At 38.3% G+C, this 72,089-nt stretch overlaps 1 pseudogene across 1 annotated transcript; it reads left to right on the top strand.

Moving 5' to 3' along the window:
• The first annotated feature begins 24,633 nt into the window (after window positions 1–24,633).
• LOC112629085 lies at window positions 24,634–36,865 on the top strand (annotated as a pseudogene). The gene is made up of 3 exons (XR_003120526.1): window positions 24,634–26,322; window positions 34,727–34,729; window positions 36,854–36,865. The product of XR_003120526.1 is annotated as a keratin, type II cytoskeletal 8 pseudogene (transcript).
• The last annotated feature ends 35,224 nt before the right edge of the window (window positions 36,866–72,089 follow it).

A 72,089-nucleotide genomic window follows, 5' to 3' on the forward strand; every position in this document is an offset into this window, starting at 1 on the left:
TGTGAAGAGACCACCAAACAGGCTTTGTGTGAGCAACAAGGCTGTTTATTCACTTGGGTGCAAGTGGGCTGAGTCGGAGAAAGGAGTCAGCAAAGGGAAATAGGGGCAGTTTTATAGGATTTGGGTAGGTAGTGGAAAATTACAGTCAAAGGTGGTTGTCTCTTGTGGGCAGGGGCAGGGGTCACAAAGTACAGAGTGGGGAGATCATGAGACTCACTGTCCAGGGGAGGGATATCACAAGGTCGATTGACTGGTTAGGATGGGGCAGGAACAAATCACAATGGTGGAATGTCATCAGTTAAGGCAGGAACTGACTGCTTCACTTCTTTGGTGGTTCTTCAGTTACTTCAGGCCATCTGGATGTATACATGCAGATCACAGGGGTTATGATGGCTTAGCTTGGGCTCAGAGGTCTGACACATACTACTCAAAGTGATATACAGATTCATTGCAGTCTCTATCAAAATATCAATGACATTCTTCACAGAAATAGAAAAAACAATCCTAAAATTATGTGAAACCAGAAAAGACCCAGAAGAGCCAAATCTACCTTAAACACACACACACAAAAAAACAAAAACCAAACTGGAGGAATCACTTTACCTCACTTCAAATTATACTATAAAGCTAGAGTAAACAAAACAGCATAGTACTGGTATATAAATAGACACATAGACCAATGGAACAAAATAGAGAACCCAGAAACAAATCCACACACCTACAGTGAACTCATTTTTGGCAAAGGTGCCAAGAACATACACTGGGGGAAAAAATAGTCTCTTCAATAAATGGTGCTAAGAAAACTGGATATCCATATGCAGAAGAATGAAACTAGACTCTTACCTCCTGCCATATACAAAAATTAAATAAAAATGGATTAAAAATTAAATCTAAGACCTCAAACTATAAAACTACTACAAGAAAACCGTGGAGAAAGTCTCCAGGACATTGAAGTGAACAAAAATTTATTGAGTAATACTTCACAAGCACAGATGACCAAAGCAAAAAATTGGGCAAATGGGATCACATCAAGTTAAAAGCTTCTGCACAGCAAAGAAAACAATCAACAAAGTGAAGAGAAAACCTACAGAATGGGAGAAAATATTAGCAAACTACCCCTCTGACAAGGGATTAATAACCAGAATATATAAGGAGCTCAAATAACTCCATAGGAAAACACCTAATAATCCAATCAAAAAATGGGCAAAAGATTTGAATAGATATTTCTCAAAAGAAGACATACAAATGGTAAACAACACATGAAAAGGTTCTCAACATCACTGATCATCAGAGAAATGCAAATAAAAACTACAATGAGATATTATCTCAACCCTGTTAAAATGACTTTTATCCAAAAGGCAGGCAATAACAATTGCTGGCAAGCATGTGGAGAACAGGGAACTCTCACACAGCTGATGTACAAATGGTGGTGGTAATGGAAATTACTACAACCACTATGGAAAACAGTTTGGAGGTTGCTCAATAAACTAAAAATGTAGTTACCATGTGATCCAGCAGTCCTGCTGCTGGGTATGGGCCCAAAAGAAAGGAAATCAGTATATGGAAGAGATAATCTGCAGTCCTAAGTTTGTTGCAGCACTCTTCACAATATCCAAGATTTGGAAGCAACTTAAAATGTCCATCAACAGATGAGTGGATAAAGAAAATATGGTGTATACACAATGGAGTACTAGTGAGTCATAAGAGAATGAAATCCTGTCATTTGCAACAACATGGATAGAACGGGAGGTCATTATGCTAAGTGACATATGCCAGGCACAGAAAGACAAACACCACATGTCCTTACTTATTTGTAGGGAAAAATCAAAACAACTGAGCTCATGGAGATAGAGAGCAGAAGGATGGTTACCAGAGGCTGAGAAAAGCAGTGGGAGCTTACAGTGGAGGAGGGGATGGTTAATGGGCACAGAAAAATAGAAAGAATGAATAGGCTGGGTACAGTGGCTCATGCCTGTAATCCTAGCACTTTGGGAGGCCAAGGCAGGTGGATCACTTGAGGTCAGGAGTTCCAGACCAGCCTGGCCAACGTGGTGAAACTCCATCTCTACTAAAAATACAAAAATTAGCCAGAAATTGCTTGAACCCAGGAGGCAGAGACTGCAGTGAGCCGAGATCGTGCCACTGCATTCCTGTCTGGGCAACAGAGCAAGACTCTTGTCTCAAAAATAAAAATAAATAAAACCTAGTATTTGACAGCACAACAGAGTGACTATAGTCAATAATTTGATGTATGTTTAAAAATAACTAAAAGAATATAATTGGATTATTTGTAACACAAAGGATAAATACTTGGGATGGGTACCTCAATTTACATTATGTGATTATTATTCATTGCATGCCTATATCAAAACGTCTCATGTATGCCATAAATATATATACCTATGTACCCACAGAAAGTAAAATTAAAATTTTTCCAAAAAAAGTGAAGAAATGCCAGAAAGACACGCAATAAGCTTTGTTTCTCTTATTGATAAATACGTGCAAACACATGCAAAACCCATGCAGGGATTGGCAGATACTCTTAAGAATGCCCATGTTGGTAGGCACCTAAACTTCATTATCTCTTTGGTAGACAATGCACTATACATAGAAAATGCCTCAATATATATATTGAGTTCTACACTAAAGTATTTTTTTCTTTTGTTTCAATTTTATTTTTTAAGTTCCAGGGTATATGTGCAGAATGTGCAGGTTTGTTACATAGGTAAACATGTACTATGGTGGTTTGCTGCACCTATCAACCCATCACCTAGGTATTAAGTTCAGCGTGCATTAGCTATTTTTTCTGATGCACTCCCCCACCTCCACCCTCTCCCAACAGGCCCCATACACTAAAGTATTATTAGAAGAAGAATGGCAGTAGTTGTTTCCCTGGGCAATCTAAAATTAATCTGTATTTTCATGAAATAAACGGTTTGAGACAGTAGCTTCTCCTTGGGTAAGACTGAATTTGTGTTACCAAAGTATACACTTGTTCTGGGAGTAAAGACTGGATTAGGATCTAAAATTAGATTATGACTTACACAACAGATAATATTTTAAAAACTAATAACTCACTGTATAATGAATTCTCAAATTTTGAAGACTGGTTACCAAGTTAGTTGATTAATTATCCAGGCCCTCTGTCACTATTCTTCTAGCCATTTTATTATTTATCAATATGTTTTTAACAGAGAATGAAAAAAACAAGTGACAGTATATTTAACTGTTGTCAGCAGCCAGGATCCACAGGTTGGTGCCAGAGGTCTATTAAAGATTATTGAAGATTATCCATTAAAGACCAATAATTTTCTTTTCTTGGATTTGTTACCTATGTTTTCCCTGACCCATTTATCACAAATAATTGAGTTGTTTACACAAAAGAGGAAAATTAAAAATTTCTTCAAGTCAATGCAAGGTACATTTTTAAAATTATATGCAAATTTTAAGAAACAAAAGACCAAGTGCAGAGGCTCACGCCTGTAATCCCAGCACTTTGGGAGGCCAAGGGAGGAGGATCACCTGAGGTCAGGAGTTTGAGACCAGCCTGACCAACATGGAGAAACCCCGTCTCTACTAAAAATACAAAATTAGCTGGGTGTGGTGGTACATACCTGTAATCCCAGCTACTCAGGAGGCTGAGGCAGGAGAATCGCTTGAACCTGGGAGGTGGAGGTTGTGGTGAGCCGAGATCGCGCCATTGCACTCCAGACTGGGCAACAAGAGCGAAACTCCATCTCACAAAAAAAAAAAAAAAAAGGAAAAAGAAACAAAACACCTGGCCAGATAGCTCTGCTAATAATGAACTCTTAATCTACTTGGATTTTTTTTGTTTTAGAACTCATAATCTGCCACTTGTTTGTTTTTAGCTCTAAGAAAACAATAGAGGATGCATGACGGCCATTTGCAATGAATGTGAGCACTGGAATCATCGTCTCCCTCCATAGTTGACCATAGCTCAGTAACAAAATCTTTCTTTCCAATCATTTTATGTTTAACAAGCAGGAAGAAGCTTATTCTTCTATGAAACATTCAAAACATTATTTATTCTTTTGTCTCTTGCCTTCATCTTGTCTGTCATCCTTATACAGGATTTAAAGTTGAAACATCTGAACTACTTCATCCACCTCTACACACTCTGCTTCCTACAGAAGCTGACCTTTTTATACAACTGTTCAGACAGCTGGATGAACCTTTTATATACAGTAAATTTTCTCCTATTTTGAAAGCTTATACTGGCTTGTTTTCTGGCACCTACACTTTCACGTAGGTAATACATAAATGTGCAAGTCTGTGAATGCTCTTGAAATCCAGCTGGCAGAAAATGCCAGTTTATAAATAAAATTTACCATGCTCATTTCATTTTCCTTTATGTGAAATGTACTCTAAAAGGAAATAGCGTCTTGCTGAACAAAAAATCTAAGAACAAAATATACACAGCTCTCTGGTCTAATGAAAGTATTTTAAATGGGTAATAAAGCATGAAAAGAGAAAAAAATTATAACACAGATCACTGAACCAAATGATCAACTAAGGAGTCCTCTCTAAAGTAACGGTCAACATCCAGCATGCACTTAGGGGGTTGTCAAGCAACAGGGATTTCAGCAGGATCCTTTCTGCTTAAACGAGTTGAAGTTCAATGAAACTGATATGAAACTCAAAGTCATATCAGTGACATTCTACCATGGAGCAAATAACATTGTTACAAGATTGAGGTTCTTGTTCAGTGAAGTTGTAGTCACGGTATCGAACGCTTGGTTGCTTTAATAAAATAACCTAAAGAGAAATAGCAGCTATAGTTGAAAATGTTAAAAGAAATATGCTTTAAAGTACTTGATCTACCATCATTTTCCAGAGCAGGAGAACAGAAAGCCCCAAGTAACTAGGGATCCAATTCAAGAGGCCTCATCTGGGCAGGTCCTCATGCTCTGATTATCCATCTAAGAAATATCTCCTGCCACAATCAATGATCAGACCAATTACTTCCTTCTAAAGAGTACAGTACAAAATAACTTCTAGTTCTCATTTCTCAAGTTGCCAAAACTTGGTGTAGAATATTTACTTGAAACTAAGACTGGTCTTGATTCTAGGCTAGGATCTGAAAAAATTTTCCTATGAAGGGCTAAATAGTAAATGTTTTAGGCTTTGTAGGTCACATACAGTCTGTCACATATTCCTTGAGGTATCTTTGTATGTTTTTTGCAATCCTTTAAAAATGTAACAAACATTCCTAGCTCATGGGCCATGCAAAAATGGGTCACTGGCTGGATTTGACCCATGAGCTGTTTAGCATTTGCCAATCTCTGTTCTAAGCATTGTTCTTCCATTGTTCTTACCTGCTAATTCCCCTGGAAACTGACCACACACTAGTATAGCCAGCAGGAATCTTTGGTTTGAACAGGCACCCACGCTCAAAATATCTGCTAAGAGATTAAGGTAACCCTTAAAGGAAGGGCTTGTGGCCCACTTGTGGGGAACGCACTCAGCAGACAGCCTCCAGGTGTCAGCTCCTTCAGAATCAGCCTCAGCTGCAGAGAGATGCTTCACTCCAGATTACACCCTTTTCAGAGCAGCTTGTGTCCAGTAATTGAGCAAGGCATGAATATAAATGTCAGGCCACTGTGTCCCAACATGGACAATTCTGCTTGCTCCGCATTCCTTTCATAGGTCTTGATCCCTAATAAACACCTTGCACCGAAACTCTGTCTCAACATCTGCTTCTGGAAAGTCCAACCTGTGACAAACTTAAACTCTATATATGACAACTGAATTATTCAATATGCTCCACCAAATTAATGAATACCATTTTCCCAATTGCAAACCAAAAAGGTCACTTTCAGTATCACAACTGTATATAATCCTTTTGTTACTCTAGTCAACATCTTACATTTTTTCATTTTTTTCGTATCTAAACTTCAAAGAAGAGTAGAAACTAATTGTGATCTTATTCCTGTGTTTTATGAGATTTCTTACCTCTTTAGAAGTCCTTGTTTGAGTTTCAAGTTTGTGGTAAAGCCCTCAATCATTCTTCAATTCCTCAAAATTATTTTAAAGATTTTTCAACACAAAAGAGAGTTATTTTAAAGATTTTTCAGTATGCCAGTCTCTCTCCATTAACCTATCAAGTCTGCTCTCTACTCATGGGCCCTTCTCCAAGATAAAGATTTTTAATGATTGTGCTTTAATGTAAGGTCACTCACTCACATTGAGAGACACCATAATAAACAGTGCTATGAAACCTGTCAGTGTTTCTGTTGTAAGGACACCTGGAGAACGTTCATCATTAAATTGAGCAGTGTCATCTTCATGAGGCCATTCAGGGGCAATGTTTCTTATCTCACTATCAGAAATTGTTGTGCTTATCTTAAGCAATTTATTTTCTTTTATCTTACCTGTATCATGTAGAACTCATCACGTGAGAAGGCAGTCCAGTGGAGTGGTTAGACTGATCCAGACTGCTTCATAGCCTAGCTCCGCTGCTTGTTTGCTCTACAACTTTGAATGAATTACTTCAACTTTCTGAACCTTACTTTCCTCATCTGTAAAATGGTAATAATAGTACCTTCCTCACAGGGTGATACCAAGAGCTAAATGATGTATATAACATGTACGTAATACTTAAAGGTCCTAGCACAGAGAACACATTCAATAGCTGTTAAATTATAATTTCCTTTTTAAATTGGACTACTTAAGGCCAAATTCGTCTTACTTCATGCGGTATATTTTATGTTCTCTGCTCACTTCCCATGTCTTTTTTTTTTTTTTTTTTTTGAGATGGAGTCTCGCTCTGTTGCCAGGCTGGAGCGCAGCGGCGCGATCTTGGCTCACTGCAAGCTCCGCCTCCCGGGTTCAAGCGATTCCCCTGCCTCAGCCTCCCAAGTAGCTGGGACTACAGGCGCCCGCCACCATGCCTGGCTAATTTTTTGTATTTTTAGTAGAGACGGGGTTTCACCGTGTTAGCCAGGATGGTCTCGATCTCCTGACCTCACCATCCGCCCACCTCGGCCTCCCGAAGTGCTGGGATTGCAGGCGTGAGCCACCGCGCCCGGCCACTTCCCATGTCTTTTTTGCACTTGGTTTTCACTGTGCCTTAAATTTCTGAACTTCCTCTTTTTGAAATGTATAATATTCATCATCTTTTTCTGATTATAAAATTAATAAATCTGTAAGGTCTAAAATTTATAAAATCTGAAATTATATAACATTAATTATTGATATAAATACTATTTATTAAATACTTGGTATATGCTAAGCACTATGCTAAACGTTTTGCATATATTAGCAAATTTAGCAACTGTATTGTTATTTTCTTCATTTTATATATGAAGGAATTAAGACCTGGAATAACAACAAAATTTAACCAGAATCTCACAGTTAGAAGTTGGACCCGCATCTATTTTACGATTTCACCATCCTAAGATAACTACTGGAAACATTTCAATAAATTTTCTTCACTTACATGTGTTCTTTGCCTATAAGTATATATACAATACACATATTTTTAATTAAGAAACTTTATATAATTTTAAATTTATTTATGGCTTCATGTCATTAATTAGTATTTAAATAGAGGTTTTAAGAGCTGCATAATACTCTACCTGTTTGCGTCAAAATGTGTTTGAGCCAGTTGCCTCAATGATTTTGCCGACTTCGATTTTTTTGTTTTTTTAATAGAAGGGGTCTCACTCGATTGCACAGGCTGGGGTACAGTGGTGCAATCATGGCCCACTGCAGCCTCTAACTCCTGGACTCAAGTCATCATTCCACTTCAGCCTCCCAAGTAGCTTGGGACTACAGGCATGCACCATACCACCACACATAGCTAATTTTTTTTTTTTTTTTTTTCATTTTTAGTAGAGACAAGGTCTCACTATGTTGTCCAGGCCAATTTTCTTTATAAAGCTTTGACAGACATTCTTAAACATGGAGTTTTATTAACACTTCCAATTATGTATCTAGTATCCAAACTGGAAATATTACGAGATCTGAACATTTTAAGATTATTCACATTTTCAAAATGTATTCAAGAAACATTGACCAGTTTATTCTCATACCAAAGGCCAAAGGCCTTATGTATCATGTCCAAAGTCAAATTTTGAAATATGTGTGTATGTATTCAATCCTATTGGATTTTTATTGGAATTGTATTATAAACATAAGCTCACTCAGGGAAAAGTAAAATCTTTACAACCAAGAGTATGGCATGCCCCACCATTTATTCAAGTCTTCTTTCATAATTCAGGAAAGCTTTATTTTTCTTTATATAGGTTTTATATGTTTGAGGTAAAATGTATTTCTAGATATTTCATAGTCTTTATTGTTACTGTAAAAGTGGTTTTTCTCCATTGTATTTTATACTTGATTTTCTATTGAATAAAGGAAAGCTATTTGGTTATGGTTTTATTCCTTTTATTAATATTTAACTTGTAACAGAAAATCTTATTTCTCGTATTAGTACTATTCACTGCTTAGATGGTTTTCTTGTATTCCTAGATGCCAATTTGAAGATCAGTAAAGAAGCAAATATTATCTACTTGCAGCTTCCATCCCCTCCCTCTTCCTCTGCCCTTGGACTTGGTGGAACAGTCTCTTGGAGCCTTGGCATTAAGGGGAGAGCAGGAATTGGTGTGGTCGGCCCCAGCAGGGAGTAGTATTTTCCCATTGACATGGTTTAAAAGTCCAAGCTCACAGCAGCAGCTATGCTCTCTGTGCCCTGGGCAGACTCTCCCACCACAGCCCTTGGGTAGCCACAGTTGTGGAAAGGTTCTGAGAGGGCTTCTCACAGGAGTATGCTAGAAGGAGATCATACCTGGTTCTACATGGCCAAGAGTGAACAAAGGAATAATAAATTCATTAAAGTACCCTAATATTTTTCAAAATGTAGACTATCAGTAAGGTGTTTTAGTCTTTAAAAACAACTGATTAAATCAAAAAGGACCCTAGTTTGCTGCCTTACCAAGAGTGAAGGTGTTTTATTATTTTTAAGACCACAGTAGCTCAAATATTATCCCCATATATTGACTTATCTTTGCTTCAGAAGCCATGTGCACTCTAAGTTTGGGATTTTCTATGTGCTCTGGATATGTATGTTTCCTGGAGAACTGCGTATTGTGTTTCTAGTTTCATGAACTTTGTCTTAGGAAACCTAAAGCACATTGTTACACACACACAGACGCACACCCCTAATCTCAATGCTGAGGTCACTGCCTATGAGTTAGGAGAGTGTGGCTCTATCTGGTGCTCTGCTACCAGCTGGATATATGATCTTGGGAAATTCACTTATATCTCAGCCTTGCTTTTTATCTTTAAAAGGGAAAAAGTCAGGTGATAGTATTTCTAACATTCCTATGATTCTATAACAATCAATGCTCCAAACAGCCAACTTTTAGTTTCTCAAAGATGTATTATCCAGTTTATGGTTAGTTTATGCTTTTTCTTATCTTTTTCTGCCTACTATTAACCATGCCATTTGATAAAAGCCAGTCACAAAAGGTAAAGCCCCGAAAAGCCTAGATCATGAAATGTAAGAACGTCATATCTGTCTTTTTCTGAGTTTCCCATCAGATAGCTAACTGCATGGAGGCATCTGGATTCCTTCGTGTGATTAGCATCCCTGCACCTGTTTTGTTCTCTTCCACAGCATTGCCACTTACTAAACTATGACAGCAAAAATCTATCCAACTGCTTGCTTTCAGTGCTGGGAAATGTATCTGGTTTAAGTAGGAAATTAAATGAAAATTGCAATAAATATTTTTAAGTTTATAGGCACTTATTATTTAAAGCTTAAGGTAAATCTATAGCAAAACTAAACTACTCTGAGTGACAAAAGGAAAATTACTCAAAATTTCATTTCTTAGAATCCTGCTATAACATCTAAACATTTACTACATCATTTTCCTGCCTTAGAAAATACAAAAAAGGCCGGGCGCGGTGGCTCATGCCTGTAATCCCAGCACTTTGGGAGGCCAAGGTGGGCGGATCATGAGGTCAAGAGATCGAGACCATCCTGGCTAACACGGTGAGACCCCGTCTCTACTAAAAATACAAAAAATTAGCTAGGCACGGTGGCAGGCGCCTGTAGTCCCAGTTACTCGGAGACTGAGGCAGGAGAATGGCGTGAACCTGGGAGGCGGAGCTTGCAGTGAGCCGAGATGGCGCCACTGCACTCCAACCTGGGCGACAGAGCGAGACTCCGTCTCAAAAGAAAAGAAAAGAAAAGAAAAGAAGAAAGAAAGAAAAAAGAAAACACAACAAAAAAAAAAATAGTCTCCTCAATGGGTTGTATCACTTACACATCACTTACACATCTTCAAGGAATTATAGAAAGGGCATGTGTATTAGTCGGGGTTCTCTAAAGGGACAGAACTAATAGGATATATGTATATATGAAAGGGAGTTTATTAAAGAGAATTAACTCACACAATCACAAGGTAAAGTCCCAAGATAGGCTGTCTGCAGGTTGAGGAGCAAGGAAGCCAGTGGTGGATCAGTCCAAGTCCCAAAACCTCAAAAGTAGAGAAGCTGCCACTGCAGCTTTCAGTCTGTGGCCAAAGGCCGGAGAGCCCTTGACAAACCACTGGTCTAAGTCCAAGAGTTCAAAAGCTGGAGAACTTGGAGTCTGATGTTCGAGGGCAGGAAGCATTCAGCACACGAGAAAGATGAAGACTGGAAGATCTAGCAAGTCTGCCCTTCCATCTTTTCCTGCCTGCTTTATTCTAGCCACAGTGGCAGCTGACTAGATGGTGCCCACCCAGATTGAGGATAAATCTGTCTCTCCCAGTCCACTGACTCAAATGTTAATCTCCTTTGGCAACACCATCACAGACACACCCAGGAACAATACTTTGCATCATTCAATCTGATCAAGTTGACACGCAATATTCACCATCAGAGCATGTTACTATCCCGGTCAGAAAATGAAGACCTGACTCACCCATGCTGAGATGTGAAAACAGTTTATGGTTATTTTCTTCCACATATCCCTCATGGAGAGATCTTTTGAAATGACAACATGGTTATGCATTATGAGTGCTTACTTATCAGCTCTATATGTTGTCTTATGAGGTAATGAACTATTACTATTTTATTTCATGGTTATTTTATCTAATTGAGTCAACTAACCTCCTGTTCTTTCACATAACACCTAAAGCTTTGAAGTTGCATATTATTACACACAGAGAGAGGAGAAAAGAGCAAGCTGCCAATGTATGTGATCTGCTGAGCCCTGCTGCCTTTCCCCTGCAGACAGGCAATGCAGGGCAGAGGAGGAAGACTCTAAACCAGATATCTTGTGTTGAAACACACTACCCAGGAAACACTGCGCAATCGGCATACCCTCTATGCCTCTGACCTATAAAATGAGAATAATACTGACATTGGCCTCACAAGGTGGTAGTAAGGACTTGAATTGATTGATGGCTCCTCCTGATACATTGCGTGTGCTATATAAGCATTTTCCCATATCTTCCTTATTGGTGCCCTCCTCCAGCACCCTGGGCTTCTTTAATTCCTCGAATATGAGGAGCACACTCCTTCCTCTAAAACTCTGCAGTTTATTTCATAACACTCACCGCATAAATAATTATGTGTGCATTTGCATGACTATTTGCTTAAGGTCTGCCTTCTCCCCTGGTGTAACTTCCATGAGATCAGGAACTCTATTTTGTTCCTCACTGCATAACCAGGACTATGTCAATGCTTGCAATGGATGCTCAATAGATGTTTGTTGAACATGGAGTGAATAAATAGAAAGCCTAAAATAATAAAAGCATCTAAATAATTTTTAAACCATTATTGGGTTTGCTAAGTCTTCATGGTTTAAGTCAGTTCCTTATCTGCAGTATCATATATTACCATATCAAATCTCAATTTAGCTTGAAACCTTAGAGGTATCCTTTCACATATTTTCTTTCAAAGTGCTTCTTGAGAAACCATATTGCAGAAGTTAATCATGTCTTTTAGAGAACTACATAAATATAGGATCCCTGAGATTACTTCATTTTTTTCTTCTTTGGAAGAAATACCATGAATGAAAATCTAATCAAATTGGATCAGTCAGTAGTAAACACAGTGTTCCCAGAACAAAACTTCTTAGCAGATGATGCAGGACTTTGAAACTCAATGTTTTTCCCTTTAGGAAGCAGAGACAAAACTCGAATAAGTTCACTGTACCCTAATGATACTGTTATCTTGGTTTAGGGAATGCAATTTTTAATGAGGATGTACATGCAGAGCAATAAAATGATGTTTTGTAGGAACTATATATTTGATTTTTCACATTACTACTATATTATTATAATACTACCTATGTAAAAAAAATTAATACCCTCAAAGAGCACTTTGAACCATTCTGGGAGAGGATTTTATATAAAAATATTATTCAAATCATCATTCAAAATACACTTAGAGGGTTTAGTAAACCTCTGACCACAGGGAAAGCAAATACGTTTGTCAAAGGCTCTGTTGAGATAGCAACCTCAGAAGGCATCACTATGCCTGCCTTTTATTCAGTTCATTCAAATACACAACCTAATTACACATTTATATTTTTCACTTATTTTTTACCTTACTATACATTTTCATTTATATTTTCCCTAGCTACCTTGCTACTCAAAGTGTGGTCTGCAGACCAGCAGCATTGGCATCACCTGGGAGCTTGTTAGACATGCAGCCTCTAAGACCACACCTGATGTACTGAATCAGAATCAGCAATTTAACAAGATCCCCAGGTGATCTGTATGCACATTACATTTTGAGAAGCACTGCTGTAAATAGTTTTACCCAAAGCAATGAGAGTTAAATTAAGAATTTCAGTGCAGAGAAGAAATATAGTACTTACGAAAAAAAGTGAATTTGTTAAACAAAGTGCAGGAGAATGGTCATGTAGCAGCTGATGGCATTAGAGTCAGACAGACTTAGCCTCCAGATCTGCCTCTCACCACCTTGTGTACATCAAACACTTCTTAGTCCCACCACACACCCTCTCAATCTGCCTTTTTACTCCAGCCATTGCTGTGGGAACCAGCACTGCAAACCTGTAACCTGGTAATACCTGACCTCAGCTGCTCTAGGTAGCTATCACTTTCACCCAGGGTTTCACTGCTGCCCCCATGAGAGATGCCTTTGGGAACCTGCTCAGTCATTCTGAGCCATCTACATGCCTTGAAGTCAGAATTCTCCCCCATGGGGCAACCCTTGGCCAACCCTGAATGACAGCTGCATTCCATTCTAAGGTGCATTTTATGAGACCTCTCAGAGCATTCCCAGCAGAATAAGCCCCATTTGCCCATAGCAGTGGCTAACTGTGTATAGAACTGTGGCTTTCTTCTAACCAGCAGAATATGCAAAGACAATAGAACGTCACTCTTGTGATTACATTATATTATATACAGCTCTCTTGGTAACAGACTCACTAGTGATTCTCTCTCCTTAGCTGGCTCTGAATAATTAAAGGGTCATGTTGGGAAAGCCACATGGCAAGGAACTGAGGGTGACCTCCAGGAACTGAGAGTAGCCTCCAGCCAACAGCCAGCAAGAAGCCAGAGCCCTCAATCATGCCACAGGGAGGTGAATTCTATCAACACCGCAAGTGAGCTTCAAAGCAGATTTTTCCCCAGTTGAGCCATTGGATAAGGATGCAGCCTGCCAACACTTTTATTCCAACCATGTGAGGCCCTGAGCCGAGGACCCAGTAAGCCATGCCCTGCATCCTGCCCACAGAAACTGTGCGATAATTAATGTGTGTTGTGTTAAGCTGCTAATTATGCAGCAACAGAAAACTAATATACCCTCCATTTTATTCTCTAAGCTCCATGAGGTTAGGGACTGTATCTGAAATGTCCAGTGCCTAATAAGAGTGACACAGAGCAGTTGTTCAATAAATATGTTATATTTGACTTTCCTAAAACAGAATTCACAGTACACATGTCTAAAAGTATATTCTTCCAGCATTAATATGGTATAAAAAGCAATAGCCATATATTAAATCCCTATTATCAGGTCACATATTATACAAATTATAACGCAAACAAAACAGGCAATCAAAAAGGAAACAAACCCAGAAATAGTGTTTGCTTTCAGTACTCCTAAGTGCCTGACCAAGATTTGCCTCAATATTTTGTCTCAAGGTTTAATGCTCCAGGCTTCAATCACAAAAAGACACAATTAACATTCATTTCCTTCTAGCCCGTTTTCCTATACCTTAAAAAAAAAAAACAGCTGAGAACATACTATGCATAAAATTGATATCTGGGTTATTTCTTTCAATATCCTATTATGAGCATATTCCTTGTCATAAATCAGCCATTTTCACAGACACATTTGAAACGCTAGGCCTTGCATGATTTTGGTAACGTTCTCCCAGCATTCTCTGCCTGATATTATCTTATATAAACAGTCAGTCATGCAGAACAGGTGTGACACAGCTGACTTCTGCTTTGGTGCAGCCAACTAGACCCAAGTTTGCTAATTTTAGTCACGTCTCCTTCCCCTCATCAGAACACTGATTCAGTGTTCCAGATGAAACCCTAACACAGTGAACATCACAACAGTCTAGTTTATAATAAACTTAAATCCTCTTCTGGCCTAAAGCTCCTTGCCAAGGCCTGTTATAACTACTGCAACAAATTGATGCTAAGTTGTTTTATATACATATATAAACATTGGTAATTTGGCCATGGACATTTACTTCCTGGATGAATTTTTCATTTTCTCACTTCATTGCCTTAATCTCAGTATGGATTTCCCATCCAGATGTCATATTCAATGTGTGCCAATAACTAGCATGAGTTGGGCTCAAAAACCACTTGCTTATACTGTTATCTTGTTTACTTAGTGCCCTTTTACAAAGCTAGTGACAAAAAATGATTAAATATTCTAGGGAGAGGATAAAAGACACAAAGTCAGAGCTATTGGTTACTGTCAAAAGATCAGAATCAACAGGTGTTTGGATCAGTAAGTCTAATTACTTACTTTTCCTTATTGAAGGGACTTTCTAGCCAGAGAGAATCTACTCTTACTGAAAATCCACCAAAAACAAACCAAAACAAAAACCTTCTTCAGAAATAAAAATTTCATCCTTGTTTTGTTATTGGTTCTTTGACCAGGAATGGGTCTTCTCTTAAATATCTCAGGGTTTTTCTTTTTTATTTTTTTAATTAAAGGCCATTTCTCTCATTTGATTTCCCAAAAACATTGAGAACAACAGCTAACGTACAGTCAGCCCTCTATATCTGAGTTCCATATCCATGGATTCAACCAACCATAGATGAAAAATATTCAGGAAAAAAATACATTTGTACTGAACACGTATAGATTTTTCTTGTCATTAGTCCCTAAACAATACAGTATAACTGTTTACGTGGTATTCGCATTGCATTAGGTATAACTAATCTAGAAATTATCTAAAGTATACACAAAGGTGTGTGTAAGTTATATACAAATACTATGCCATTTTTTAATTTTTTTTTTTTAGACATGGGGTCTCACTATGTTGCCCAGGCTGGCCTTGAACTCTCAGGTGATCCTCCTACTTCAGCCTCCCGAGTAGCTGGGATTATATGCATGCACCACCAACCTGTCTTTACTATGCCATTTTGAAATAAGAGGATTTTGGCATCCTGGAGGGGTGGGGGGTATGGGGGTTTGGCACCAATCCGCCATGGATACTGAGGGACGATTGTACTTGAAAATGGTAATCAAGTCATCACTTTCAAGCCTGTTGAATCCAGCGCTTCATCTACTCCACACCTGCACCCACACAGCTGAATGTGTCTGAAGGAAAACACATAATTGTACTGATTAATCTCACTTTAAATTCATGACCACCCATTTCCAAACAAAGCTGACCCCTCCATTCGAACACTTAAATCTAATTCCATCTCTCCTGCTCAAGGATATAACTCCCACAATTGCCCCTTCCTCCTACATGTTTTATTTTCCCATCTGTACTCAACATGCAATATATCTATAATTTTTTTAAGGCACTCACAATCCCACTTTCCTGTCCTGGTATGACCCCATATCCACACTTTGAAACAAATGAATAGACTTGCTCTGTCCAATTTCTCTCTTCCTGTTCTCACTTAAACCCACTCGGAGTATGCTTTTGCCTGATTGCTCCATCAAAACTGCTCCTGCCAAGCTTTCCAATGAGCTCCACAGTGGAAATTCAGATTCCTCATCTTGCTTGACTTAGCAGCCTTTGACGTGGTTAAATGTTATTTCCTTCTTGAAGCACTTTCTTCACCTGACTTCTAGGACACCACATGGTCTCAAAAGCTTCCTCTCAGTCTTGGCTGGTTCCTTTACTCCCCAACCTTTTAATGTTGGAAAACTCCCAGGCTCCCTTGCCCTGGAACTTCTCTTTCCTATTATCTGTCTACATCTCTAGCTTCATCCCTCTATCCATCTATCATGATCCCCATTCAAGTCAGAACAGGCTACGTCTTCCTGGGTTAACAACAACCAACCTCCAGTCCCAGTAGCTTAAGAAAGATTTCTCACTCATGCTCCCTTTCAGTTGTGGTTTGCCTGGGTGTTCTATCCCATGTTGTCCTTTCTCTGGGACACAGCTCATAGAGCAGCTACCATAAAGAGTACTGCCAGCTGCTGTGACAGAGATAAGAATGTGACATTGTGCATTAATTACTAAAGCTTCCATCCAGAAGTAACACGTATTATTTCCACTTGATTTTAGTTGGACAGAGCAAGTCACAGGGCCATAATGAGTAGGAAAATACAATTCTAACATAAAACCATATTAGAAGATGAAATGGAAATATTTGGTGAATGACACTAGTGAATACCAAAACTCCCAAATGTATATCTCCTGCCTAGGCTTCTTCCTAAACTCTTTTTTCATGTACCTAACTCTCTGGTCAGCATCTTCACTTAGATATCTAACTAAAACCTCAAACTGGCCAGGCACAGTGGCTCACGCCTGTAATCCCAACACTTTGGGAGACCGAGGTGGGCAGATCACCTGAGGTCAGGAGTTCAAGACCAGCCTGGCCGACATGGTGAAACCTTGTCTCTACTAAAAAATACAAAAGTTAATCCCAGCACTTTGGGAGGCCGAGGCAGGCGGATCACGAGGTCAGGAGATCGAGACCATCCTGGCTAACACTGTGAAACCCCGTCTCTACTAAAAATACAAAAAAAATTAGCTGGGTGTGGTGGCAGGCGCCTGTAGTCCCAGCTACAGGGGAGGCTGAGTCAGGAGAATGGCATGAACCTGGGAGGCAGAGCTTGCAGTGAGCTGAGATCGCTACTGCACCTCCAGCTTTGATGACAGAGCAAGACTCCGTCTCAAAAAAAAAAAACAAAAGTTAGCCAGGCATGGTGGTGTATGCCTGTAGTCCCATCTATTTTGGAAGCTGAGACAGGAGATCACTTGAACCCAGGAGGCAGAGGTTGCAGTGAGCCAAGATCGTGCCACTGCACTCCAGCCTGGGAAAAAGAGTGAGACTCCATCTCAAAAAAAAAAAAAAAAAAAAAAAAAACTCCTCAAACTAAACATCTTCAAAACTGAGGTCTAGTCTTCTCCTTACTCCAAACCAAACCTCTTCCTACAGTTGTTTAATCTCAGTTCGTGGCAACTCCATGAACTCCATATATAAGCCTCGTGAGGGTTTATTGTATCCCCAATGCCAAACAAAATGTGTGGCAAAAAGTAGGTTGAACAAATGACTTGATGAATAAATATTGTGTTTTTGTCTCAGGTCACGCTCTGATTTCTTCACATCTTTAAAAAATGGTAAAGTAGAAACCTTACTTAAAAAGATTCTGACTAACTGAATATAATGATCAACACCGTAGCTCAAGCATACAGGACCTGTTACTATACCAAATATTGGGTTGAGTTCCTTGCATTCTCTGCCTCCCACACCCAACAATTAGCCTACAAGTGCTGTACTAGTAGTTCTCTGACATTGTTAGCCTCCTGAATTCGAGCCTTCACTGCCTGCATCCCCTCCCTCTTCATCCCATATGGCCATTCTCTCTCCATATGTGTATACAAACCTTTTGGGAATCCATTGCATATGTCACATTTTTTAAACAGGTTATCCTGTGATCCCCGTTTAACATTTCTAAGACCATTTACTACAAGGTCGATTTTTCTTTTAGAACTTATTATATTTACTTCTGGACTCAACACATTTTTTCTCATTAAGCGTCTCAAGTCATCTCTCCTTACTCATCAGACAAATGCCATGCCAGCTGAAGAATTTTGTGTCCTAAAAGCCTAACTTTTTAAAGAGCTATTTGCAAATTATTGTTATTTTCTGGATCTGACTGACATACTAGGTGAGAGAGTTGTCAGCTGTTAGCTGACAGTTGCAAATCCAGAGGCCTTAAGTCAAGACTCCAAATAAGAAACACAGCAGCCCAAACTAAAGGTACTATTTCCAAATACATGTCAAGGCATTTGCTTCCCTTTTTAAAAATAAGATCAGATTATATATAAAGTCTATTATTCCATAGTGTCTCTTTCATAAGGTCTGTTATGGTGATAAAAATCAATAAATATATGTAAAGTGCTTAGAATAGTACAACTCAATTTAAGTATGTGTTGCTATTTTCTTTTCCTTAAGATGACTAATTATTTAATAGTCTAAGTGGGTACTATATTAGGGTTCTCTAGAGGGACACAGCTAATGGAATAGACATATATATGACGGGGAGTTTATTAAGTATTAACTCACATGATCACAAGGTTCCACAATAGGCCATCTGCAGGCTGAGGAGCAAAAAGAGCCAGTCCGAGTTCCCAAACTGAAAAACTTGGAGTTCAATGTTTGAGGACAGGAAGCATCCAGCATGGGAGAAAGCTATAGGCTGGGAGGCTAGGCCAGTCTCTCTTTTCACATTTTTCTGCCTGCTTATAGGCTAGCTGTGCTGGCAGCTAATTAGATTTGTGCCCACCCAGATTAAGGGTGGGTCTGCCTTTCTCAGCCCACTGACTCAAATGTTAATCTCCTTTGGCAACACCCTCACAGACACACCCAGGATCAATAATTTAATCCTTGATTGAATCCTTCAATTCAATCAAGGTGACACTCAGTATTAATCATCACAGGTACACTCTCCTAAATTATAATCCAAAATACAATCTTCGTGTGCTGCTGTTATTAACATTTTTAATCTTTGGTAGATTAAAATAGGATTTAAGTAGTTTAAATTCACAGTGTAATTGTAACTATACATATGTTTGGAAACCTGGATATATCAATGCAGCATGTGAGACAGGAAAATAGTTACGTTCCAAAGACGGTACAGATCCAATAATTCTGTCCTGTTGGAGCACATAACAGAAGAAACACACAGGGGAGGTAACACTGAGACCTAATAAAAACAACCAAAAGGAACTGCCCAGCTGAGAGGTAGAGACTCAGACGCAGCAGTTTTGGCCGCATAACTGATTGACTAAGCAACCTGAAGCCAGTCGTGAATCGGTGTTTTATTCAGATGTGAATAAAGATGATTGCCCCAAATTTTAGTTACCCCAGTGTGAAAACATTCATTTTTCACTGTCAGTCAGTCAGAAAATATAAATTCTGTCTTAGCTATGTCTCCAGACACACTCTCAGCCATGGCTGGAGTAAGCTTTGATTCCATCTAGGCTGGGAATGTAACCTACTCCCTGCTTGTTTCCTCACACTGTACCACGGCCATCCCAATACAGGCCTCCAGGAGGCAGTGTCTCTTTATTGTAACCGAGTGCATGAATTCTTCCAGTTCTTCAATATTCTTAACTTCTGTCTTCATTCTCCTAGGAAACCTTTCTAGTCCAAGAAAAATTATTCTGTAACGGTAGCCCTCCCACTGGCCCACCCATTATGGAATAATGCATCATGACTTTGCTAGGTTGGGTGAGTTCGTTCAAAGATCACACGCAGGCCTTTGGTTTCAGGAAAGGTAGAGAGAAGGGGACCACAATTTTGAAAGTAAAAGGACTGAAATTATTTTTTGTGTGCAGCACTTGAGGGAAGATGTGATTTTTAAAATAGAGCTTAAAAACCTAAACAAACAAAAAATTGTTGGCCCTCATATATGTATAGGTTGTCCTAAGGAATGCCTTTATTGCTTTACATAGGACAACCAAAGTTCCTGTTGAGACCTTAGGTTGACCCTTTGTCACTTTTCCCACTGAAAGTTGCTTTTGATGTTCATTCTCACTGATTTTTACCTTCAATCAAGCCCTTGGATATGATGTTAGCCATTGCCACTATCAAATACCCTAGAAGAGTGGATATAACCCTTTTTTGATCATGAGTTTCTTTGAAGTTCCAATGAGATATATGTGTATTGCTGAACCTACACATACATATATATCCTTATGCTTTGCTAACAATTTCAAGGATCTGCTAGATTTTGTTCAGTAAGGTCTTCTAGGTGAAGAAGAGAGAGCCCCTTATAGCTCTCTCACTGCTATCCTAGGTCAATTAGATTAGTCTGGTAATCAAGTGGCTTTTTGTGAACCAGTAACTATTGAAAGCCAAATATCAACAATTCGGGAAAATTGTCTTTGACTTCTTTATTTGGAAATACTCTGTAAAGAGAGAATTTTTAATTACCACACAGGACTGATGTTTTATTTGTAGCTTGATCACCAGGTAACTGCTTCATTCATTCATTTCATTTACTTTTACTATCATTACCTCACTTTACATAATAATATTTAACAATTACTGTAATCAGGACACTATTCACACTTTAACCAAGTATCTTTTATGACACTCCTGAGAAAGAGATATCTCTTCTGGATAACCAAGCCAGAGAAGAATAGTTCAACAGCTTTATTACTGTGATAGTGAAAGTTGATGTCAATGCTAAATTGATGACTCTCTATCCTAGGATCATCAAACCACACCTTTCTCCTTTACAAAAGTTAGCAATACTTCCACATTTGCTAATTTCATAAATGATTTAGTAATATCAACTAATACAAAGCATTTGCAAAGCATCTGAAAAAAAAATCATGTTCAGACCAAATCTCATCAAGCTTAAAATTTCATGTCCTAAATTTAGAATATTATATTCACACAAACTACCTCCATTTTATTGTAAATAAAGTGTCTATCGATGTCACCACCATTGTCATTGTTGCAATTGTCATTCATTGGTTCAAGCTTTAAGATCACAGTGGCCCCTAGTGGTGCATTCTTTTTCTTTTCCCCCTCTTTTGTTCTGCTTCAAATTATCAACAGGTACACACTGAATACACATTGATTACTCATTATAACAACAACTTTATTAATGAAATGCTTACTACCACCACTTCCCTAAACTTATAGAAACAAATTATTTTGGAATTTGAAATCTCATATTTTGAAAATATGTGACACGAAAATGTTGACAGAACGGAAGCTCACTGGTAATATTTACTGACAATGAAAGTTCTAAACTAGAATATAAAAATGAAACATTTCTTTAAAAATCAAGAAATATAAAAGGCATGCTAATAATATGATAATGGCCATCCCAAGACAATAACTCAAGAATTAACTGTCTGCAAATAATCATCTGTGTAAGCAGTACCTTGACTTTGAAGTCCTTAAAAATGCAAGCTTGAAGACAAGGGAGCTAATCATACTAATTAACTCACTGTGCCTTGTAACAAATTAATTTTGAGTAAAGGAACAGGCAACTAGAGAGAAAGTCCAAAATCTCAATTTGTTAATCTGAATAGAACATAAATACTATCAGAATTTATTTGGCCTTTAGAATAAGAGTAGAACCAGGAGGGTGGGAGCAGTGATCACTCCACGCTGACAGCCTGGAATTGTTATTTATGACACCGTTTTTCAGTTCTACGTTCCAATGGGAGAATTTACCATATTTGGGCAGCAGAACATGACAGGTTGACGTAGACTATCCATAATAGGCTCCACCCTCAGAGAACTAATCTAACCTGAAACTTTAACAAGTTCTTCCTATTACTAGGAACAATAGCTTAGCTTCTGTTTAAAATGTGTTCCTGACAGGCAAACTTTGTAGACTAGGTCCTGCTCAGTACTGTCAGCATTCATTTTTAGTCATCAAGTTGTAGGTAAAGGTCCTTTGCATACCTGCTACCATTCTACAAAGACTATATCAACATTCTTGACTTTTTCTAATAAATGCTGATATTTTGAATATTTACAAAGTAAAAATATAAAGTAAGAGTCACTCCTTACTCCTAGAAGGTCTAATTCTTGTATCTGCCCATTCCTGTCTCCTCAACTTCTTCTTACATAGGTTTGAGCCTCCAGGTCTTCAAACATATTCAAGCTGTGTTTCACTGATGTTACCACATCTCTCTCCAGCCACCATCCTCAATGTAGCCTTCCTTTCACAAAGTTCTTTAAAGGATATTCTAAATACAGTGTTTTCATGCTCTCACACACACACCCCTTAAAATTCCTGTCATAACCAGCCCCTCCCACCCCACATTCATAAATAAAAATAAAATAAAATAAAATAAAATAAAACCAGGCTTCCCAAACAACTTTTATTCTGAAATCTGTCAAGGCTGACCGATGACCTCACCAAATCCAGTAGTGTTTTCTTAACCCTTAGTTTTCAAGGCCTGTCTGTTCTAGTAGACATTATTGACTACCATCTTCTCAAAATGCTTTCTCCTCTTGGATTCCAGGACACCACATTTCTCTGATTTTCCTCTTCCTTTTACAACTCCAGGACATATATCATATATTCTCTGTCTGAGTACTATATACTTCTATTATGTGAGTGACTACAGTATTGACCACAATTATGTATATTTTTTTTCTTTAAGGAAGAGAAGAGAATACAAGGACAATGGAATGATGAGGGAGAGGGATAACAACGTACTTATTGGCCAATTACACCTTTGCGTGATGTCTGCAAAGCACACCCCATTCTGAGTAGCTAGATATGTGGTTTAAAGGAGAACTTGGAGACTCACAGGACATAGGAGACATCTGGCCTTCTGAGAACAATTGGGTGCATTCTAAATAGCTCCTGAGCCCCCAGTAGGCCTACTAACAGATATGACCTTGGGTAGACTACACTGATTCATAGCCTTTTCTAATAACTTATTTGTTTTTAACATTATCATTTACTGTGTCTAAGATTTCTATTCAACAAACTTTTAAGAAAAAAAGTTTTAAACTGTGAAACCATAAGGATATGCTCTGACCATTTCTGAAATTATCAGGTGTCAGTCTGACCAAAATTACATGCCCTGAGTATATTCTTAATATTAAAATTATAAATGTTTTGTCCTTTATTTAGATATTCAAGTAAGCAGAGGAAGCCACGTTCTCTAAAGGCAATTAGAGGAAGCTTGTTGAAATGATCATTTTGGTTGTTTTCATTCTGTTATGAAATGCCATTCTGTTATAAAATGTCATTCTGTTCATTTCATTCTCTAACAAACTTCATCCTGTTAGATATCTCAGAACTCAAACTACGAAGAACTTTAGAGCAAATGAGTAAGTTGATTGTGAAAACATGATGCTCTGCATAGCACACTGATGGCCTCTGTTCAGAATTGTTTTGTTTCCGTTTTGTTTTTTAATAATGAAGGTCAATTAAGCCATAAAATGATAATCCAAAAGAATCCCCTATGGAAGATTCAAGGCAGGCCCAGAAGAGGTGATACTAAAATTGAAAGGGAAGAGCAGCTCTACTGGCCATCTAGAGTAAGTAGGAGACACAGGCAGTAAATATCCTAAATCCATCTATTAGCCTGCATCCTTCCACCTTTCTGGTCCTCTCTTAAGATGATTAATTGATACCAATAACTTCTTAGGGTGTTTTTTTTCCCTTTTTATGTACATATGAATGTATGTATGTATTTATTTTAGAGATGGGTCTTCCTATGTTGCCCAGGCTGGAGGGCAGTGGCTATTCACAGATGCAGTCATAACACACTATAGTCTCCAACTCCTGGGCTCAAGTGAGCCTCCTGCCTCAGCCTCCCAAGTAGCTATGACTATGGTGCATACCACTGTGCCCAGTTAACATCCTGTATTTTGATATACGAGCTTATTTTTTCCACACTAATAATCTGTATTGCCCTTTGACTTAGAAATTCTGCAGTCTCATTTGGAGAATGGGATATGAGCAGATAATAAAAGTTGGAATTCTTCCTCTTCCACAAATGTATTATGTAATTATAATAATTTCTATCATTTCTGAATGCTTACTCCACATCAGATACCGTGTGAAGCACTTTGTAGACATTATCTCGTGTGATCACAACTATTCTGCGTGGTAGTATTGCCCTTAATTGATTGACAAGAACCTGTGACTCAAAGAAGTAAAAAAAAAAAAACCTTGCTTATTTCCTAGTAGGCAGATTCAAATCAATCAATACAAACTCACCTAGGAAGTAGCTGAGCTAAGATTCCCAATCTGAATTTTTTTTACCCTGAAAGAACACGCTTTTCCCAACTAAATTAATATTGCTGTTCACCATATTTCTGATGTATAATCACTGGACATTGGAGTAGACACATATTTTTAGCACCCTAATCCAGATAAGGAACTTTAAATGCTCAACAGCCCAGGCTGTGTATCCCAGCATGTTAGGAACCAGGAGGGAAGTTAAGAATACTAAAAGAAATAACTAGACCAAGAAGCAGCTTATCCGTCCCTTCTGGAATCTCTGCCTGGTTCAGCCCGCCTGCCTCCACTCCTGCCTCCACCATGTCCATCAGGGTGACCCATAAGTCCTACAAGGTGTCACCTCTCTGCCAGGGGCCTTCAGCAGCCACTCCTACAAGAGTGGGCCCAGTGCCCTCATCAGCTCCTCGAGCTTCTCCCAAGTGGGCAGCAGCAGCTTCCAGTGTGGCCTGGGTGGAAGTTATGGTGGGGCCAGCAGCATGGGAGACATCACCACTGTCACAGTCAACCAGAGCCTGCTGAGCCCCCTTAATCTGAAGGTGGACCCCAACATCCAGGCAGTGCGCACACAGGAGAAGGAGCAGATCAAGACCCTCAGCAACAAGTTTGCCTCCTTCATCGACAAGGTACAGTTCCTGGAGCAGCAGAACAAGATGCTGGAGACCAAGTGGAGCCTCCTGCAGCAGCAGAAGAGGGCTTGGAGCAACATGGACAACATGTTCCAGAGCTACATCAACAACCTTAGGCGGCAGCTGGAGACTCTGGATCAGGAGAAGCTGAAGCTGGAGGCAGAGCTTGGCATCATGCAGGGGCTGGTGGAGGACTTCAAGAACAAGTACAAGGATGAGATCAATAAGCATATAGAGATGGAGAATGAATTTTTCCTCATCAAGAAGGATGTGGATGAAGCTTATGTGAACAAGTTAGAGCTGGAGTCTCCCCTGGAAGGGCTGACTGATGAGATCAACTTCCTCAGGCAGCTGTATGAAGAGGAGATCCGGAAGCTGCTGTCCCAGATCTGGGACACGTCTGTGGTCCTGTCCATGGACAACAGCCGCTTCCTGGACATGGACAGCATCATCGCTGAGGTCAAGGTGCAGTACGAGGAGGTCACCAAGTGAAGAAGGGCTGAGGCTGAGAGCATGTACCAGATCAAGTATGAGGAGCTGCAGACGCTGGCTGGGAAGCACGGGGATGACCTGCAGTGCACAAAGACTGAGATCTCCGAGATGAACCAGAACATCAGCCAGCTCTAGGCTGAGATTGAGGGCCTCAAAGGCCAGAGGGCTTCCCTGGAGGCCGCCATCACAGTTGCTGAACAGCCGGGGAGCTGGCCATTAAAGATGCCAACACCAAGGTGTCCGAGCTAGAGGGTACCCTGCAGCAAGCCAAGCAGGACTTGGAGCGGCAGCTGCGCGAGTACCAGGAGCTGATGAACATCAAGCTGGCCCTGGACATCGAGATTGCCACCTACAGAAACCTGCTGCAGGGCGAGGAGAACCAGCTGGAGTCTGGGATGCAGAACATGAGTATCCATAGGAAGACCACCAGCGGCTATGCAGGTGGGCTGAGCTCGGCCTAGGGGGACCTCACAACTCCCAGCCTCAGCTACGGCCTGGGCTCCAGTTTTGGCTCTGTTGCGGGCTCCAGCTCCTTCAGCCAAACCAGTTCCACCAGGGTCATGGTTGTGAAGAAGATCGAGACCCCCGATGGGAAGCTGGTGTCGGAGTCCTCTGATGTCCTGCCCAAGTGAACAGCTGCGGCAGCCCCTCCAGCCTACCCCTCCTGCAGCTGCCCCAGAGCCTTGGAGGGAGGCCGCTGTGCAGGGGAGCACAGGGAACAGGAGACCCACCTGAGGCTCAGCCCTAGCCCTCAGCCCACTGGCAGGGGAGTTTACTGACTGGGGAACCCCCTTGCCCATGCCTCCAGCTACAAAACAATTCAATTGCTCTGTGTGTGTGTGTGTGTGTGTGTGTGTGTGTGTGTGTGTGTTTGCGTGTGTGTTTTCAAAATAAAACCTCAGCTAGCTCTGCCCAAAAAAATAAATAAATAAATAACTGAGGACAAACAGCCTTACTTCTCCCCTTCTATGGATAATGGCCCCCACTGTTTATTATAAGATGTGACTTGCCTTAGTAATCAGAGAAAACTCAATTGGGAAAGAATGGGAAGCAGTACTATATTTTGGAGAGACACTTTATCCATATAATTTTCTGTGAAAGCCTATTCCTATAAGCAGGACTTGGAATGTGTTGCTTGCTCTCATAATCATCAAAACCATGAAATAAATACATCTTTTATAAACCTACAGGCCAGATTGGCCTCCAACTTCAATTCTAGGCACTCCTGCTAATGCCAGTAAAAAGAAGAAAATTAATTCATGCCTTAATTAGACCAAAATTATTATTTCTCAGTGGATCTCTTAAAGTAAATCTCAAATTGATTTGTGGTGTGTGTGTGTGTGTGTGTGTGTGTGTATGTGTGTGTGTGTATTTTAAAAGCATAATGAGGTCATATTTTCTCAAATGTGCGCATTTTGGCACAAGCAAGTCTACCAGAAGTCTTCTGAGAACATAGCTTAGTAGATTATACAATTATTAAAGATTGACCTCCTCTGTTGTGTTTAATGAACTGGAAATTGCATTTTTAACCTTGGCTGATGTGCTGTCTGATGTCAATCGTCTTTTTTTAATCTATCTGAAATAGACAACAAATTAAATTGGTCCAAAAACTAATTTATTAGGCCAAAAGAGGGGCAAAAACAGCCGGTGGTAATGGAGAAAGACTTCAAGGAAGATTCGTTCTGAAGTCATGTTAAGAAGATGGCAATGGCAATGAGAATGACTGATTTACATACACAGTCATGAGAACTATTGGCGGAGGGGAAATCCTGTAGCAGGGCCTTGAAGCCCTTGTAACTTGCATGTAATACAAACATGTACTGAAAGCCCAGTGAAGACTGCTACACACCAGATACAATCCCAACAGTGTGAAACGTATATTCTCAAGCCAAATTATACCTAAAAAAAGTCTATCACTAAGCTTACAACACTTTTTACCATTGTCTACCATTGCATTTTATAACTTTCAATGTAAACATTTTGTACATATCTCCCTTACCAATCAATTGACCATTTCCATTTCAAACAGAATCTATTTGCTGCACAGTATTTCATGTGTTAGGAAAAGTAAACATCTTCATTAACTTTATAAAACAAGCATCTCCATAATGCCTCCTTTGTTTTGTTCATACCATTTTTTTCTTCCTATTCCTTTTTAAGGATATTATTCAGTTTGCAAAAGATTTTCTAGTGAATAAACTTGTGACCTCTGCTTTCCCCCCGCCCCGGCAAGCTTCTTAATACATTGCAGGTGAGATATATCTGTGAGTTGAAGCTACTTGTATGAAATGTTGGAATAATGAGTGAGTGCAATCAATTCTGCAAAACAGCTGGTCAGTTCTGATAGGAGAAATATAATCAATTTAACAAATTGGACACACATTCCACTTTAGACACTGGTGCAAGGTGTCCCATTGACTCAAGAACAAACAGAAGCCAGCCTCTGTCCTCAAGGAGCTTGGAGTCCTGGGGTAGGAACAAAATGTGTGTAAATGACTGTAAGTCCTTTGGTGTTAAGCTAAGAAGGTAAACTCGAAAGTTGATAAAATATGTTTGCTCAAATAAAATTATCATCTTTACTGGTTCATTTGGTTTATTTTAAAGGAAAGTAACAAGTTTATTTTTCAATACATAGAGAAGCATAAGCAAAAGAGGTGGGAGAGGCATTTCATAACTTGTCAATTTACGATTTTTAAGTCTTATTTTTTACACACACACACACACACCCCACACAGGTGATGGGGCTGCCTTCCCTCCACTATCCCTGGCAGTAAGGCATCCCAGTGTGAACAGCCAGGGACCACACAAGGAAGGGGTCAGAGCAGGGCAGCACCCCAACAAGGTCAGGAAATTACTTATTGGAGAATTGAGTAAATAAGTAAAGATATCAAGAATAATGATAACTAGGCTTTTCACTGTCAGAGAACATGAGGTACAAATTTGAGAAGAGGGAAGGAGAAATAATCCCTGCAGCATTAGATTGGAATTAAAGTTTGTCTGGACGAACTCATGGTTTTCAGTGTATACCTAGATAGATACAGAGATATAGAGAGATGAAAATGTGTATATACACATGTGTATGACACATTATGTGTGCAGATATGTATATATTATGTAGGTGTGTATGCATGTATGTATATACTTGCATAGAGTTCCTTTCTCTGACCACTGAGAGGGCCTAGGGGCAGCAACATCTCAATAGCAATAAAGCACACCAAGCACACAGATCTTGACTTTTGAATGCCACTTCTCCATTTAAAAAAACAAAAACAGGACATCTTAGATAAATGGCTGATTCCAGGGTGGTTAGCGGCAAGGAAAGAAGACGTGCTTGTGCACATCATGGTATATCGGGTTTAGGAAGCTGTCACTGGTCAAATCAGGGACAACTTTGAACATCAAAATAAATAATCGTTGTAATGGATCATAACTCATCGATGTAAGTCTCTAAGTACACACTTATATCAATACATATGTACATATACACATACATACATCTTTACATACTACTGAATGGCAACTAATAATGGCATTTGGCAAACTGTTATGCTAACAATTAACTCAGGCAAGAAACATCAATGGAGGCTAAAACTGGTAGATAAAATTGGGATGAGTAGATTTTACACAGTCTCCAAGTGACTCTCCACAAAATACCTATTGTTACAAAGGGAAAGATAGATAGGTTTGCAGCAGAAAAAAAAATGTCAGACATCATGTTAACTAATGAATCAGTGTTAACTTCTCCAGCAATGAGACAAGTAGGCAAACAGCTGCCAAGAGAGGATGAAGTAAGAACACAGCATCACTTCTGTGACATTCTGGCCAAAAATTCTGGGTGTTATCATAAGGAAACATCAAACAGACCCAAATTGGCCTTTAATCTTCATAACTCTTCAAGGTCATGGAAAGTGAAAAAACTAAAGGATTGCTTCAGTTTTGAAGTTTGAGCCACATTACAGCTGGGTGTAAGGTCCTGTCCTAGATCATATCCCATTGTTATAAAGGAGGCTAAAATGGAGTCTCTGGGGGAAGGATATATTTGAGTCATTTATACTATTTAACTTTTCTGTACATTTGAAAATGTTTCAAAATTAAAATTATAAAAAGAGGTAATGAGTAAAAGCAATTACTGTAAGGGTAATGGAAGTAAAGTGAGGTGGGGTTCAGAAGCTAGAGAATCCCATTTCCATAGTAACAGAGCCCAGGTCTGCCTTCAGTATTACTGTATCTTGAGAGCCCAACCCAGTCCTTCACATAATTGGCATATGTTGAATGAATTCTTTGGTTAATTGAGCACAGAGAAGGGGAGGTGTCAGCCAAGAAAGTTTCATGAAAGAGACAGAGGTGAAGAGGGGGCAGTGTAAGCACGGGAAAATGAATAAAGGTCACAGAAGTGAGAAAGCAGATAGTACATGAAGCAGCAGGTGGTTGGAGCAGAGCAAATGTTTTAGAACACAAGAGGGGTGATGGTTAGGAAAAGTAGTTCATACAACATAAGAAATAACCTACAATATCAGGGTGAGGTAAGGAAGGAATACTCATTTTGGAAGGCATTTGAAAAAGCTTGTTAGTCCTTTCTAAGCAAAGTCCATTTAATCTTTTTTTTTCTATCTTTGTTCTAATAGAGGTACCAATGCCCAATAGTGTATCCAAGGAGGAAAGAATACAAACAAAGATTAGGGTTAGTCTGCAGTTACATGACAAAATCCCCCAGGGAATTCTACAGGCTTATGTTCCATAGAATCCTATGTTAGTGTTTTGTGATGAAATAATTTTGAATTGGGCTAAATTAACCATATTTTTCTCCTAAATGACTCCTTACTGGGATATTCCAAAAGGAAGAGAATGTGCAATTTGACCCAAGTTAACCTCAGTACCATTCCCCACTCCACCTCCATCTACCAGGAGTCTCTAGAGGAACTGCAAAAGCACACTCCAGAAAATGTTTGTGTGGATGAGTAGAGGGGAAAAGGCGTATTCCAGGTATTTGTGAACAGCCAGCTAAACCCTGCAAGGCATGTAAGGATTTTAAGTGAAATCAGAGATGAAGTATAAAGTGATTGAACTCAAATGGTGGCAGAGGAGCAAGGCCCTGCACACTATAACTTGCCTACTTCTTTCTTTCGAGCTCTGTCAGTTTCTATGTAAACAGCCACACACAAAGATTGTAAGGATAAAGTCAAGCCCTCCCAAGGGGTCACATGAGCTGACCTCTTTGTGGCACTCTGCTAGCTGTGGCTGGGTTACCACGGATATCAGAAGAGTTAGAGGAAGCTTGCAAGAAAGCATTGATTCATGAACGGGTAAGGGTAGTGCCTATGGCAGTTGGGGTGTAAAATAAGGCAAAAACAAAAATGAAATGAGTGGGGAGAGATTGAGAGGCCAGTTTGATGGAGTCTCAAAATGCTGCAGGCCTATACTCATTCTCTCATTCTACCAATGCCGACAAGAACACCTTCTTCAGTGAATGTTCCTATTCAGGGTCTGGTGACTCTCACTGATAGAGATACAAACATTCAGCCCAGAAGGGGGAATGACCGATGATGTCTGTGGAATTGAAATTCAGCAGCATGTAAAGTATGCACAGTGCCTCTTCAGTGACCATTTTGGACAATTACCAAGTTGAAAGATACATAAGTGCCATGTAAACTTTTCAAACATTCAAGGAGCAAATAGCTCTTCCCTGCATAACTGTGGTTCTTCCTATGAGAAGGAGGAGGCAGCAAGAACTGGTAACAGCAAAAAGCAAGAGATAAATGGAGAAAAAGTGAGGAAGGTCTTTAAGGTTTTTCCTCCAGGTACCACGGAGCAGAAAAGAGGGAAGATGTGAAATGGAGAAGGGAGGAAGCCTGCATATGCATGCAATTAATTTTTTGAAGAGATATAAGATGCCCCTCTGTGATTCTAAAACTTCAGTTTGCTCTGGAGTTCCCTGGGCAGTTTGATAAGAAAGCAGATTGCAGGGTTTCACATTCCATAAGGTTAGGGCTCACTAGGTTGGGGTGTACACTCAGAAGTCTGAAAGATAAAAAGATCTTCAAATGATAATGATGCCAGCGTCCTTCAACCACGGTGTTATAAATCCTGGGCTATGACGATCTAGTAAAAGTTATTTGGGCTGAGGGTTTCCTGAGACTATAATGAGTCCATGACTGATTGAGCCAAAGCTGATAAGCAGGCTAACAGAAGGCTCCTACTACAGGTGACCAGAAAGGGATAAAATATAATCTCTTTGTCATCTATGTATGGGTCTATGTCAAGGTCTTGCATATCAGCGGAGAAATATAGCTAGATATAGATATATAGCTAGATAGAGATATATGGATGGGGAGGAAGGGACCCACTTTAGTTAAGAGAAGTATTGAACAGGAGAAGAAATGTAATATGGTCCAGGTCTTGATGTTATTATAGTTGAATCCAAGTAAATTAATACATAATCCACCCTAATTATTTAAAACAATTGAGCTCAAATAAACCCTTAAAATGAGGGACTCTATTCCAAACAGTCAGCCACATGTGTTCCTTCACAGCCATGTCCTGGAGGCAGCAAAGTACTGAGGTGAGAGCCCTACAAGAACATGTGAGTGCATATATCTTGACAAGGTGGTGATCTTATTCCCGTCAAGTATATGGCCAGAGGGTGATTGCTGGGCCATATGGTACTTTTGTTTTTAATTTCTTTAGAAATCTCCATACTGTTTTCCATAGTGGTTGCACCAAGCTACATTCCCATCAACAATGTACAACTGTTCCCTTTTCTCCACAGCCTCAACAACATTTATCCTTTGACTTTTTAGTAATAGCCGTCCTAACAGGTGTGTGAAAAGGGTAACTTTGTGAGATGATGGATATGTTAATTGCTTCACTATAGTAACCATTTTACCATATAGTATCCCCTATTATGGTTTGTACTCTAAATAAACACAATAATTTTTTTGAGCCCTGCATGATAGTCAGTCTGCCTGGTTTCAAATCTGGTTCTGAAACTTCCTTGCTATGTGACTTTGGACAAATGAGATCATACAACTATCTGAATCATAACTTTTTTTAATAAGGGGATTTTAATATAGGAAATTGGTTGTACATGTTTTGGAAGGGCTAAAGAAGAAAAAGAAGGAGAGGTGCTGTAGGAGAAAGGAGGAAGAAGGACTGACACCTAAAGATTAGAAGCTGCTAAAGCCCTGGATTGGAGCCCTTTAGCAGGACCTGCTACCGTGCTGTTGGAGAAACTATCTCAGTTGGTTGTGCATTCATCAAAAAGTTCCTGTGACCGGGGTTGGAACCACAGAAAAGATGTTGACTTGGTCCAAGCGTCGGGACTTCAGAACCTAACTTTGTTGTCATAGCAACAAACAACAACCGCCACATTATTAGTGTCAAAAGCAGGAAGCTTCTCTCGGTCCACTTCTGATCTTCAAATGGGAACTTTAGATTCCCATTAGCATAATTGAAAGGTAAGTCAGCTGGCAATGGAAGCTGGGAAATATATAGTTTGCAGACTTCAAGCCCCAGTAGTATAAAATATAGCATAATTGGGCAGATGTGAAGCTGAGAAAGATGAGTAAATAACTAGCACAAATGCTTATGAGACAAATTGGCCTGTAGTTTTCATTCTCATAGTGAATTTCTTCATTTGTTTTAAACAACTCTTTATTTTACCATATATTTAAGGTATATAGCATGATGTTTTGATATACTTATATATAGTAAAATGGTTACCATAGTGAAGCAAATTAACATATCCATCATCTCACATAATTGCCCGTATGTGTGTGCGTGAACGCATTTAAACATCTACTCTCTCAGCAAATTTCCAGTATACAATTGTTATATTTTCCTCTAATTTGGTCTTGAGGTCTCTCTCCGGAAAGTGGTACAAATTCCAGTGCTGCACTCACAGGACTCCAGGGTAGATGGTCGTGGATATTTACAGTGTGCTTTCACAGGGTACTTCTTTATTCTCATAGATAGCCTAATGCCCAAATGTTCAACCCATGACCAGGTGTCTCTCACACAGGAAAATCTTCATTCTAGCAGACACCCTTGTGGGACTCTTGTCTGACCTGTGGATAGCCACCCTCTAGGAGAGTCCTGGCTAGGAAAGAAGTTAGGTTCAGGTGTATTGGTCAGGTGAGACACAGAGGAAGCAGCACAGCAAAACATAAAATAGCAGAAGCAGTTTCTTACCTACAAATCCCAGATGGAAGAGGGCAGCACATCTTGTAGGGCCAATGGGAAAGGGGAGCTTTCAGGACATGCACACTCAATCAGTGGGTAGGGAGCAAGAGAGAGAGTGAGGGACTTATGGTACCTGTCTTTCATATGGTTCAGGGCATTGCCCTAACAGATGTTCCTCAAGGAGTTCTAATTGGTGGGTTTAGAGTAAGCAGGCTTCAGTTCCCAGGAGTTATGCTATGACTGAAAGGTGGTCACTAATGGCATATGTGCACATTCCATGAAAGGTATGGGCTCACTAGGGCAAGTCAAGTAGATCATATCTAGCTTTACCATAGGAAGGAGGTCCATGCCTCCAATTTGTGGATCTTTACACTGTTCAAGTCTCTACTTTCTACGATAGGTGAACCTCATCTTAAATGCTTACTAACAATAATACTGGCCTGGAAATCAGAAATCCCTAGTTGAAGAACTGACATACTAATGACGTTGAAAAAGTCATCTTACCTCTTTGAATATCAGTTTCTACTTCTAGAAAATAGAGCTCACACTACTCCTGTTGGAAGCTGAGAAGTTCAAGATCAAAGCCCTGGATTGGAACCCATTAGCAGCACCTGCTAATGGGCTAGTGGGAGAAACTATCTCACTTGGTTCTGCATCCATCAAAAAGGTCCTGTACTGACTGGGGTTGGAACCACAGCAAAGATGTTGACTTGGCCCAAGCTTCAGAGTTTGGAATCTCTCTACCTTTGCTGTCACAGGTCATCTTACCTCTTTGAACATCAACTTCTACTGCTATAAAATGGAGCTAACAGTAACCCTTGCAAGCAAGCAGTTAGATCACATGAGAATGCAAATGTCCAGATACTCTATAGACTATAACACTGTAGAAATTTGAAGTACGAGCTGGTTACTATTCCTATTAAAGTTCTTAAGAGTAGTTCGAATTCTGATGGAGATTGGCTTTTCAAGACTGACTAGGAAACTGTGTTCACACTTAAAGCTATTATCAGTTTCAGCTTGACTATCACTCATTTATTTAATTCAGAATGATTTACTTTCTGTCACATGAACCAAGAACCCATTGCTATATTCTGAATGTTTGTTTTCCCCAAAAATTCATGTTGAAATCCTAATTCACAAGGTGATAGTATCAGGAGGTATTAGAAGCTGAGGCCTTTGGGAGGCTCTACGCTCAGGAGTAGGATTAGTGTCTATATAAACGAGGCCAAAGGAACTCATTCACCCCTGCCACCATACAGAGGTTTTAGAGGAATGTGACTCTCTATGGACCATAAGACAAACATCGGTTCTGCCAGCACCTTGATCTTGAAATTCCCAGCCTCCAAAACTGTGAGAAATTTCTATTATTTATGAGCCACCCAATTTATGGTATTTTGTACAGCAGCCCAAACCCACTAAGACACAGAATGCATCTGCCCAACTAAATAATTTTTGAATCCTGTGAGAAAAAGAATAGCAGAGACTTTGAAGAGAGTCGAGCCTGAACCTAGTCTGCCATCTTACTTTGCTTACAACACAGAACACAGGTCTGCCTGGTGTAGAGGTAAGAGACTTTGTGCCATCCCTTCAGTGGAGTCTATGGGCAGAGCCAGGGCATCCGATCAGAGGACGGGTGTTCAGGGTGCTCTTCCAGAGCAAGCTGCCCCAGCCTTGGCCAATGAACAGAACAGTCAGGGCAGCAGCAACTATAAATCATTCCCAGCCACCCAGAAATTGCTGGGTCTGAAGGAAGCCGACAGCTATCAAAGCTGCCGTGGCTGGCTGGCTGGCTGGCTGGCTGGCTGGCTGCTGCTCACCAAGGCAAAGAACAGTTTCCAGTTGAGGGCTGGGGGAACGGGGCTGAGTCCTCTGACAGCACAGGCATGACCTCTACAAGTCACCCTCTTTGCTGCACTGTTGAGACTTAGAAACTAGATAATTCATGCGAAACACATAAGAAACATCTGAAAGTCCATGAGAAAGAGGGCACAGAGACACTGTCAAACTCGGAAGGAGCAGTTGTTGGCAGGCCCAATAACAAACTTTGCAGTCCTTTTTCTCTAACTGATAATTTTTTAATAATTGCTTTACTCACAAGCAACTCAGAGATATTAGGTTTTCTGTGTTTCCAGGGGTTGCTAGGCAACATTTCTAGGCAGCTGGAGATATTTCCGTAGTAAGCAAGTCATGTTCTACCACAAAGGCCATGGTTTGAAAAACACATTTTTCATCTATCATCTATAAACCCAGTGTTTTAATACTAGGAGTCTTTTATAATAGCTAAAATGAGATTCAGCATTTGATAATAGTAACTACAGCATGCTTTAGCATCGAGCCCTGATATAACTCTGCTCTGAGAACATGCATACACCAAAGAGTGCGTCAGTTTTCACAGGTACCATCCATCAGTCAAGCATGGCCAATAAGATGGATCAAAAAAACTCACCTAGGCAGATATTTTTTTAAAATAGAGTTTTTAAAAGAGCTTTTAGAGGTTGGTTCTTTGGTTTTTGTTGTTAATTTCAAACTGAAAAGATTTGTTTTCCCTGATTTTCTTTATTATTACTTCAAAAAATGTGAGATAACCTCTAATACAATGAAATTTACTTGTAGGAGTCTCCATTTTTCTAATTAAAATTTAATATATACCAGTGATCTGTACATTTTTGCTAAGTTCTAATTTTGATTCTCTTTAGTTGGATGCTTACAAATCTCTTCAGTGTGTGGGATACTTTAGAAAATTTAAATATTGACTGTGCCTGGAGGTATTTTTAAAAGTCTCCAGAAACCCTGGGCTGCATCTCTGCTGTTACAGAAAATTAGCTTTTAACAACAAACATGTTAATCAATAGTGGATTAAATTATTTCTCATTCTTTGCTCATTGCCGTTCTTTAGAGCCATGCAGTTATACCCAAAGCAGAGCCTTCTCCTCTGAAAGGCATGCAGTGCCAAACTTCTAATACCCAGGTTTTGAGAGAGTTACATATCCAGAGTCCCAAATAGTTTTGCAGAATTGGCATCCACAAAAGGACACTTCTAGAGCTGTCTTAAGCACATAGTCACCCACTCTCTTTTCACCAGCACACACACAAAAAATACATGTTCTAAGTCAGCAATTGTTGTTTGCTGGTTCCTCAAGATACTAGGAATAACAATTAAGTTTACCACATGAAAACCAAACTCTTTTTGGACCCATTTCTCTAATGCTTTCTTATTTATGTAGCTTCAGAAGGCGAGTTGATTGCTTCCAAAAAAACACATTTATATCTGATTCTTTTCTAATTGGGTTTTACATAGATGAAAAACAGGCATAAAATATAATTAAAGATAATAAAATTATCTTCCACACGTATATGCTATCTGTTTTGAATTTTCTTGCAGCAGTGGGTACTTCACAGAACAAAAGTGTCAGAGGCTGAGAATTTTATCTTCAAGAGAAGTAGATGAAGTGGCACATTTTTGCACCAAGAATAAGTTTCTTCTGTAATGGACAATTTTCAAAATCAGGCAGATCTACAGAATTAAAGTAACTTTAACATTTGTATTCTTAACCAAGTCTTTGTGTTATTAAACCACAACCACAATTAGGAAAATAATTTTTTCTTCTGCTAAGCAATAAAATCTCATTGATTCATCCAACAAATCTCGAGACCCTACTGTACATCAGGTATCCTGTCCATCTCTAGGGATATAAGTGAAGAGAATGTTTTCCCTGCCTTCAAGGAGTTTACGGCCCAGGAAGGAAATACAAATAAATAGCCAGGCAATTATAGCTGTGCAATAAGCACCAGATAGAAGTAAATATAGGGAATTATGAGAACACAGCAGAGCTCAGGAGAGCCCTCCAAGCACCTCCAAACTGAGACCCGAAGGATCCACAGAGTTAGCCAAGAGAAGGTGTGGGGGAAGGGGAGGAGGGAGGGCAAGAGTGTTTCAGACAGAAGGAGCCATAAGTACCAAGAAAAGCAGCACCTCTCTCCTTCGCTGGGACTAGTCATCTTCTCCCTGTGTCTGTGTCCCAATCTCCTCTTCTAATGCAACACCAGTCACAGGGGATTCGGGCTCACTCTAATGACCTTGTTTTAGCCAAATTACCTCAAAATTATCTTATAAATAAAAAGACCTTATCTCTGAACAGTCACATTCTGAGTTACTGGGACTTAGAACTCCAACATATAAATCTTAGAGGAACAAATTTAACTCATAACAGTCACTTTGGCTGTAAAAGTGGAGAAGGTAAAACTAGGGGATAGACACTGGACAGGAAAACCCAGAGAGGGTATTTCCAGGAGGAGGGGGAGGAGTTAAAAGCACTCCAAGTGCCTCCAAGGTCAATAAAAACGTAAAGACTGAAATTGTCCTTCAGAATTAGGGGCAAGGAAGGGACCACGACTTCGATAAGTGCTGCTTTGGACAGTGATGGGTGCCAAAGGCCAATCTCAGTTTATGAAATGTCTGGGAGTTCAAAGGTGCAAGCAACCCCTCAGGAAATTTCTCTGAGAAAGCCAGGAGAGAGCTATAGGTAACTGAAGACAGAGTCACAGAGGACTTATTTTGTCAACAAATAATTATTAAATTCCCACTGTGCACACAGGGCTGAGGAAGTACATTAGATGAAACCTTGCCATTGGCAAGATCAACGTTTTGAGTTAATGGAGAAATTGCAACTATGTTTAAGAATTTCCATATATGATCAAAGACTGGAATACACAAAAATGATATCAGATGCTGAGCTTGGGAGTCAGAAGTAATCTATTTAATCTATTTTTTTTATTTTTAGCAATTTGTTTAATGTAGTAATAATAAAAGCTATCACTAAGTATCACATATTGGGCAATGTGCTAAGTGCCTTACACTATCTCTTCTAATTCACATAAAAACTGTATAAGGTAACTAGTATTATTTTCTTCATTTTACAAATAAGAAAGCTGAGACTTAATGAAATTAAATAACTCAGTGAAGGTCCAAAAGCTAGTAAAAGTGGACCCAAACATCATCCATGTCCATGCTATTAAAAAGAAATGCCAAAAACGCATTTCAAAAGGAGTATTTGTGTTTGAAAACGGATGTGCTGAGGGGAGGTATTTTGTGTAATGTGGGAAAAATCAAGACAGAAACTACGTTATATAATTATGGCAAAAGAAAAACTGTTTATAGAGTCTCCTAGCACTTGTCATCTGCATTAGAGTGCAGATCTTGGCCGGGCGTGGTGGCTCAAGCCTGTAATCCCAGCACTTTGGGAGGCCGAGACAGGCGGATCACAAGGTCAGGAGATCGAGACCATCCTGGCTAACACGGTGAAACTCCGTCTCTACTAAAAAGTACAAAAAACTAGCCGGGCGAGGTGGCAGGCGCCTGTAGTCCCAGCTACTCGGGAGGCTGAGGCAGGAGAATGGCGTGAACCCGGGAGGGGGAGCTTGCAGTGAGCTGAGATCCGGCCACTGCACTCCAGCCTGGGTGACAGAGCGAGACTCCGCCTCAAAAAAAAAAAAAAAAAGAGTGCAGACCTTGGTTAAATTCTATCATGAATCAAAGAATCCCGGGAGTTCCATGTTGTATGTACACCTCGCCTGCCAATCTGACATAAATTTCTCAAGAGTAGCTATGTCTTTATTACCCTTTGTTGTTCCCACCAAGCCTAGCTCCGTGGTTTCACTGTAGGAGTCTAATGCTGAATAAATGTTTGCTTGAATTACTGAATGTTAAACAAAAATATTGAAACAGACAACAAAACAGTCCCAGTATCAAAACAAAGGTGCTGGGAGCGTTTGAGAAAAACATTCCCCTTCTGAGACACCATTTTCTCCTCCTTGCTTAAATACATTGGGCCTTTGATGATATTTGACATCATTTCCTAGCACTGATTCACTGGCTCTGGGAGGGAAGGGTGAATCTCTTCTCTCCCACTGTTTCTTAGCAATGATAAAAGCAAGCCATTTCTATCATTTCTGGAAACGGAACAGAGATGCTTTACTTCCAGCTGCTTATTAGACATATAAATCAACACCAACAATCAATTGTACATCCTTGCTTTGCTGTTAAGATCACTAATAGAATACAGTTGGCTCATACTATTAGCAGTCAAGGGTCATGCATAAATCTAACAGTAACCGGGAACTGCTTAATTCCAAAATCACATTTTTAAAGATGCATCAGAAAGAAGCTATTGTAACCCTTCATGCACCAAACTGGATTGGTTCTACTTTCGTAAATCCCTAATAGCATTTCTTCAATCGTTAGTACACTCCTATTTGCATGTGTAGTGAGGCATATAATGTCTAATGATAATTTGGGTGATCATGGTGTTATAATGCAATAGGATTTTAAAAGTAAAAGTTCACATGTATGAGAGGAATTTTCTGTCTCTAGACAACTGAAAGATTATTCAAAGGTCTAACTGCTTTTTCACATACATAATTCCAGCCACCAAAATTGATACCTTGGAGGGAAGTGTTGAAGAGTGGTTACATGTGTGGTCTGTGGAGTTAGACTACATAGGATTAAATCCAAGGTTTACTACTTATGTGATCTTGGAAAGTCGGCCTCTTTTACCTCGATTTCCTCAACCCTAAAAAGAAATACTATTCAATCATAAAACAGAATGAAATCCTGTCATCTGTGGCAACATGAATGAACCTGGAGGTAACTGTGTTAGTGGAATAAGCCAGACACAGAAAGACAAAACCACATGATCTCACTCTTATGTGGAATCTTAAAAAGTTGATTTCATAGACAGAGAGAGAATAATGGTTACCAGTGGTTGAGGAGGAAAAGCAGGAAGGAATACCAGGAGAGGTTGGCCAACTGGTACAAAGCTACAGTTAGACAGGAGAAATAAGTTTTGGTGTTCTATTACACAGTAGGGTGACTATAGCAAATAACAATGTAGTGTGTATTTCAAGGTAGTGAGAAGATTTTGAATGTTGTCATCACAAAGAAATAAATGTTTATAGTGATGGGTATAATAATCACTCTGATTTGATTATACTATGTATACATGCATTGAAACATCACATTGTACCCCAAAATATGTACAATTATGTTTTAGTTATAAACACATACATTAAATTTAAAAATAGTACTGACATTTATTTGTTGCTTTGTGGTTAAAAATCAGATTAAAAATAAAAATAAAAACAGGGTGAAAAGAATCAAAAATAAAAACAAATATGAAACATTGATAAGTAAAACAGTAATGTAGGTGACTTTCTAACCAGAGAGACATCTCATGTTTTATTGAAGAAAAATGGACATCACATAAAACTCACTATTTTAACCATTTAAAATAGTACAATTCAGTAGCTTTTAGTGCATTCACAATGTTGTATAACCATTGCCATTACCTAATTTTAGAGCATTTTCATCTCCTCTAAAAGGAACCTCACACCCATTGAGTAGACAGGCAGTCACTCTTCATTCCCCCACATCCCAGCCCCCTGGCAACCAGGAATCTGCTTTCCGTCTCTGGATTTGCATATTCTGGACATTTCATATAAATGGAATGGTACGAGAGAGAGTCAAGTAAATTCATTAAGCAGAAGTATTAGCATATATCTAGAATTTTGAAGATAAATACCCAAAGAATTAGAAATAATTAAAAGGGTTTCTTCTGGGGATGGGGATGGAACTCAGGATAGAGAGCAGCAGCATGAAAGGGTGCTTTTCACTGAAAGTTCTTTAGTGTTCAGCATGTGTGTATAGTGCTTTGATAATTTATTTTTCTTTCAAAAAGAAATTCTGTTTTTAAAAATGAAGATAATATTAGTATTTAATCAGGTTGTTAGAAGGTTGAGTGACATAGTGGACATAACACCTGTGAAATAGTTGGCTCAGTGCCTGATGCACGGGAGATATTTGATAAATGTTAATTATTAGTATTATTATTACCACTAATAATTAATCAGGTTATCAGTGTTATAGAGCAATGGAAGCAGAGCCATTTTGGGGTCAGATCCCAGGGCACTTTGAAAATGAACAGTGCAGTACTGTGTATTTTATAGACATACCACTAATATAATATCAAAATAGTTCTTTAAATATAATTCTTAAGTTTCCTTCAGTCTTTTAGATGATTAAATTTTGATTGAGAAGAAAAAAGTCTTTAAAACTGAAACCTTAACGGAGTTCTGCTACTTAAGTGTCATGCTGCCTAGTGAGTCATTGTTCAACCAGGTGGAGGGAAAGGTACTCTGGGCAGCCAACAATACATGGCAGGAGGATGGCGTTGAGCTTCTGACCAAACAAAGGTCATAAGCAGAGATGTCTCTTTTCTCATTGTGACTTTCTATAGAAGTTAACACGTCAACACACCTTATTTTGGAACATGCTTTATCAATTCCACCAACTAAATGTTAACCGACAAAGTGACAGGTGAGGGGCATCACGCTGAAATGAGGCTAACTGCCAGCACTAAAGTACTGCTTATCACAACCCAAATCTATGCTATGAGTGGCAGGTGGGTTGAAGATGCTCGGAACTAGAATAGACCTTGGTAACAGTATTAGTCAGTTTTCACATTACTATAGAATACCATCTGAGATGGGGTAATTTATAAAGGAAGAGGTTTAATTGACTCACAGTTCTGCATGGCTGGGGAGTCCTCTTACAAGAAATTTACAATCATGGTGGAAGGCGAAGGGGAAGCAGATACCTTCTTCACAAGATGGCAGGAGGGAGTGAGGAAGTGAAGGGGGAAAAGCCGCCCCCCCCCCGCCAACCCCCCTTATAAAACCATCAGCTCTCTTGAGAACTCAATCACTATCACGAGAATAGCATGGGGGAAACCACCACCGTGATCCAATCACCTCCCAGCTGGTCCCTCCCTCAACACCTGGGGATTACAATTCAAGATGAGATTTGAATGGGGACACAGAGCCAAATCGTATCAGTAACCAACCCTCCAACTCTTAAATCCATTCTACCACATAATTTCCAACACTCTGCCCAGAAAACCAAGTAGTTGCTGAGGAATATGCTGCAAGCAATAGAAGTAGTCACAAGCAGGGAATACAAAAGCTTTAAGGATTCCCTAAATAACAGGTCTCTTCTGGGAGACAAGGAGCTGTAGGTATTACTTAGAAAAGACTTCAAGCCTCTGTAACTTGAGACACAGCACCAGAAAAAACAGAGCATGCTCCGGGGTTAAAATCCCAGCTCTGTCCCTTACCTTAGTTGAGTGTCTATTAGGTGAGGCTATTGAGAATCCAATGTCATAATATTTGTGAGGATTCATTATAATACTAATAATCCTTGGAAAGTACTTAGTTCTATGTGAAATAGTAAGTGCTCATTAAAAGTTATTATGTTTAATGCTAGAAATATTTCTAATCAAAGCCACATACTCATTGAAGGAAGTATTCTTTTGACACAAACTGGACTGTTCATGTCACAATTGCAGAAAAATTACACTCTGTCAAATAGTTTTTACCTTAGTACAATTGAAGCCATTGGGATAGAGAAACCTGAAAGTAGCCTCACTTCTTCCTATTGAGCTTAAGAGAGCGTTCAATGCTCCCTGATGAGCTGAGATTGGAATCTTTTTCCACTTCTAGGATTCTTACAGTACCTGTGTATGAGTCAGTTCTAGAAAAGAATAAACAAAACAATCACCTACTGACCTTGGAAGGTATCCAGATAGGAAGTCAATAAGGCAGTCTGCATGATTTGGGAAATATAAAGTCATCCCTGGTATGTTTCTTTATAGGTATTATCTTCATTTGAAATATTGGTTTCAGTTGCTCTTGTGAAACCTATTGGCTTTTAGCCTATTTCTCCTCTCCAGATCTGTTACTGGGCATGAGTCTACATTGTTCTATAAAATCTCAAGCGGGAAAGGATGTTAAAGAATTTCTAGTTAAGCCTCTTTATGTTACAGATGAGGAAACTGAGGCATGAAGAGATTAAATGAGTTCTCCAATATCAAGATTAGAATATAAGCCTCTGGAATTCCAGTGCTAGTTCTTTTTTCTCTGTCATAAAGCTCTAATTTATTAGAGATGGAAATCGAGCACAGGAAGATTGATTTTAGCCAAAGCACAAAAGAACTAAATGCTTTGCTAGTTATTAGCATCCAGAATTACTGATTCTTGGTTAGTGTTCTAACTACAGAATAAAACTCTATTCCTAGCTACCAAAAGCAAGCAATCTAATAGCAAACTATGCTGAAATGGTTATGGTCACTGTTTACTCTCAACCACCATAGGATGCCAGGTAATACTAGCATGCTAATTAATCCTGCCCATCTGGCCAATGCAGTCTTCATAATTTATAATCCAAAGCCTTTGGGCACAAAGACCTATTAACATGCTAATATACCTTCTCATTCTAGCTGCTTTTCAATTAGTAATTATCTATAGACTGAGCCAAGGAGAGGCAATTTTTCCAAGTGATTAGCACGTTGGAAATCACGGTCAGCCTGGTTGCTGATTAACATTCTTTAGTTTTGGCAGTTAGCATTTCTCATTCCAGCAAATTACTCTAGTGGGTTCAGTTGGCAGCTTGGGGCCATGAAAACCCAAACCTATTCAATGGCCAATGACTATTTCAAGAAAATATAATTATGACATTTTGATATCAGAACTTGATTCACTTGACAAAATACATGAAAACATTTGTTTCAGCTCTCAAAACATTCTGGAGACAATTACAAAAATGCGAACATAAATATATATTAGATAATATTGTGAGTTATTTATCATCTAAGGTGTGACAATGATATTATGGTATATAAGTCAGATGTTAAAGTATTTACAGGTGGAGGTTCATGATATCTGCAACTTACGTTCAAATGGTGCCGCCACAAATTAGATAAATTTAAAGAAACTGTGGCAAAATGTTAAACATGTTTTTGTTTCAAATAGATCTATTACTTTACCTTCACAAGGAAAGATTTGTACAATAAATGTTCATTTATAGAAAACTATATATTATATATGCCTAAAACACCATATATATAACCAATATTTGGATCAAGTGTCACTCCTTTAGTTTGTCAATGTTTTTCTCCCCTTCTCCCTGAATTGTTAAAAAAAATAGGATTTCAAATGAAAAAAATTCAAAACATTCTAAACATATATAATGGCTCCTACATCTTAATATCTGTTGGGCTATAGAGATATCTAAGAAGACAACAATGTTCCCGCCACCAAAGTGTACAGCTGTAGTACATATTCTGATCATGCCATCCCAGCCTTCAGCTGCTTCAAAAATGCCCACTGACACAGATGTGAATGTTTCAGAGGCATCTACCAAGTAGCCACCTAGGCCACTCATAACACTTATTATGCTTTTACTTCAGAATCACCTTCACTTTTATTTGGTGTTAGTCACTCAGGATCAAACAGCAACATGCTTGAAAGCATGGCTTCATATAGCTATAAACATAACCAACTTTATATTATCTTTTAAAATTCTTTTGAAAACAACATAATTAACTGATTTGAATATAGTGGCAGAGTAATAATGGCACTGAATCTAATCTACTTGGCATAAAAATAAAAGATGTGGATGAGCAGACAAGTATTCCAAATATATTAAACCCCACAGCCCCCAAACAACCACAAGGAGCTTTTATCAAATGTGTTAAAGATGTAATCCCGAACTAAAAGCAACCACTGAGCGATGATTCAAGTAGCAAACATTCACTGAAACATCAGAGTACCATAGTTGACATTTCCATGTGCATTATGAATCCTCCTAATATCTCTTGCTGTTGATAAGACAAGCATGAAGTCATGTCAGTGCAATACAATGTTGTAGCTATTTTGAAAACAGCCCATTTCTCATTTAATAGCAAATTAATCAGGCCTAGACACTTTTCAGAGGACTAAATGTCGATAAATAAAATGTAAAATGTCACATTATATATTCATCTGCACCTTTGATGACACTAATTTCTATCCTTTATTTTTTCCTAAAGGAAACTAATTACTAGTAAAGAATTGAGAAATGCATTGTTCTATATTAAAGAAATAGATTTAATAATAATGCCAAGTACTCTATAATTACCTCTATAAAGTTAGAAATTATATACATTTCATTAAGGATGAACTACAAACCCTCATTATAGCCAGTTGTTGGTATACTCAATGCCAACACACACATGAAAACATGCACGCACACAAACACATGCGCATACATACACACACACAGAGAGAGAGAGAGACACACACATACATACTCTAGCCATTTGCAATTGATTCCAATTTTAAATAGAAATGATGACCTACCCCCTTCCCTCCTCCAAAATAGACCTAGGTTAATGGAAAAGTCAAAATATATAGAATTCCAAAAATATTGTGTCAACATTTAACTAAATGGAATTTAAAAAAAAAAAAAAAAGAAAGAAACACCACAAAGGTTCTAACCTAAGTCATGCCTGACCTAATAAAATAATAATTAAACCAAATGGGGGGAAAATGTGATTTTTTTTCTTTGATGTTCATGCAAATCTGTACTTCTAAGAGAATTCTTAGTCTTATAGAACTTTATGTTTATGAATTCTTTTGGTATCAGAAATGAGTTCAAAAAGAACAAGGTTAATCAGGACAGAGAATGAAGTATGTGAAAAGAAACTGGAAACAGAGGAGTACAAAATTGGTGAACTCAAGAGAATTGCAGCTCAGTGATTTTTAACATTTAATCCTTTTTATTTTTTAGCACAGAATAATATTCTGACAAATCAAGTGAATGCAAAGATCCAAGATCCATTTTCTTGGATAGGATTTTTATCTCCTGCATTTTCCGAATGATTTCCGTTGCTTCTCCTTGCAAAGATCTTCTTTAAAACAAAGCAATCCTCTAAGTTTAAGATGAAATCTCTCAGTATTAAATGCTAATTTATTAGATGGTTGTAAAACTGCAATACCATCAACTCCAGCAATAATGAATCCCCATGGTCTCTCATTTCACACAGAACTTGACATATAATCTGAAAAAATGAAGAAACATAATCAAATGTCATTGTTAATGACATTCAATTATTCCACCTGTGACCTGAGCTATTATAACTGTTGCCTTACAATTGCAGCTCATCCAGTGGGAAAGCCAACTTCAAACATTATCATATCTTAAAGGTCACTCAGAAAGTATGCAATTATAACAAAATTTTGTGATAGTTATGAAAATGAATTCTTTTTTTATACTTAGCTCCAGATAATATTTGTTCTTTAAAAAATAAGCCATAGAATATGAGTTAAAGTATTCTATTTACAGTATATTTTCCATCTCTCATACATTTTTTAAAAGAAATCAAGAACAAATTTTCCCTGTCCTTTGTCCAACAATTTTTTCTCTTTTCTATGCAGCAGCTGTCATCAGTGACTTTCACCTCCATGGAACCTGCTAGGCATTTGCAGGTACAGAGTCAATTCATTCCCCACTTCTTGCCCTGCCTCTCACTCCTCTCTTCCCTCTGTCTTCTTGAACTTGGCATGGACATACTCTTAGGCCTCTGGATCACTTCCAATAATAAGGAAAAAAAGAACAGTGAGTAAAAAAGCAACTCCCTGTTTTTTATTAGCCTAAACCAAAAAAAAATTCCTGATTTTTACTAGTCTAAATCCAAGCTTTACATATAAAAATAAGCAAAACTTGAAAATAAGCTCTACCATTTAATTATATTTAGATCCTCATAACTTCCATTTGTTGAGAGCTTTCCACATGATAAGTACTGTGTTAGGTACTTTACACACATCTCATTTATCTGCTTCTTTCTTTCTCTTGGTTTGATTTTCACATGCAAAAATGCTCACTCGAAGTTACTGTCCATTGAGGAATTGATAAGAAAGAGAGAAATATTAGGATTTCCATATCCAAATAACCTTGGCATCAATTATTGCAAAACTGTCACTGGTACTTATATATTTGGCTAAGAATTCAAAGGGGGAAAGGGGTGGGAATAGCAGAAGCAGGAGAAGCCCAGGAGTTTCTGGGCCTCCTCTGAGTCCCAAATTACAGGACAGAACAGGAAGAAATCTCGCCATGGTGAGGAGGTTGTAAAGCAAATCTAAACTGCAATGTTGATCAAAGAAGGAAAAGGAACAGATTAGACCAATGACAGATACTGAGTGATGAAGCCTCAGTAGGAAGTTAGAAGAACAAGAGAACTCAGGGTCCTGGAGAAGTGGGAACTGCAGGAAGGGCCCAGATTTGTTCTTCATACAGAATGTCAAGGCCTGCTGCAAGTTTTTATCTGCTTTTTTGAAATAGTTTGACTGTTTTCCCCAATGAGTTGACTGAACTGAGCAATTATTTTATTATAGAGACAATGAGACAGTTACTGTTAGAATGAGATAGGAATTTTGGCACCTCATTTCCAGAAAAGCAGCACTAACTCTTTAAAAAAATTGTTTTTCATTTGAGAAAGATTAAAAGTAATATATATCGACAAACACAAATGTTAACATAATACTGATGAAAAATAAATTATGTATGCTTTTTTGTACATTTAAAGCACAGAAAAAAATAATGCTATATATTGTTTATAAATGCATTTATATGTATATAAAAGTATTGAAATTGACTGGAGTGACTTCTTTTTTTCTCCAACATTAACTTTTTAACAATGTTTATTTAGCAAAACAATTGTTCAACTTTAGTCAACTATGTTTCTGCGGCTGGCGTCCAGGGAAGGAGGTAAGTAATTGGTTAAATTGTTGTCAGAAATTATTTAGAAAAAGCATCAATAGATAAATATTTTTCTCTTGAGTGTTTTCTTACACATGTGATCCAGTATTCTTTTTTTCTTTTTCCAGTTTATATTCTTGCTTTACCTCCACCTACGAATGATCATAGAATTAGACTCATCAAATGATTAGAATGAGTCCAACTTTCAGGAGAAAGTGATGACTTTCATTCTATTTAACCCTTTTCCAGTGGTTTAGCAAAATCAGACAGATAGACATTGTCCTCTTTCGTGTAATTATAACTTGCAACAAGTAGTAGCAGGTAATATGGTGACATAAGCAAATTTATGATACTGTTTACCTATTCCCATTATCTATAACTAAAATTTTTAGTTTAATCCCAATTAAAAGTAGCATGATTGAACTGTTGATGAGTCAAATTTTACCCGATCTATAAATTAAAATACCTATAAAACATTTTTATGCTTAGATTGCTGTAAAGAAATAAAAACAGTGTTCGATATCCTTGGTAGGCCAAGGTTCTATACAAACACACAAAGAAAGCAGTATTTCTAGACATAACTCTTTTAAAAGGGGAGCTTTTTGTTTTTAATGTGTGGGGGATGGGGGTAGTTTTTCAGTTCCACTGGACAAATCAATCAAAACATGCAGATTGATCTGAACACGGAGTCATAGCCTGAATCCAGCATCCATTCTGTGATGCAGAGGAAATTTCTACATTTGTTAAACTACTCTGCCACAGTGTCTTATCTTTCTCAGAGCATCTCTCAGCATCATCACGATCCATCAAAAAAAGTACAGTGACTACATAAATGAGAGTAGCCATTAGAATGAACTATTTCAGAGAGCAATGCCTTGAGGAAAGAACTGTTTGCATTATACATGGCCTTACACTCAGTTATCTCCCCAGACCACAAAGGGAAGATGGATATTCCTGGTCACATGAACAGTTTATGAGGTTCTGTACTATAAAGAGACATCTTCAGGGCCTTGTGTATGTACATTGTAAAACTTTGAGATATTTTATGTTACAACATACATATTTAATGTGATAATAAAATAGCTTATTTGTTTCAAAGTATCTTTTTATCCTTGCTTATATAACCAAACAGCTTGTTGCTATTGGCTAAATTTTCAAAACTTACTATTCACAGTAGCAGTGGGAACATGCCCAACTTCCACAGATATATAAATCCGATTCGAGAAGCTAACGACACATTCAGGATGAGTAATGTGACATCCATCTGGGAACACAATGTTGAGGATCGAGGAAACTTTTTAAGGCCCAGTGAGTTTCCTTAGTTTCATATTGTTTCTACAGGGAGATATTATTTTTTTATTTCCAAAAATGGTTAAATTACAAGCCAAAAACTATTCAGTAAATTGAACATACCAACATAAAAAAGCAAGGGACCCTTTGGACAATAGGCAGAAGTAGCACTAAACTAGTAAGGTGAATGGACAAAGTGTTGAAAAATCAGATCTTCAAATAAAAATTTACTTGAATGGCACCAAATGGCATTTTACTACCCGACCAATGTAGGCTACTTAAAGACTTGCCAGATCATCTTCATGCTATCTGTTACTGACAGTGCAGTTATTAGTCGGCAGAAACTCCTACTGTAAATTATTTTCTAGAACTAGCATGAGAAAGTCCTAGAGAAATGAGAGTCAATGTTGAGTCTTACGGGATCCCGAAGATTGAAATGTAAATAGTGGGTTGAATATCAAGCAGCACATTATTTCACAGCCAAAATATGACAAGGAAGTGAACTTACGCATCTGTCTTGCCTTGCTTTATTCTAAAGGTAGCCCAAAATGATGTTTAAAAAGAAATGTTCCTGAGTTATAGTGTTGAGTGGATCATTTAAGACAGTGTATTATAAGAAAAGAATAAGAATCTCAAATATTGTTCTATACTATTTGGAGAAAATTGCTTAAGATATTATTAGAGTAACTGCTTAATCAAAATATTTACCCACTTTGATCTGAGGCTATGTCTTCATAATCCAAAAGATTTCAGAATTTGAATTAAGTTTGGTAATTACTAGTTTAATCTACATAGCAATCAAAATTTATAACTCAAACTCTTAGGCTAATTTTTACTACATTAATCGTATTAAGATAACAAATAACAGGTCTATTCATTTTCCTTTGGGAAAGACAATTTTATTCTAATATGTGTTCTTGGCCTAGCCTTTTTATGTAAATAATATAAATAAATAATATTTTTATTGATTTTCTATGAATGCTTTCTCAGTTTTTTTTTAGTTTTTATCTAATTATATGGTACAATAATATCTGTTAGCATTGATCTAGGTGAGATGTTTTAAATGAAGCTCACTTATCATTTGATAGATGAACATTCAATAGTGTCATCAAAGCTACAAGAACTTTTAAATTGAAAGAAATAAACCTTTATCCTAATTTTCCATTTGTCATAAACTTTAGGTGGTTAGTGTCTTTCATAGTCTGACATTATTGCACATTACAGGACAATGGAAATGGCTATTTTGCTTTAAAACTGTCCCCTAATCTAAGTTGAGCATTGCTTTATTCCACTTACTGAGTATCTCTGTTTAACTATATTTTTTATTTACATTCCTCTTTGATAGCCAAAAGGCACTATGGGAAATAATTTCAGTCACTGTTTCTTGTATCTTTTTTGTTGTTGTTGTTGTTTATAGTTACTTGAGAAAAATACAAAAATATGTCAGGTCAAATTATTCCCTGTTTAAAAATCCTCTCACCACTTCTTGTCTCACTCAGACAAAAAAACCAAACTGCTTACAATGGTCTATAGGGTCCTTTACAACTGTCCTACTCTCTCTATCCTGACCCCCCAACTCCTCGGGCCTCATCTCCTACCACCATCCCTTTGGACCCTTTTTGTGGTCTGGAAAGATGCCAAATATATCCTGCCTTAAAGTCTCTGCCTGTGCTGCTCTGTCTGCTGTACAGAGACTAGACCACAAAGAAGCAAGGTAGAAACAGAAAGCAGAAGCGGTGATACTGGAATAATTCAGGTGAAGGATGATGGAACCAGGATGGTAGTGGTGGAAGTGGTAAGAATGGGAAGAAGATAATTGTTCTTTTTATTGTTATTGTTATTTCTAATAATTGTTATTTTTCTTCTTTGTACTTTTCTGTCTTTTTTTTTCTTGAGTTGTATTTTATTTTATTTTATTTTATTTTATTTATTATTATACTTTAAGTTCTAGGGTACATGTGCATAACGTGCAGGTTTGTTACATATGTATACTTGTGCCATGTTGCTGTGCTGCACCCATCAACTCGTCAGCACCCATCAACTCGTCATTTACATAAGGTATAACTCCCAATGCAATCCCTCCCCCCTCCCCCCTCCCCATGATAGGCCCCGGTGTGTGATGTTCCCCTTCCCGAGTCCAAGTGATCTCATTGTTCAGTTCCCACCTATGAGTGAGAACATGCGGTGTTTGGTTTTCTGTTCTTGTGATAGTTTGCTAAGAATGATGGTTTCCAGCTGCATCCATGTCCCTACAAAGGACACAAACTCATCCTTTTTTATGGCTGCATAGTATTCCATGGTGTATATGTGCCACATTTTCTTAATCCAGTCTGTCACTGATGGACATTTGGGTTGATTCCAAGTCTTTGCTCTTGTGAATAGTGCCACAATAAACATACGTGTGCATGTGTCTTTATAGCAGCATGATTTATAATCCTTTGGGTATATACCTAGTAATGGGATGGCTGGGTCATATGGTACATCTAGTTCTAGATCCTTGAGGAATCGCCATACTGTTTTCCATAATGGTTGAACCAGTTAACAATCCCACCAACAGTGTAAAAGTGTTCCTATTTCTCCACATCCTCTCCAACACCTGTTGTTTCCTGACTTTTTAATGATTGCCATTCTAACTGGTGTGAGATGGTATCTCATTGTGGTTTTGATTTGCATTTCTCTGATGGCCAGTGATGATGAGCATTTTTTCATGTGTCTGTAGGCTGTATGAATGTCTTCTTTTGAGAAATGTCTGTTCATCTCCTTTGCCCACTTTTTGATGGGGTTGTTTGTTTTTTTCTTGTAAATTTGTTTGAGTTCTTTGTAGGTTCTGGATATTAGCCCTTTGTCAGATGAGTAGATTGCAAAAATTTTCTCCCATTCTGTAGGTTGCCTGTTCACTCTGATGGTAGTTTCTTTTGCAGTGCAGAAGCTCTTTAGTTTAATGAGATCCCATTTGTCAATTTTGGCTTTTGCTGCCGTTGCTTTTGGTGTTTTAGACATAAAGTCTTTGCTCATGCCTATGTCCTGAATGGTACTACCTAGGTTTTCCTCTAGGGTTTTTATGGTATTAGGTCTAACATTTAAGTCTCTAATCCATCTTGAATTAATTTTCGTATAAGGAGTAAGGAAAGGATCCAGTTTCAGCTTTCTACTTATGGCTAGCCAATTTTCCCAGCACCATTTATTAAATAGGGAATCCTTTCCCCATTTCTTGTTTCTCTCAGGTTTGTCAAAGATCAGATGGTTGTAGATGTGTGGTATTATTTCTGAGGACTCTGTTCTGTTCCATTGGTCTATATCTCTGTTTTGGTACCAGTACCATGCTGTTTTGGTTACTGTAGCCTTGTAGTATAGTTTGAAGTCAGGTAGCGTGATGCCTCCAGCTTTGTTCTTTTGACTTAGGATTGTCTTGGAGATGCGGGCTCTTTTTTGGTTCCGTATGAACTTTAAAGCAGTTTTTTCCAATTCTGTGAAGAAACTCATTGGTAGCTTGATGGGGATGGCATTGAATCTATAAATAACCTTGGGCAGTATGGCCATTTTCACGATATTGATTCTTCCTCTCCATGAGCATGGTATGTTCTTCCATTTGTTTGTGTCCTCTTTTATTTCACTGAGCAGTGGTTTGTAGTTCTCCTTGAAGAGGTCCTTTACATCCCTTGTAAGTTGGATTCCTAGGTATTTGATTCTCTTTGAAGCAATTGTGAATGGAAGTTCATTCATGATTTGGCTCTCTGTTTGTCTGTTACTGGTGTATAAGAATGCTTGTGATTTTTGCACATTAATTTTTAAAATTTAACAAAATTAACTTTTTTAAAGAAAAATACTGATAACAACTCCAAGATATATTTGAGTGGAATCTAACAGAAGCTAATGGCCATTTGAAGGAGGTGGAGGAGGGACAGTCCTTTAAAAAGGTTTTCAAGTTTTGGTTTGAGCAGCAAGAATCATGCTACCCGTAATCAAAACAGGAAACGCAGAAGACGTAACAAGCTTTAAGTGTTATGACATTGAATTCAGGTGCCCACAAAACAGAGCTAACCAAGCACTATCTAGGCAGCAGTTGTACTTTTGGGTTGAAGAAAGTGATCTGGGTCTGAAATATAAAGTTCAGGAATCATTAACAGCAAAGTTGTTGTTAAAGCTTTGTGGTAATAACTGAAGAAGAGTGTGGACTCAGAGAAAAAGGAATGACGCCACGAAAGAAGAGCAGCCTGTATGTTGGACAACAACAAGGGGACATAAAAAGAGATGCAGAAGAGAACGGTGTCTCAAAGACTCCAGAATAAAGATGTATTAAAACTCATGACAAAACTGCAATTACTTTTGCACCAACCTAAATACTCAGGAGTACCAAACTTCATATGTACTACCACTATGTCAATTTATTTGACTCAGTGTAAAGGTCCATGCAGCTCTGAGAAAGATGTTTACAAGTGTTTTAAGTCCCTATTTAAAAATAGAACTTAGGTGTAGCAAGTTCCTTTCCATTATAAACTTGATAGACATAAAATTTGAACAAGCCTTTGATACCACCTTAGTATTTGTTTTATAATTTATATAATGCTCTTATTGTCTTATTTTAAGTGTATCCTTATAAAAGCCTTTCTGAACATTATTGGCTATATAATCTATAGTATAATGCCTGCTTTATAATTTAGATCTCCATTTCTATCCTATTAAGCCATCTGCAGTCTTCCTTAATATTCTTACCTTAAACACTGTCACTCTGAGCTTGATTCAGGTCAAGAAAGACTGTGGATGTTTCACCCGTCCAACTCTAAATGCAGAAATAGAAGTCTATGAAAACTTGCTTCGTTTTTATCTATTCCACTGTAAGGGCAAGTTCACACACTGCTGCTTTTTATTTTTTATGCATAAAAAAGTTTATTTGATATAAACTCTACTGAAATTTTCCTTTGACTTTAGTAGATATTTAAAACACCCTTTTTCCCAGTCAATCTGTGATTGGTGGGGTATAACAAGAGAAAAGGATGCCCTGGCAAAGAGCCTATTCTCTTATATCATAAAATATATTTATAATAAAAAAGTGATAAAATAGAACAGTTTGAGCTCTTCCCAGTCACTGAATGTTATTCCATCCATACACCTACAAAGCCTCAGTTCTCATCTGTACACCCTAAGGAAGAAATTGGCAAGGTAAATTTCTCATTTTCCTAATTTAAGGTGACTGAAGCCCTAGAGTCTCCTATAATTGATGTTCATGGACATTTAGGATTTACACTCTTCAGGAAATAGACAATTCATACATTTTAACACTCAAATCAACCTTGAGTGCCCTTCTATGCCTCTATAAGTAATAACGATGTGATGATCAATTTTGCACATTTTCTTACTGGCATCTTACATGGGCTGTGAAACTTTAATAGGGGTCTATTTCTGAAAATTATGCTATGTTGCTTCAGCTATTCTGATACTCAAGGATTTGGAAAGGTGAATCATTCATTCTGTTGCTTAGAGAGATATTTACAAAGAAAAGGAATCTGAATTTCCTTCCAAATCTAAAATTTTCTTTCAAAATGTGCTTTTGTTGAACATGTTATTGCTTACCAGGTGTCCCCTAAATAATGTCTTCTTTCTTAGAGGATAATTTCAGACTAGCACATTTGCAAGTGACCAACCTTTGTATGAAGAAATTTGTTTCTGTCAGCCAACTATCTCTTCGATCAAATGCAGTTGTGTTCATTTGGCCACACAGTGTTGACTTTCTCAACTATAAAATTGTACCAAAGAATGGACTTTTATGTCCACCTGCTTCCTCCAGCCTGAAAAAATATATGTGTGTATTGCATACACAGCATTAACAGGAAAATGAAACGAATGCACTGACTCTGAAGTATGATCTGCAGACAATCAGCATCACAGAACTTGTGAGAAATGTTCATTCTTGCCCCAGCCCTCAGACCTAGTGAATCATAATATACAGGAGTGGGGCCCAACAATCTGAGGTTTAATAAACCCTCTAAGCAATTCTGATGCAAATAAAACACATGTAAAGCACATTTTTAAAAATGATAATGTAGGGGAAAGTGGAAGGTGAGTCATTTCCAACTAATTAAGTCAAAATTTCTGGGGCTGGGGCCTAGACAATTATTTGTTTTTAAAGCTCCCAGGTAATTCTAATGAACAGCCAGATTTGAGAGCCACTGCTCTAGAGACACCATGTCTCAAGTGGTGAAAACCACTCTCCAAATTACTGGTTTTGCAATTTACTAGTTCTATTTATTGAGGTGCTTATTTTATTGCCTTACTAGCTTGAGATGAGATTCTAAGTATTATTTGTATCTCGCCCCCGCAGTGCTTAGCACAATCCCATGCACACACTTTAATGAGAATATGTTTCAATACTTGATTCACAAAGAACGATTCTACTTGGTTCTTGCATCAAACTTCTGAAATAGGTAGATTATTATTATTTTTTTAAAAATAGGGTTCACAGAGAGTAACTGGCTGACTTTCTCACAACTAATCACAGCAGAACCTTAACCACCAACCCAGATATCTTTCTATCACAAAAGTTTCTCCTTTTCTTCAACTTCCTTTTGGGATGCAATTTCCACACTGCAAGTCTTTCCACTTAAGATTATAGGACCTTCTCCTATCTCATCTCCCTACTACCACTTCAGGGCCCAAATTTATGTCTTTCAAAAGGCACCCCTAGGTTTCAACATTCTCAGCAGCTTCGGAGAGTTAGAGCTATATCCACCCTGCAGAGACATGAGGCATCGTTCATTTCAAGTTGTTAAAATGCTGCAAATAAAGAACACAATCTTTACTAAGAAAATTCTCAAAAGGGAGGGAAGTAGGTAATAAAATGAACATGTCTCCGGGTTTATTAAGCTTTACCACCAATAAAAGGAAATCATCAAGTGGATGTGACAGTATACTTTTTTCTAAAAGAATTTTCCATGGTTTTAATCAGAGCTTTCAGATGGCTCAACACTTACTGTCATGAAAATGTGGACCCAATGAAGTTATAACCTGAGTAGCATGCAAATATTTCCCCATGAGGGCCATGCACCATCTGCAAGAAAGGCCTGTAAATAATCCTTCTTTTCCTTCCAAATCCAAACGATTATACAGTACACAAGCCTTATTTACAGACGGATCACTGTACACACTCTCATTAGAAGCTTCAGAGTGTTATTTCCTTTTTCCTAGCATCTAAATTTTGAATAATCGGTCTGCATTCCTCAGAGTGTGGGTGGGCTATGTGAAATATTTTAGGTCTTGATCAAAAGTGTATTCGGGGGGCAGCCTCTGCCCTTGGACAGAACCAGCATCTGTCTCGATTATCAGTATGCTAAAGAAGTCAATCTTAAGGCATATATTATGTTTTTTCCAGAAGTTGTACAATTCCAAAGACTTTGTAAGTTTTTTTACTGCATTCCCATAATAAAATTTAAACCTTGATAATCCAAATAGGGAACAAAGCTAAAGAAACAGGATTATGTAAGATTATATCTGCATCCTTGATTCAGATAAGAAGATACATTACCATTCAGGAGGGGGAAAATCCATGAACCTGCCAGTGAAGATGTTAATGCTGCAATGTTATATGAAGTCCTCTGGTGTCAGATCACACTCCCTCCTATGACCAAGAAAGGCCACACCTTCTCCCTGATGGTCACCAAATAAGAAAAAGGAAGTGAGCTGGTAAACAAACAGAAAAGGATATTACAGTAAAACTAAAATTAAAGATTTAAGACAGAAATGATAAGAAGTTGTTAACAGGATAACCCTCATGTAAGGAGCACTGAGAAGAGCAGCTAACATGAAAATGCTTCTTCATAATCAAAATGTAGAAGTTACTAATACAAGATTTAGAATCAATAGCCTAAATTCTAATTGTGAATCCACTAATTTGTGTGATCTCTGATAGCTTATTTCACCTTTCTATGCCTCAGTATCTTGATCTGTGAAGTGGGGAATGGTTTCCATGAAAGACGCTTGGCACATAGCACACAGTAATATTTGCTATTAGTATTCCTTGAGACGTTCTTTAGACTAAGAAGAGTATAATGTAAAACCTACAGAATAGAAATTGAAGGTGGCTCTTTTGGCTCACCCTAGCTTTAACCTTGTACTCCTAGCCATGGTAATAACAGCTTCCTCTTCAGTAATTCACACCTGTGGCCTCCTTACTTTTCATGACCATCTTCAAATATCTTCAGCTCTTTTCCTCCTTTATGCTTAATACATAAGTTGCAAAGACTTTCAAGTCTAAATTATTTTAATTGTACAAGAACTCTATCCTGCAGATTATGCAAGAAAACGAATGAATTTTGTTAATGTAGGGTATAAATATCATATGTAACTTTCAAACCTATAGTAAATCAAGGGTTACTCCATCTGGAAAGACTGCCAGCAGAGATGAGCTGACTTCGCTCATATTTATTTTGTAGAAAAAGTACCCAGGTCAAAATAACTAATATTTGAGATGGACCCAAGAACTACTGAGGTTCAGGACAAGATTTAAATAGCTGGGCTACATCATGTATGTATACACCAAGGCAAGCATCTTCCAAATTCCACTGTGTTATTTATACCCAATATGTTTCCTCTTCTATAATGTTAATCTACTCAGTAAATACTTAAAAATAAAGCTTAAGAGAGGTTCCAAGATGGCTGAATAGGAAGAGCTCCAGTCTACAGCTCCCAGCATGAGCGACACAGAAGACAGGTGATTTCTGCATTTCCAACTGAGCTACCAGGTTCAACTCACTGGGGCTTGTCAGTCAGTGGGTGCAGCCCATGGAGTGCGAGCTGAAGCAGGGCAGGGCATTGCCTCACCCGGGAAGTGTAAGGGGTCAGGGAATTCCCTTTCCTAACCAAGGGAAGCCATGACAGATGGTACCTGGAAAATCGGGACACTCCCACCCTAATACTGCGCTATTCCAATGGTCTTAGCAAACGACACACCAGGAGATTATATCCCGTGCCTGGCTCAGAGGGTCCCATGCCCATGGAACATCGCTCACTGCTAGCACAGCAGTCTGAGATCGAACCACAAGGCAGCAGTGAGGCTGGGGGAGGGACATCTACCATTGCTGAGGGTTGAGTAGGTAAAAAAAGCCACCAGGAAGCTCGAACTGGGTGGACCCCACTGCAGCTCAAGGAGGCCTGCCTGCCTCTGTAGACTCCACCTTTAGGGGCAGGGCATAGCTGAACAAAAGGCAGCAGAAACTTCTGCAGACTTAAACATCCCTGTCTGACAGCTTTGAAGAGAGTAGTGGTTCTCCCAGCACAGAGTTTGAGATTTGAAAACAGACAGACTGCCTCTTCAAGTGGGTCCCTGACCCCTGAGTAGCCTAACTGGGAGACACCTCTCAGTAGGTGCCAACTGACACCTCATACAGCTGGGTGCCTCTCTGAGACTAAGCTTCCAGAGGAAGGATCAAGCAGCAACATTTGGCGTTCTGCAATATTTGCTGTTCTGCAGCCTCCACTGGTGATACCCAGGCAAACAGGGTCGGGAGTGGACCTCCAGCAAACTCCAACAGACCTGCAGGTGACAGTCCTGACTGCTAGAAGGAAAACTAACAAACAGAAAGGACATACACACCAAAATCCCATCTGTACGTCACCATCATCAAAGACCAAAGGTAGATAAAAACACAAAGATGGGGAGAAACCAGAGCAGAAAAGCTGAAAATTCTAAAAATCAGAGCGCCTCTTCTCCTCCAAAGGAATGCAGCTCCTTGCCAGCAATAGAACAAAGCTGGATGGAGAATGATTTTGACAAGTTGAGAGAAGAAGGCTTCAGACGAATGGTAATAACAAACTTCTCTGAGCTAAGGGAGGATATTTGAACCCATCACAAAGAAGCTAAAATCCTTGAAAAAAGATTAGATGAATGGCTAACTGGAATAAACAGAGTAGAGACAACCTTAAATGACTTGACGGAGGTGAAAACCATGGCACGAGAACTACGTGACACATGCACAAGCTTCAGTAGCCAATTCAATCAAGTGGAAGAAAGGGTATCAGTGATTGAAGATCAAATGAATGAAATGAAGCAAGAAGTTTAGAGAAAACAGAGTAAAAAGAAACAAACAAAGCCTCCAAGAAATATGGGACTATGTGAAAAGACCAAATCTATATCTGATTGGTGTACCTGAAATTGACTGGGAGAATGAAACCAAGTTGGAAAACACTTTTCAGGATATTATCCAGGAGAACTTCCTCAATCTAGAAAGGCAGGCCAATATTCAAATTCAGAAAATACAGAGAATGCCACAAACATACTCCTTGAGAAGAGCAACTCCAAGACACATAATTGTTAGATTCACCAAAGTTGAAATTAAGGGAAAAAATGTTAAGGGCAACCAGAGAGAAAGGCCGGGTTACCCACAAAGGGAAGCCCATTAGACTAACAGCGGATCTCTCAGCAGGACCTCTATAAGCAAGAAGAAAATGGGGGCCAATATTTGACATTCTTAAAGAAAGGAATTTTCAACCCAGAATTTCATATCCAGCCAAACTAAGCTTCATAAGTGAAGGAGAAATAAAATCCTTTACAGACAAGCAAATGCTGAGAGATTTTGGCACCACCAGCCCTGCCTTAGAAGAGCTCCTGAAGGAAGCACTAAACATGGAAAGGAACAACCAGTACCAGCCACTGCAAAAACATGCCAAATTGTAAAGACCATTGATGCTAGGAAGAAACTGCATCAACTAATGAGCAAAATAACCAGCTAAAATCATAATGACAGAATAAAATTCACACATAACAATATTAACCTTAAATGTAAATGGGCTAAATGTCCCGATTAAAAGACACAGACTGGCAAATTGGATAAAGAGTCAAGACCCACCAGTTTGCTGTATTCAGGAGGCCCATCTCACATGCAGAGACACACATAGGCTCAAAATAAAAGTATGGAGGAAGATCTACCAAGCAAATGAAAAACAAAAAAAACCAGGGGTTGCAATCCTAGTCACTGATAAAACACACTTTAAACCAACAAAGATCAAAAGAGACAAAGAAGGCCATTACATAATGATAAAGGGATCAATTCAACAAGAAGAGATAATTATCCTAAATATATATGCACCCAATACAGGAGCACCCAGATTCATAAAGCAAGTCTTTAGAGACCTACAAAGATAGTTAGACTCCCACACAATAATAATGGGAGACTTTAACACCCCGCTGTCAACATTAGACAGATCAATGAGACAAAAAGTTAACAAGGATATCCAGGAATTGAACTAGCTCTACACCAAGCAGACCTAACAGACATCTACAAAACTCTCCACCCCAAATCAACAGAATATACATTCCTCTCAGCACCACATCACACTTATTCCAAAACTGACCACATAGTTGGATGTAAAGCACTCCTCAGCAAATGTAAAAGAACAGAAATTATAATGAACTGTCTCTCAGACCACAGTGCAATCAAACTAGAACTCAGGATTAAGAAACTCACTCAAAACTGCTCAACTACATGGAAACTGAACAACCTACTCCTGCATGACTACTGGATACATAACGAATTGAAGGCAGAAATAAAGATGTTCTTTGAAACCAATGAGAACAAAGATACAACATACCAGAATTTCTGGGACACATTTAAAGCAGTGTGTAGAGGGAAATTTAAGGCACTAAATGCCCACAAGAGAAAGCAGGAGAGATCTAAAATCGACACCCTAACATCACAATTAAAAGAACTAGAAAAGCAAGAGGAAACACATTCAAAAGCTAGCATAAGGCAAGAAATAACTAAGATCAGAGCAGAACTGAAGGAGACAGAGACACAAAAAAAACCCTTAAAAAAATGATGAATCCAGGAGCTGGTGTTTTGAAAAGAACAACAAAATTGATAGACCACTAGCAAGACTAATAAAGAAGAAAAGAGAGAAGAATCAAATAAATGCAATAAAAAATGATAAATGGGATATCACCACTGACCACACAGAAATACACACTACCATCAGAGAATACTATAAACACCTCTATGCAAATAAACTAGAAAATCTAGAAGAAATGGATAAATTCCTGGACACCTACACCCTTCCAAGACTAAACCAGGAACAAGTTGAATCTTTGAGTAGACCAAAAACAGGCTCTGAAATTGAGGCAATAATTAATAGCCTACCAATGAAAAAAAGTCCAGGACCAGACGGATTCACAGCTGAATTCTACCAGAGATACAAAGAGGAACTGATACCATTCTTTCTGAAACTATTCCAATCCACAGAAAAAGAGGGAATCCTCCCTAACTCATTTTGTGAGGCCAGTTTCACCCTGTTACCAAAGCCTGGCAGAGACATAACACAAAAAGAGAATTTTAGACCAATATCCCTGATGAACATTGGTGCAAAAATCCTCAATAAAATAGTAGCAAACTGAATTCAGCAGCACCTCCAAAAGCTTATCCACCATGATCAAGTGGGCTTTATCCCTGGGATGCAAGGCTGGTTCAACATACACAAATCAATAAACATAATTCATCATATAAACAGAACCAAAGACAAAAACCACATGATTATCTCAACAGATGCAGAAAAGGCCTTCGACAAAATTCAACAGTACTTCATGCTAAAAACTCTCAATAAACTAGGTATTGATGGGATGTATCTCAAAATAATAAGAGCTATTTATGACAAACCCACAGCCAAAATCATACTGAATGGGCAAAAACTGAAAGCATGCCCTTTTAAAACTGGCACAAGACAGGGATGCCCTCTCTCACCGCTCCTGTTCAACACACAGTTGGAAGTTCTGGCCAGGGCAATCAGGCAAGAGAAAGAAATAAAGAGTATTCAATCAGGAAAAGAGGAAGTCAAATTATCCCTGTTTGCAGATGACATGATTGTATATGTAGAAAACCCCATCATCTCAGCCCAAAATCTCCTTAAGCTGATAAGCAACTTCAGCAAAGTCTCAGGATACAAAATCAATGTGCAAAAATCACAAGCATTCTTATACACCAATAACAAACAGAGAGCCAAATCATGAATGAACTCCTATTCACAAGTGCTTCAAAGAGAATAAAATACCTAGGAATACAACTTACAAGGGATGTGAAGGACCTCTTTAAGGAGAACTACAAACCACTGTTCAATGAAATAAAAGAGGACACAAACAAATGGAAGAACATTCCATGCTTATTGATAGGAAGAATCAATATCGTGAAAATGGCCATACTGCCCAAGGTAATTTATAGCTTCAATGCCATCCCCGTTAAGCTACCAATGACTTTCTTCACAGAATTGGAAAAAACTACTTTACAGTTCATATGGAACCAAAAAAGAACCCGTATTGCCAAGGCAATCCTAAGCCAAAAGAACAAAGCTGGAGGCGTCATGCTACCTGACTTCAAACTATACTACAAGGCTACCGTAACCAAAACAGCATGGTACTGGTACCAAAACAGAGATATAGATCAATGGAACAGAACAGAGCCCTCAGAAATAACACCACACATCTACAACCATCTGATCTTTGACAAACCTGACAAAACAAGAAATGGGGAAAGGATTCCCTATTTAATAAATGGTGCTGGGAAAACTGGCTAGCCATATGTAGAAAGCTGAAACTGGATCCCTTCCTTACACCTTATACAAAAATTAATTCAAGATGGATTAGAGACTTAAATGTTAGACCTAAAACCATAAAAACCCTAGAAGAAAACTAGGCAATACCATTCAGGACATAGGCATGGGCAAGGACTTCATGTCTAAAACACCAAAAGAAATGGAACCAAAAGCAAAAATAGAAAAATGGGATCTAATTAAGCTATAGAGCTTCTACACAGCAAAAGAAACTACCATCAGAGTGAACAAGCAACCTACAGAAAGGGAGAAAATTTTTACCCTCTACCCATCTGACAAAGGGCTAATATCCAGAATCTACAAAGAACTTAAACAAATTTACAAGAAAAAAATCAAAGAGTCCCATCAAAAAGTGGGCGAAGGTATGGACAGACACTTCTCAAAAGAAGACACATGAAAAATTTATGCAGCCAAGAGACACATGAAAAAATGCTCATCATCACTGGCCATCAGAGAAATGCAAATCAAAACCACAATAAGATACCATCTCACACCAGTTAGAATGGCAGTCATTAAAAAGTCAGGAAACAACAGGTGCTGGAGAGAATGTGGAGAAACAGGAACACTTTTACACTGTTGGTGGGACTGTAAACTAGTTCAACCATTGTGGAAGACAGTGTGGCGATTCCTCAAGGATCTAGAACTAGAAATACCATTTGACCCAGCCATCCCATTACTGGATATATACCCAAAGGATTATAAATCATGTTTCTATAAAAAGACACATGCACACATGTTTATTGTGGCACTATTCACAATAGCAAAGACTTGGAACTAACCCAAATGTCCATTAATCATAGACTGGATTAAGAAAATGTGGCACATAATCACCATGGAATACTATGCAGCCATAAAAAAGAATGAGTTTATGTCCTTTGTAGGGACATGGATGAAGCTGGAAATCATCATTCTGAGCAAACTATCACAAGGACAGAAAACCAAACATCGTGTGTTCTCACTCATAGGTGGGAATTGAACAATGAGAACACTTGGACACAGGCTAGGGAACATCACACACCAGGGCCTGTCAAGGAGTTGGGGGAGCGGGGAGGGATAGCATTGGGAGATATACCTAATGTAAATGACGAGTTAATGGGTATAGTACACCAACATGTCACATGTATACATATGTAACAAACCTGCACGTTGTGCACATGTACCCTAGAACTTAAAGTATAATAAAAATAAATAAATACAAATAAAAATAAAGCTTAGTATAAACTTGATATATGGTCTAATCAACTCTCTTCAATCTGACCAAAATCAATATGTTTTAAAGCCAAGATTCTGGCCATGTTTAAGAATTGGTGCTACCGGCAGGGCGCGGTGGCTCACGCCTGTAATCCCAGCACTTTGGGAGGCTGAGGCGGGCCGATCATGAGGTCAGGAGATCGAGACCATCCTGGCTAACACAGTGAAACCCCGTCTCTACTAAAAAATGCAAAACATTAGCCGGGCGTGGTGGCGGGCGCCTGTAGTCCCAGCTACTTGGGAGGCTGAAGCAGGAGAATGGCGTGAACCTGGGAGGCAGAGCTTGCAGTGAGCCAAGATCGCGCCACTGCACCCCAGCTTGGGCGGCAGAGCAAGACTCCGTCTCAAAAAAAAAAAAAAAAAAAAGAATTGGTGCTACCTATTTCTTTCTAAAACTAATATTCATGGTCCTGTGTATTAGCTAAGCTTCTTCCAAAATGTTTGTGTATCTATCATGAAATAAAAAACAACCAACTATTTATTTAGGCAACTTTCCGATGTCTTTTTCAGCGCTGAATTGATAATTAATCTGACTCTGAGACACAATAGAGAAAAAATGTTAATATATTAGTGCGCTTCTGACTCGATTTAATTTTTAAATTACCTCAAAGAGCTCAATAGCATGTTGGTGATTTATAGGGCAATTTCTATGTGAACAGTTATTAGACTCCTAGTGACAATCCAACACATGAGACATCCTGTTTTATGAAGAAAGGAAGGAGTAGTCAGAGAGACCTGAGGTGATTTCTACTTATTTTCTTTTTTGGAATAAGAAAAACCAGTGTTTCTTTGCATACCCATTCTGCTAGACAAACATTTCTCAAGTGGCATTCCACAAAATGCCAATCTTTCCACATTTGCCACTGCAAAACTGAAGGGTTATTCTGCTTCTGTTGGGGATATGCTGGAATACAGGGAATGATAACAAAATGAAAACTTTCAAGAAGATGATTAGGTGAGACCAGTTCCACAATCTACTTGTTCAAATCAACTCCATTACCTCTAATAGGTTCAAAAGCCTGCTTGGGGTAGAGCCTGGTGTTTGGTAGTACAGAGTACCAACACATACTAATCCTAGATCCAATCCCTATTCTGGAGTCTCTGTTATTTCATTATATATTATGGTGATAGTGATACCTATTTTCGAGAGTCACTATGAAGATTATTTTGGATAATTCATGTAAAAAGTCATCCATATAATAGGTACTCAATAAAGAATATACATTTTCCTACTTTCTGTGCTTTTATTTCCTTCAATAGGTTTTTTTCCATTTAATATTATTTATTACTTGAATTAGATAAGTGTGAAATATTAAGTTAATTCTTGGGATATCCGAAAAATTAAAGTGAGGGGTAGGTTGAGGAAGAATCTAGTAACAGGGTTAGATGGAATCTAAGATCATTGGGAAAAAATCATAGCATCTTCGATTTGTAAGGATCTATATCTCACAAGAAAGTAAAGATCGTCGGAAAGCATTGAATGAGATTTGAAAGCAAGACTAAATTAAGCCATCGAGCAGACATTTAGCTGTGCATAACAAGCAAAATGAAAGATTAACAGGAATCACTTAGACAACATAAATCAGAACAGGGCCTTGCTTTCCTCAAATATTCACATATTTCAGAACAATAGTCTGTTCTCTTCAATTATTCAGTAATTGCTTCAATTCTGTAATTTGTTTGCTACACATATAGATATGGCCTATTTCTTTGAGATTCTACAAAGAAGAAAATGGCTACTTAGTTGTACTCTGGTCATGAAAAAGCAATTTAAAAAGCAATCAAGCCATTTGGTTAAAGGCAGACCAGGAGAGTGCAAATCTAAGATTACAGTGCACTTCTATGAGTCATCCAGGGCTCAAAGAATATTGCAGCTTTAGGATCAACCTAAAGAACATATCCCAAACTTTATGGCCTCTATGTAGTTAAGGAAATACAATTTCACTCTTTCCTTCTGTCCAGGCACTATACAAGATTATTTATCAGGTGGGAGGCAGAAGAAATAGACAAACCCCTAAGGCCTGTCCCATCAGAGTCTGCTTTGTTCAAAGGTACATTTCCCTTTATTAGCCTGTACTCTTAGGCTATGGCTGTAAACAGAATAAACAGTAGAACTGAGGCTACTGTCCAAGTAGTTCACTAAAACTCCTCCTTTCATTGCAAATGTCTCAGTGCTTTTCACCCTAAATTATACATATACTATCATAATTTTATATTACATTTCATTTTCCATGTATAGATAGACAGACATATGTTAACTAAGGAATTCATCTGAGATTATAATGTATTCTGTTTGCCATGCTTGGTAATGAAGAATAAGGCATTGAATTATAAAGTTCCTAACGTCATTGACATGGCAAGATGAATTCCATTCTGGTCAGTAAAAAGAGAGTTTATTTTTCTAAGGTCATGAAAATCAAGTTAAGTTTGTATAATTCATGAAGTTTTGTTTAAATTATTTTTAAAAGCAGAATTATATGTAGGTCAAAAGCTAAATGACACTATTTTTGAAATATATTTTCTGTCTTATCCCTTGATATGTAGTTTCATTCCTATTGTCACTATCTTAGTTCAGACCTTGATTTTTTCTTATCATGACTATTGTGATGGTCTTTTAACAGGTCATAATGTCTCCAAGCTTGTACCCTTCCAATCTGTCAGTTCATGCTGCCACCAAATTTTTAAATTAAAACCCCAATAATAAAGCACCATCTAAAGTGTTTCAATAACACCCCACCACTACTATCTTTATTGCTTAGAAGAAAAAGTCACTAACACCCCACCACTACTATCTTTATTGCTTAGAAGAAAAAGTCACACAGTTACACAGCATGTATGTGACTACTTCAAGGCCTGTAGAACCTTGAACAATTTCCTCAGGCTCACTTCTCACCAATTACCCATTAGCATCGATTACTTGCACTTCTCCAGGTATGACGCATTTCATGTCCCTGTGTTTGCGTGTTGCTTCCTTCACTTTGTCCGCAAATGAATAATCATCTTTAATACAACCCTGGTTTTTCTTTGGTGTTTTCCCTGGTGTCTATCCATCTCCGGGATGAAATGACCAATTCATCTTTGGTGTCCTGATACTATGGAACTCCATTTGTTGAAATTATATTCAATCTTCAAAGCCAATATTAAATGTTTTCTCCCTAAATAGGATAACCATCTGATATTTCTTCCAAACTGGAACGCTTTAAAGAGTGTAAGAGGGCCTACTAATAGTTATCCTAGGACAATAGACGTAAACTGGAGGTATCCCACACAAACCAGGACATATGCTTGTCCAATCCATAAAGACCCTGTTTGATGAGCAAAATTGAAAGAGTCCTTCCACCTTATACTTCTCTTATACCATTGCATCCTTGCAGTATTCTCATGTTTGTCTTATCCCTATCAATGAGTCATATGCTCCTTAAGGGCAGGAATTATATTTTATTCATCTTCATATTCTCTATAATACCTGCCACTTTGCTTCACATATAAAAAGTATTTAATAAATACTTGTTATCTTAATGGATAAGTGTGATGCTATCTATGGCAGTATGAAGAAACACAGCTAGATCTCTTAAATGACAGAACTTGTCGATTTCACTCTAATTAGCACCATGTTCATAACTAAACTAACGAATCTGTGTCAACTGTGCTTTGAAATGCCAGCAATTTGTTTCACACATTCTTGAATTTGAGAAATGCTTTCTTCTGCATTGGGCTTCTGATATGTCTTGGTGATGAAGACAGACATCTAAACTTATAATTTTTCCTAAATAAAATTACTTTTGAAGAAATTATCTTCCAAAATTATTTGGCTCATTTAAAAACAAATTGTGCTTTCACTTGTTTTTTAGAAATATTATTCCATTTAATTAATTCGGTCATATGCCAAAATACTGAGAATCTCAAGAAACAGCTAAATTATTTGATTCCAAAATTTAAAAATGTTATAAGTACATACCAAAGAGAAATTTTATTAACTAATAATTTTGAAGATGTCACATTCAGTGACTAGATTATAGCTGATCATTAGAAAATTTTTACAGATACATTTTTTTCCAGAAACTTATAAATTTCTCAAGGAATTCAAACACAGCATCTCCTATTAGAATCTTTAATCTAAAATACTTTTTAAATATAGTCTAATGAGAAAGAAATGCTACTTTTCTTAACTTTGTATCAAGTGGCTCTGTGTCTAGACAGTTAAGTACTTTTTGTGGAGGAACCATGAAAGGAAACCAGCCCTGAACCATACCGTTTTCTGATTAGATTATGCCTCCAACATGGGAGGTTATCCATTGCAGATAATCAAATGCATTGTCACATTTCACATTGCTATTGTCGATGGACCAGCAATCCAGACTCAAGGAAATGTTACTTCCAATAACTGAGATCTGGCTTTTGTCAGTAACTATATAACTGCTTGAAAAAGAAACAATTCTACTTCTCAATCTCTGCCAATTTGTCAAGGCTTGATTACTTCATACCATTTTCTGAAGTTAGAATTTAATTTATTCCACTTGACTTAAAATATAAGTACTTAGTAATATCTAGGTTATAGGACTCTCATAGTGCGGTAGACAGTACTTAAAGTTATTATTTAAAAAACATGTATTTGAGTAGAACCTATCCAGCGCATTTCCCCCAGACTGATCTTAACAAATTTGCTCACTTCCCCTTCCTACCAACTGCAAAACACAACAAACACAATACCTATGGAATAACATCACAACCAATCGCCAAATGTCACCCTCATTCTCAAGCAATAGATGCTGGATACTTTTCAATAACAGGTAAATCTATTTTCATTCATTTATATCTTCTGCCTAGTTAAAGGGAATTTATAGAGGCTCATAGAAATGCATACAATAGAATGGGTTTTTTTTAAATAAGTAGATTTTTAAAAATCAAAACTAAAAGAAACTAGGATAGGGTAATATGAAACCAGGATTCAAATTAGACATAGAAATGTACACCATAAGCCCTATATACTTACTGAAGATGGCCTGTAAATTTGACTAAGGCTTCTAGCAGCCAAAGGAAAAAGAGAATTCTTAGAATTAATATAATAGAAACCGTGATTTCTCAGGAGAAGCTCCAATTTCTCAAATCTGATTTTTTAAAGAAATCTCCCCAAGGGCACTCATTTAGGGGATTTTATGAGTTAGACTGGACGTTGTTCTTTTCTTCCCACTTCTAGTGAGTGAGTGAGTGAGTTTTAATGATGTAATAAGCATCTGTGAATCTACCACAGATGACCAGAGCTAGGACCTTGACAATAACCTATACCACCTCTATGCTCCCAACCCAGCCCAATCCAGACTTCTCCAAGAAAAGTAACCATCATCCTGTATCACATGCTCCTCATTACCTTGGGTTTCTTTATATATATATATATAGCATTTTATAGGTACTCCTAAAATTTTACTCTCTCCTATTTTAATTGTTTGCAACTTTATAAAAATGGGTATCATTTGGTATGTGATTTTAGGACTTATTCTCTCACTTAACATTGTATTTCTAAGATTCATTTATACTATTGTATGTTGCTATAATTCATTTGTTTTGATTCCTTAATAAACTTCCATTGTGTGACTATAACGCCGTTCCTTCATTTACTCTCTTTGGTGGATGTTTGGATTATTTTGAGGTTTTTGCTATTGTGAATAGTGGTACTGTGAATATTGTGTACATGACTCCTGCTAAAAATGCACAGGAGTTTCACTTGGTAACATATCTAAAAGTGAAATTGCTGGGTCATCAAGTATGGATCATATTTAACAACATCCCCTTAATAAATATAGCCACTTACAGATAAGTGCTCCATAAAGGGTGGAACTTCACACGGTGCATAAAGAGGAGGACATCAGAGCATAATTCACTTAAAGTCATTCACTGCTCTCCTATAATGTGACTTGATCCAGGGGTAACATTTATTAAGAGAAATAGATAGATTGCCTGTCCCTCTATGAATATTATTCCCTAAGTGAGCTTTAGGAAAGAGTTGAGCAGCAGGGAACTCAAGGTTAATGTTTCTGTCAGGAACCTAAAAAGTAGATTGACTATGTGGTTGATTAAGATTAGGAAAAAGTATATGCATTTGTTCCTACACAACAGTGTTGCAGGTAGTTACCCGTTCTTCCTTGAAGGCTTTTTTCCAATGTCCTTTAAATTTTCCTAATGGTATCAACTCTGCCTTTCTCCTTAGCACATTGGACTCTCCCTGTAAACAAAGTGCTTCTTCTCTGAACTAGACTAGACAGCCAGACAAAGATGGGACAGAGGAAAGAGACTGCTGAGCAAGAGTCGGTGTGGATGAAGGTTTAGTGGTGAAAGCAAGCAAACCTCTATGAGGATATGCATGACAGTCACTGGTCTAGAGCAGAATTCAAATTGGGAACCAGAGAGAAAAAAGCTGGAGATGTATGCAGAAGCCAGAGATCAGGGAGGAGCTTGTAAAAAAGGATATTGGTCAGCATCTACTTTACTAATTAGGAGCACTGATGGTCCCAGCCTCAACCTGACTCTGTATTTCCTGTGCCATCCTGATATGGATCCTGTCATTTCTTGGTATTTGACCTTGACTTCCTTTTCAAAGGCCTGGTGTTATTTTCAGTGATACTGTCCCTATCACTTCTGAGCAAATAGTTCTGACTAGGTCCTGCCTGGCACCCTCGTCCTCCAGCGTGTCTGTCTCAGCAAGTGGCAACCGGCAAAACTGGCACCAGATAACAGGAGATAACTGAACATTTATCAAAACACATGAAAAAGATGTGTTACTGAAAAAGTAATGTCCAGAGGTTACTGTTCCTCTCTCTTGTGTGTATGTTTTTTTAAGTCTTCAGTGGAAATGACTGAATCTTTATTAGAATCAAATCTTAGTTATCTCCTGGAGGAGTATTCATTTTGTGTGAAAGGTCCAGAAGTATTCCCTGGCTTTTCATGTGTTGAATGTGTACAGCTCACTTGGAGCTGGAAGGGCAAACAACTTGAGAAATCTGCCTTCTCTTTAAATATCCAGATCTAACCACACACACACATACACACACACACACACATACACACACACAAAAGCATTTAAAATAAAAATAGACCCTCCCATCTTCTCCTTCCCAAACAATATACACTAAACAATCAGAGAATCGAGGGCAAAGGTAAAGCTCAGTGTAAGCAAAATAAAGCTTCACACTGTGGAAGAGGAGTTGCATAAGCAAAGGGAAGAATTAGAAAGTGAGACAATTTTCCGTGTTCTTCTGAGTTTTCATAATGACTTTATGATTGTATTAGAAACATTATAAAGCCCGAAATAGCTCATAACACAAGTGCACAAAATGGAGATTCAGCCGGGTATGTTTCCTTTATATTATCCACAATATTCCTTCCCTTAATTTCCATGGCTAATGGAGACTGGTCTAGGCTTTTATGATATTGTGCCTCTATCACTAGGGGATACTACTATAAAAGAAAAAGTTTAAAGGTGAGATTAAAAATGAGAAAGAACATAATAAACATTATCTATTCTAGAAGACTGGTAATCTTCCCAAATATGAAAGAGGTTTCCCAAATATTACAGCAAATATCAGACACAGTGCCAATGAAAACAAGCAAATTGCTATGTATTCAGGGTGTATACAAATCATGACATCCTCAGAGGAAATTACATGGCAGCC

The sequence above is a fragment of the Theropithecus gelada genome, chromosome 7b (assembly GCF_003255815.1).
Source record: "Theropithecus gelada isolate Dixy chromosome 7b, Tgel_1.0, whole genome shotgun sequence".
Taxonomy (NCBI): Eukaryota; Metazoa; Chordata; class Mammalia; order Primates; family Cercopithecidae; genus Theropithecus; species Theropithecus gelada.